Consider the following 72089-nt stretch of genomic DNA (forward strand, 5'->3'; position numbering starts at 1 on the left):
TTTTTAAAAATAGGGTAGCCTCTGAAAATTTGGGCAGCATCTCCTCTATATTATTGACTACCGGTCGGACTCAAGCCGACACCAATAATCAATCAAATAACCAACAATCAATCCTCAAATATACCAATCCACTTTCACTTCCCAAACTCACCAATTCACCACCTCATGTAATAATAATCAATACAACCCATGTCTCTAATTCAACTTAAGATTATAACGAACAGTTCATATTATACCATACATTTTTCTCATATTTTATGATTATAACAAAATATCACTACTGAGTACGATTACAAATTATTCTAAAATTCTTACAGTTCATGTTTCAATTCAATCTCTCTACTTAAAAATTCATCTATCCTTGGCAATATACACTTGTTCTTATTAATTAACTTGTTCAACTTTTAATGACCAACACCTGGTCTTAACCAACATTCTTATAATCTTGCGAATGAGTTCATTTGGTTTTAAAGCTTCACATCTTAAAAATTGTTACATTCAAACCGCCATACCTTCATCTTCCCTTATATCTTTCCATATTGAACTTTATTTGTTGTCCCTGCTACAAGCATAAATTTTACCACAACTCACTTACTTGAGTGGGAAAACCCAATCATCCCTTAACGAACACACTTAAAGTTTATTTGTAACTAGTATTTCTTTGATCTTGAATCTTCATGAAAATTATCTTCCACATGATCGAGATATTATTTTCGCAACATTTTAATCAATTATCTGGTTATTATTAAGAATTTTCTTCATTCGTCTTCGTTGTCCAATCGATCATTTCCCTCATCTGATACATGCAACTTTACTTTCGTGTTTCTCTAGTTAATTTTACCTCATACAGTTCGCTAATTACTCCAATTCATGCCAAAATCTCAGACTCGAAACGTATCATGTATATAGATTTTCCGCCTTTGATTTGATGCTCTCGCAACTGTCCCGTTATCGGTATACTAATTCTTCTCTGCACGTAAATGTCCACCATTTATCGGCTTGCAATTGTCTATACTTGTTACGTAACTCCGTCTGCTACATGAGTTCATTTCGCTTCCTTTTTAAAACATTCAAAGAGTAGACCATACACAAGAAGGAATTTGTGTATATGATTCTGATTGAAACTTTCTGTAAGGGATAAGAGTACAAGGAAACAATCGGAGAAATTCATTAATCAAAAAATCAGGGTTTAAGAAGAAAGAATGAATAGTGATTTGAGTAGGAATGAGACAACCATATTAGTACTCAAGATGGCCAGTCTTTCATACCATATGACATACATCACATGATTAGGTGCCGTCCCACCAAACTTTTTGTCATTTCGACAAATCTTCACACCATAACACTACTTGTCCCAATTAGGAAACAATGTTTTGAAGAAGGAATGATTTGAAAGGGATTCTACAATCACCTTATAAAGCTGATTATGAAAGTAGTTCATACTTTACTCGAGATTTATAAGAATGATAAGAAAGAATGATATCATTGGTCGCCATCCGCATTTTATCTGTTTACAGCTTTAACGCCTTTCCGATCAATATATCTCATACCGAGTCGTATATCAACTTGAGAAAGTTCTCAGAAATGCTTTCTTGAATCGATTATTAAAATAATTTGCCATTTATTAGGTTTTGTATCTTTAGCATCACGCTTCTACATTCGTATATGATTTTATTTGCAATCTTATGAGATTTACACTCATAACTTCAAATTTCGCTTATGCTGCTAATCGTTCAACTTGTCACCTCTTTTGCTAATAACGTTCTCCATTTAGAAGGTCTAGATATTTCCTTAATCTTCTTTGCTCGTACTCAGCTTCTCGTGAATCAACATATTCCTCGTGCTCTAATTATCTCAGAAATTGCATGAACAGTTTCTCCGTAATAGCGGGTCCACTTGGCCTTCTAAACGAACCATACTAACTTCTAGAACAAGTATTTGTCTGGATAATCTGAATCAAACAAGAACTCAAGTAGTATTTGGACAACCAAGTTTTTTTTATTACTTATTTTGTTCCAAGGAATTTAAGAAAAAAAATTGTGAAGAAAATCTCTTTGGAAAACTGGTTTAAAATTTTGAAAATCATACACATGGTCGTCATTACTATTTGAGTTGGTTGTCGTCCTCCTCAACTATCACAAGTACTCCAATTAGGAAAATAATCAGATAAGAGCACGTTCATTTCCATATATCTTCTACCCCTTATTGGGTCCATTTTGCCTTCATTGGTCCACAAAACTCCAGTTACTGTTGTATACTATCTTATTCGTAACTTCACTTCTAGTCTTCTATACTGGTAACATTCCCACCCTTATCTCTTACGGTTACTAAGTATAACAAATCTATCCAGTAATCATCAGATTTATTTTATAACACAAGGTCGATTTATATCACATTACTTCTATATGCATCATGTTTAATCATATCATCATCATATAATTTCAAGAAAGCTCTCGATTTCTAAACCTCTCAAATTTCTTTAAAGATCCATCTAGCTCACTTCATAAGATAATCGTGGGTCGCATACTCATTGGTAGCTCCCTATAACCTGGTAGCGGCTATCTTCCGAAACACACATTTCCTCACTCCAGGTTCTTCTAACATTTCTTAATGCCTCGTGTACTCACCCTATGTTATAGCTTTCGAATCCATCCTTCTGGGTGTTGTTACTCTATAAGGCGAGTTTTGAACGTATGTTATAGAACAGAATATGGAGTAGACAGAAAAGATGCGCACACCACTGAATATCCGATAGAACTGGAATCAGTGTGTGGGGAAAAATTCTCAAATAGATAGCCTCGCATCAGGGGATGAGATAATAACATGCTCGTCGCAACAAGAGGTGACATGGAGAATACCAGTGGATGAGCAAGGCGTGAATTAGATTATAGTCTTCCAAATGAAGGCCCCAAATGATCAAACGATCCAGAGATAAAAGAATCTTCCATCGCCATCATCTGAAAATCACGTTGCTAGATAAGGATGTCGAATTTCATCACGAATCCCACTAAAACCTACTATTTGATCGCACTCAACCTCTCGACGTTCTGTCTTTATATTTTCTCATCCTAATCCTAACACTCTATCCATTTCCCGACTATCTAGGCTTGTTTCAGTGACATATAACTTGTAGCTCTGATACCAACCTGTGATGCCCTTCAAACCCGGGTCAGAAGTTTGGGGGTCACAACACACATTACAATATTTAAACCTGTATATAAAGTATTATAAGCATTGACCCTTCTGTACACAACCACGGATCGCAACAGGTTAATGTATGAAAACAAGCCCGACCTTAACTTTTATTACATCGTACCAAATCCCAACTAATTCAACTTACAATGGCTAAGGATATCATATTTGCAATCTTACACAACTCCTCTAATAAAAAGCTCCTGCTAGCTTGATCGAACTTAACCGGGAATCCTAGCTCGCACGTTGAACTGGGAATTCTTGTTACCAACAAATTTTCCTTTTCAACTGTTGAAAACATAAAAAGTTTTGCAAGAGTGAGCTAACTAGCTCAGCAAGTAATAATAACAGCAATTGAGGTTAAACAATTACCAATTAAAATGATTTAGAAGAATCAAGTTTCTGAATAAGGAATGATTAGAATTGGATATTCACTGTTCCTTTTTAAAACCAAGGTTAGGTTGTTGATCAATCACGCACTAACCCCGAGCAATGCTCCCAGCTTTGCTCTATATACTGGATCCAAGGCACGCATTGGCCTATTATGACCACAAATCTGGTTTTACCACGAATTTGGTCCACATTTATAAAACCATCCAATTCTAAACAATTCAAAATGATAACCAAATATAATCAATAAGCTGAATCATAAACAACATTTATCTTGTAGCATAGGGTCATTCATAACACCACGTAGGTATAACAAGGAATTCAAAAAGATTGTCTTTCAATCAAGGAAAGAATCAGAAAGTAAAAGACCAAGGGTTCAAGGGTTCCAAGAATTGGTCTTCTATTAACAAGGAATAAGGGTTGGTATGTTAAGAAATTTAGTATCAGATTCAGTATGTGGTAGATATGTATTTGTGGAGTAGTATTGTATGTGTTTGGCTCGTATCTGGGAATTCAACAATCAATGGTTTATGAAGAATATGGATTATGGCTCAAGATCAATATAGAACAAAAATTATTTTGAATAATAGCGACATGTTATGAAAACAGTTCGAAAATATTTGCAATATATCTTGAAGAGAAGTTCAGAAGTACTTGCCTTATCACCGACGATTTTCACTTTACTTGTACTCATCTAACAGTTTTATTCACCAACCACTTTTCTTCTCTCTTTATGTCTTGCTTCTATTTATTAATCACTTTCCTTCTCTTTCTACGTTTCGATTCTATTTATGGATCACTGATTTCCTTTTCTATGCCCTGCTGACTCTGCTAGGAATCATAAGTATCTATCAATTATTCATACTTGTATTATTCTAATCGTCACATAGACGTCATAAGCTTTTATCTACCCTTCGTTTCACCCAAATCCGATTTACGGATTAAAAGTTATGACTAAAACAGTCAAACAATAACCATATAGGCATATAAAACATCAACCAGATAGCACGTAGCACATATAACACAAGATATTCGATCAAAATAATTTTTCCAAGAAGATTCGGGGTAAAAACGATTTTTCAGGTATTTAATACGAATTTTTAAATATTTTTCAGAATTAAAACGAGACTCTGAATCATTTTATACCTAAATAATAAGGTTTGACTACTCGAATCTGGCTTTAAAATAATTTTATAATAATTATCCAGCCTTAAAAATAATTTAAAATAATATTTTAAAGCTCGAAACTATTTTTTGAAATTTTTAAATCAATTTTAAATAATTAAATCTAATTATTAAATCAATTAAAATTAATTAATAATTAATTAACTTAATTAATCAATTAATTATAAATTAATCAATTAATTAAAATTAATTAATAAAATAATTTTGATTTATTTTTGAATAAATAAATAATTAAAACAATTTTTCTGGATTTAAAATAATCAAATAACCATTTTTCTGATTTTAAAATAATAAAAATATCATTTTCTAAATAATTTAAAACATAAATCTGTTTTTTGTAAATTTACAAAACTATGGTACAAATTTTGTAAGCCAGGGAAAACTTCAGGGGCCAAATAGCAATTTGACACCCCTGTCGTCTTCCCCGGTCACTGGAAGCCATGGTCGGCGACGGGAAAATTTCCCGGCGACCTGGTTTTTAACCCAGATGACTCCAGCTGCTCGGAAAACGTAGCCTAACTTCCCAGAATCATTTCTGCAGTTACCAATCATTCATACGATCAGTAAAACGGCCGGAAAATTTGTCGAAATTTTCCGCCGTCGTCTGAATTTTTTTTTTCGACGAAGCCCTTCCGGCTATCGTCCGATCACTATCCATATATCAATCAAATCGTCTTTCAACGATCTACACGATAGTAACATCAATTTTAAATAATAATCCTCAACCAAGAAATACTTAATTTTAATTTAGAACATTCAAAGTATTAAAACCCTAATTTACAAATTCGAGAATCAAACCATTATTTGGACATGTTATTGAACTCAGTTTTTGACACATAATATACCAAAATGATCAGGAAGAAATAATCTACACGATTATGCCATCAAATCATATCAAAAACATCAAGAACAAAAATTCATATTTTAATCCATAATTAATTCAAAATAAAATAATTAAATCAGAAAAATACCTTGATTTCTGGGCAAAAACAGATGATTGAATCAGAAAGAAGATTTCGAGAGCTTCATTTTGATATATTACACGCCCGAATCAGAGTTCGATAACGCCTTTGTTTATACGTTTGATTCTCAAGAACGTATCATTTTTATATTTACGGAATATTGGTTCGTTCTGGATCGTTTTGGATCGTTAAATTAGATGTTTAGCCGCTAAGTAACTGCAAAAATGATCCGATTCGAAACCCGTATTGGATAATTATCCAAATCGGGATTGTTATAAAACACTATATATGAAAATATCGTAATAATATCTCATCTTTCGAGAATACGGGTTTTGTTTGTTCACCGAAATGATTATCGTATCGAAAATCTTGCGTCGGGCTGCGAACGGGTCAAACCGTAATCCGGATTGAAAAAGTCAAAACACGGAAAATGTCCGGAATTACCAGATTGGGTTAGGAAGGAGTTTTCGGAAGAGTTCCGGGTTGTAAAAACGTAAAAACGGTTGAAGTCGGACGATTCCCGGCTTTATAAAATAATATTGTAATTATTCAGAAAATAATTAATAAATTCATATAAAATCATATAACAGCCCAAAAATTACCAGAAATATACCGTAATTATCTATATTTTATTCTGGTCATAATAAAATTAGCAAACTTATACTGTATCACACATAAGCATTCATATATTTACACCAATCATCAGATAATTCATCAAAAATCACATAATAATCATATAAAAATTATCTATTGATAAAAATAATTACACGCGATATCCCAAATATTACACATCCCATCACATGTCTCGTCATTGGTCATCTTTAATTTCATTTTTTGATGATTCATCTTTATCCATCATGACTTTTGATGGCACTCCTATGTCGTTACGAGGTGTTGGTTCTGTAGTTACCCCAACGGTATCTCTCTTTGATGTTTATTATATTTCGAATCTTAAATTAAATCTTGTTTCGGTTAGTCAATTATATGAATCTGGTTACTTGGTTTCTTTTTCTTCTACTACTTGTTGTGTTATGGATCCGAGATCTCAAAAAGTAATCGGGAAAGGTCATAAGCAGAGAGGACTTTATGTTTTGGATGAACTCAATGTATTTGCTGTGTGAACTCCTAGTGTTGATTTATCATCCTTTCATTTGAGTGATTTGTCTTCTGACTTCTACATATGGCATGCTCATTTAGGTCATGTTTCTCAATCTCGTTTACAGTTTTTAGTTTCAACTGGATCCTTGGGTCAACTAAAAGCTCATGATATTTCTGACTGTAGCGGTTGTAAATTAGCGGAATTCGTTGCTTTACCTTTTCATAAGAGTGTTACATATTCTCTTGCTCCGTTTGATATTGTGCATTCTAATGTATGGGGACCTGCTCCTATGCCCACAAAAGGAAGATCTAGATATTATGTTTCGTTTATTGATGATTTCACTAGTTATACGTGGATTTATCTTATGAAGCTTACGTCTGATTTTTTGGATATTTTTAAAGATTTTAGAGCTCATATAAAAACTTAACATAAAGCTGTCATTAAATGTTTTCGTTGTGATTTGGGAGGTGAATACAACTCTAATATTTTTTATCGCTTCCTTGCTTCTGATGGGACTATACGTCAAACCTCATGTATTGACACTCCTCAACAAAACTGTGTTGCTGAAAGAAAACATCGTCATCTTGTTAAAATAACTCGCTTATTATTTTTGTTGGCTGATGTTCCAAGTGTATTTTGGGGTGAAGCACTTCTTACTGCTGTTTATGTGATTAACCGAATTCCAACTGCTCAAAATTCTGGTTTGTCACCTTTTAAAAAAATATATGATGAAGTGCCTGATTATGCTTCCTTGCGTGTCTTTGGTTGTACCTGCTTTGTTCTTAAACCCTAGGTTGAGCGTAGTAAAATTGTCCGCTAAATCTGCTTTATGTGTATTTTTGGGTTGTGGTGTTACCCAGAAAGGTTATCATTGTTTTGACCCGGTCAGTGGAAAATTGTATGTTTCTTGGCATGTTAACTTTTTGGAGCATATTCCGTTTTTCTCTATTCCTGCTAGTTTACATCATAAGACACAAGAAGAGCTTATTCGAAATGATTCTTTTGACACAAATATTGAGGATACTTCAACCACAAATTCTAATACTTCAGTTCCGGTGGCATCTACGATCTACGAGTGCTGGTCGGATCAAGATTCTGCTCTTTTTGTATGATCTACGAGTGCTGGTCGTATCTTATTATCTTTATATGTCGATGATATGATTATTACTAATGATGATTGTGATGGTATTGAGTCATTGAAACGTGAGTTGGCTCGTTGTTTTGCTATGAAAGATTTGGGTTTGCTCCGTTACTTTTTGGGAATTGAAGTTGCTAGCTCACCAAATGGGTATCTTTTGTGTCAATTTAAGTACATTGTTGATTTGCTTGACCGTGCACGTCTTACTGATAACAAGACTGTGGAAACTCCTTTAGAGATGAATGCTAGATATTTTCCATCTGATGGTCTTCCCTTAGCAGATCCTACTTTATATCGTACAATTGTTGGTAGTCTTGTTTATCTCACTGTTACTCATCCGGATATTGCACATGCAGTTCATATAGTTAGTCAATTTGTCACTTTTCCAAATACCGTACATTGGGCTGCAGTTCTTCGCATTCTCAGGTATCTTCGTAGGACTCATTTTCAGAGTCTTTTGTTTCCTTCTGACTCATCTTTAGAGTTGTGTGCTTATAGTGATGCTTATTGGGGTGGTGATCCCCAGGATCGGAAATCCACAACTGGGTTTTGTATTTTTCTTGGTGATTCTCTTATTTCATGGAAGAGTAAGAAATAAGATGTTGTTTCGAGATCGTCTTCAGAAGCTGAGTATCGTGCCATGGCTTCCACTACTTGTGAGATTGTTTGGTTACGTCGCTTACTTGCAGATTTGGGTGTTAGCCTTCCTAGTTCCACCCCATTATATTTTGATAATAAGAGTGCAATTCATATTGCACATAATTCGGTATTTCATGTGCGCACTAAACATATTGAGATTCATTGTCATCTTACTCGCCATCATCTGCTGCAAGGCACTATCTCATTGCCTTTTGTTCCTTCTTCGCTGTAGATTCCTGATATTTTTACAAAAACTCACTCTATTTCATGATTTCATTTCTTGTCTGACAAACTCTCAATGCTCATTGCTGCTGCTCGTGAGTTTGAGGGGGATTTTAGAATATATATTTATATATTTATATTTATTATTATATTATATATATTAGGGTATTTTCGGTATTTAGCTTATATTGTTTTTCTATATAAATTCGAACATGTATTATAAATTCTATATTGATTGTAATAATGTTTTACATTCGTTTTATATCTCTAAAGTTAACATCATTCCCCGTTCATATTTTACAGATGTCAATATACACGCACATGACATGTAGAAATGCTGATGTGTTTTTTTATGCGTCTTATATTGTAGATGTATTTTATTAAAAGATTGCAAGGTATAATAGGAATCGATGACAATAAGAAACGTCTTATATTGTAGATGTATTTTATTGGAAGATTGCAAGGTATAATAGGAACTGATAACAATGAGAAATGATAATTTTATTACTTTATAAAGCCTTTAGTTGCAATCCGTCATTTTAAAATTCATTCATTTGCAATTCGTCAAATTTAGCTGTCTTTTCGTAGTGAAGTAAGCAAGAACAAACTCTATATATATATATATAAACCAATGAATCAAATAGTCAGCAAAATTCATTGTTCAGAGCAATAAGAATGTGCATAGATTATGTTGTTTTGCTAATTAGTTTGTATTTGATCTAAATAAATGAACAACATTTTCTCTTCAGATGCATATATGGTATTGTTGTTGCAAACTTCCACATCAGCTTTTTGTTGAAAAGATATCATAAAGGTGTTTGGTAAATTATAAAAACTGCTGTCTGGAAAAGCGTTTTTGGTCCAAAAGCTGCTGTTAGCAAAAGCATGTCCTCCCATGCTTTTGGAAAAAGCAATTTTCAACTTTTGCATAAAGTAACTATCAGTTTCACCATCAAACCTTTTCAAAATATTTTTTTAGATATTATATCTCAAAATATGCATAAATTAAAAAAATTACCAAACAGTCATCTAATTTTCCTAACACTTTTTTTACCAGCACTTTTTCTCAAAGCACTCCCAAACAAAACCTAAATGATATTACAACATGTGATAATGAAATATCTACGAAACTACAGTAGCAAGTCATTGGATTTGGAGGCTTATAAGTGGTTTGTAGGTGATCACTAATCAGGCATCACGTATAGTAATTTGTTGAGCTATTTTGAAAATGATGTCCTACAAATGATATCAATCATGATGATCTTGAACAGAGCTTCCGGGGATAGGCAATCTCCATGATGGATCTTATTATTTCTTCATTGTCATACCTGACAAATGACCACTTAAGGAGCCGGAAGAGGTAATTCTCTCGAGGATGCGAATTTAATCTGCACTCCAACATAACAAAGCAGCTGATTCAAGCTATTAAGACGAATACTCATATTCGGGGCTAGCATAAACAACAACCTCCTTAAGATAAATTCCGTATATGGGCATTGCAACATAATAAATAATCACTACCTTCCCTTCCAGCAATGCAGAACATCTAAATTTATAGAGTCTGAGTATAGTGGGAAGTCTTCCATAGTTCCATGACATGGTATCTATTCAATGAAGACATATATTTGAATGCAAAGTTTGTGCCACAAAAAGTTGGTCGAGTTGATCTTATGCTCTCCTAACCTATCGTGGTTTGTAATCATTTTGAGTTCAGTCAAATCCCATACATACGCATCCCCCCTTGTGCATTTGGAATGGCATATTATTGTTGTAGTTAGGATCCATTTGAGGCATTTTTGATGAGATAATTTCAATACTCAAACTGACCATGGAAAAGGAAGCGAGTTGGCCATAAATAATTTTGTGATTATACCATGGTTCATGCTACAACCTAATGTTGTTTTCATTTCCCAGTTTGACTTGAAAATGCCATCGATCCATAACTCTTTCCGAGACTGATAAGAACAAAATTCTCATTCCAGAAAGATTTATGAATGGAAACAATTACTTCTTCAATAAGCTGACCTCGGCCCGCATACGATATGAAATTGGTAGTCCATGTTATTATTTGCTCTAGGACTGGATTTATTTTCTTATTTTTTTAGTTAGTATACTTAACCTGCAACAACTAGCATTCTATACGTAGCCAATAAGTTGTTCCTTCTCTCAAAGAAATAGCTAGTCTGTTTCTTATCTTTCTTGATTAGAATTTGAGTCATTTAGATAGCTGTTTAGTATGAGCACATATAAAACGTTGTTTTACTGACGGATAAATTTAAGAACTCCTATTGTTTTATACCTGTTTTCTCCGTATTATTTCAGCAACAAATCCTATGCGCTTTTCATTATAAAACTAACAGTCCAATTGAGAATTCTTTTAATTAGCCTTTCGATCAAAAGGGAACAATTTTTGAAGTCACCTGGTAGCTATCATTGCAACCCCTAAGAATTCAACTAAGAGCCTTCCTCTAGAAAATACCCCACATTTCATTCAAAGAGTTACAATCCTGGGATCCAAAATGGAATCACGGTTAACATCAATAAGATCAATAATTCAATATCATTATTATTAGACTCCATTTCAAAGCTTTCTTGGAAGAAATTGACCTATCATGACCAGTAACCGTGTCACCATTATTTTCATTTATAGCAAAGATTTTGGAGGAGTTCTAGTGATTTTTAAATTAATTAAAGAAAAAAGAAGTGTTCCCATCTCCCTCATTGAGCCATCTAGTTCTGGAAGTCTGAGCACAAAACAACTTCTCAATAATCAAGGTTTCATCAAGCTCTTTGCAGGTAGAGATTTCTTGTTTTCGAAGTTCAGAGTCAAGCATCATGTCTGGTTGAACCTCTTGTAATTCGTCCTTAAGGATCTACACATTTTTAAAAATATTTCCAGCATTGTAATCATAATATTCCCAAAGAACCCAGAGTTCTTTTCTTGTTTGTTTTGTTTTTGTGTTGGAAACGCAATAAAGGTTGTATACACTCAATATAAATATATATAAAGAGCGTAAAATTTAAGTATACAGAGCTTGGTATTTAATTTTCACACAAAGATAAAAGCTAGAACTTTACTAAAAATAAGGCTTTAGCCTTTTCTTTCTCTCCAGAGTTATAACTTTTTTTCTTTTTTTACTTCAATTAATTTTATTTCTGAGTTTAGGTTGCCTTTATATAGGCTCCAGACTTGCATGGATTTACATCATTCCTGACATCATACCTTGACTAATAATAGTAGCTTTCATTTCTATTACACACTATTTTACAGCCGTTTATGCATGCATATATGACACCTGCTCTGTTCGTAAACTGTGAAGTCTCCATATGCTGCAGCCTACCGTAATTCCAGGATTCCACCAGCTGTTACCACATTTTTCTTTGTTTCACATGTATTCAAAGCTTTCCAGATGGGCTTTCCCACGCACAACCATAATCTATTTCATGCCGACTTCCTGATCTTGTGCGTGGAGCATTTGTTGACATTAGTTTGTGGACAACTAAACATTCACACTAACAGGATATATATACTTTATTTACTTTTACTACTACTGTGAATAATGTAAAGTTTTACTTTAGTTGGAGTTTGAATTCTAACATTTTCAACCATTTTATTATAATCTGATTCAAGTAACAGCTGCTAATGCACGAACTTATTGCTGCAACCAAAAAAATCTTTTTTATTCTTTTTTCTCCATCTCTGTGTACTTTCTACATGCACCAAGTGTATTATGTTTTAGGAAGGAAAAATAAGTAGTTAAATGTGACAATAGTGTAAAGATGTGTCAAATGATAAGATTTGAAAATTATAGATTGTGTCATAAGAAGATTTGGTTTTTTCACACTCCTCGCTAGTACAAATGAATTAGCCACCATGAAACAAATATATATCCAGTTGATAGGAAATTAATTGTCATAGTTACATAGTTTATTACTTTTTAAACTTAAAATTGATAAAGAAAACATGTATTATGTAACTTCTTTAGATATAACAAAGTCCTGAGCCTATTGGCACTTGGAAAATGGTTTATGGTAGGCTATTACCATTCGAACCAGCAGCACTACCTGAAGGTCCATCACTACCTGAAGGTCCATCACTGTGACACCCCTTGAATATCATAATCCGGTTCAGATTTCAGGGAGCTCACCCCTCAACGGGGGATGCTCGACACCATGATTGTTCATTGCTATTAACACATCTTCACCAGTGATGGTTGTCCGCTTCTCCTCCATGCACCTAGTGTTTGCTTGAGTTGTCATAAATCTGATAAATTTGGACACACATTCCTGGATTGATATCGCTGCACCAGCAGATATCCCACCATCATTTGCCACCATTCTGCTCATCTGGCTTAACACATATTCAGCCGGCAACAAGTTTCCTGACATTATCCAATTTTCTTATTAGCTTACATAGTTGTAAACAATAGGTATATAACATTAAGCTCACATTTACTTTAAAAATAGTTGTCAATAACATTACACTCACATTTTGTGATTGATTACTGTATTCATATTATTAAAAAGGAAACTGTTAATAAGATTAATATATTTTAATTTTTTTATTATTGTAGAATATGAATTTGGAATTGTATTTCTATCAAATGACTCTAATAAATAACAAACAAAATATTTTACTGGAAGACTAAAATTTATTTAAAATTTATTTAAGCCTATAACATATAGAATTGTGTATTTGTTAGTAGTGTCAATTCATTCGTAGAAGAGAGTATATATTGAAATCCATTCACCACAAAGCATGTGCATAAACACATAAACTCTTACTAAACTCCTACTAAAATATATGGAGACCATTCTCAAAAATTAATACTATTCGAATAAAAAATAACATAAAAGTATATTAACTGTATAAAAGCACATCAAGCTCAAAAATTGTAAAATGATAAATAAATAAATGATCCAGCTAGATAAAAGAGTGAGATGATAGAAATGATTCACCTGAATCTCTAGGCTGTTGTCTACTAATATCCACGCCATAATCAAAACTATATCTTTCTTGAAATTTTCTCTTCATCTCTCTGAATTTCAAGGCAACTCTGGACACAAGACTCACAAAATGGAAAAACCCCTTATTTCTTTTAAAGAGAAATAAGTTAGCCTTTTATTTATAAATCTGGAAAAGGCTTGACACGTTGATAATAATGTGACACCCACATGTACATGCACAGTGACACTGGTGATATGTGACACGCACATGTACATGCATAGTGACAGGTGAACAGGTGAACGGGTGATATGTATATGCACACTGAACAGGTGAACTGGTGATATGTATATGCACAGGATAAGTTAAAATTTTCACAACAAGTGTTATATAGATAAAAAAATATTTAAATTATATATCCCACAATTAAAAACTCTTATATTCTAAATTAATAAATGGTAACTAAATAACAATACTCTATCGAAAAACATAATTAATTTAGACAACATTTTTAACCATTATAATCAATTTTTTTTATATTTTATCAAATATAATTAACTTTAAATATATTTAGTAGAATCAATAATCAATGGTACTCTCTGGGTATTCTAGTGGGCGACACATACATATATATTAGAATGAACTATTTGTATAAGTACACAAAATAAATAAAAATGAATTAATATTTTTTTTAATATATAATATAAAAACATAAATTTGAATAACAAACATATTAAATAAACACAGTCACTAGTACATTATTTTGTTAATCATTAATGATGATATGTCTATTTTTCATTTTTAATGTCCATTTTAAATGTCCAGTGGGCATTCTAGAAATAAAAAATATTACATGTACATGATATACAAAGTAAAATGAACATAAAGAATTTAGTCTAAGTTTTAGCAAGTTTTAGCATACTTTGATAAATATTAAATAGTACAAGCGAATAACAATAATAAGAGCTTGACTTTTTCTTTTAAAAGGTCCAACATATGGCCGACTCAACTTTCGTTTCTTTCCAAATCTTGATAAGTCTTTCCAAGGTGAAATCCTTAATATTACTACTTCTCCAACTTTAAATTCCATATCTTTAAAGAAAATATCCTTTAATAGATAACTATTTAACTCCTTTACCCGATAAAAACTTCCCCACCAGAAAGTACTCATCTTTTTTTCAATTTTATCACACACCTCCATCGAAATTCGCAACAAAGTCACCTTCCCTTGCTTAGACAATGCTTGATTCTGCATCGTTGTAACTCCTGTTCAATTTTATCAGTTAGGAAAAAAATGTTGCAGCTTATCTTCGCCCAATATGCCCAATATGCATTGGCATTCCCACATCTTTACCACGATTATGAACCTCCCTAACTCCCAACTGCTCAAAAAAATCTACTTTGTTACATGGAATTATATTCAAAGAGAATATAATCGATGATTTAGCATACCTTATTGTTTGCCCTGAAATATTCTCATACATGTCCATAATACTCTTCATAACATCGGCCTCTATCTTAGTATCCCGAAAAAAGTAGCAGTCATCCGCAAACAATAGATGTGATATAAGAGGTGCACCTCGGGCAATATTACATCCATGTATTGATGCCACCTCCTCAATTTTTTGAATACTAGAACTAAGCCCATCCGCACACATAATATAAATATAGGGAGAGATAAGATCGTCTTGATGAAGTCCTCTATTTGGTGTGACATCTCCAAACACATTAACATTTCAGAAAAAAAACTAAGTGAGACATAAGTGATTAAACCTATAATTCTTGTAACCCTTAGTTCAGAGAAACTGAATTTAAGCATCATAGTTCGAACAAAGCCCTACTCCAACAGTTCAGATGCTTTTGAAATGTCTATTTTGAAAATAGCCATGCAATTTGATCCTTTAGTCAGCCTTCTTATATAATGATTTACCTCGAAAGCAATTAAAGCACTATCATTTAGAAATATTTCTTTTATAAAAGTACTCTGTCTGTCTGAGTGTAAGCTTTTAAAACACGACTATAATCTATTTGACAAGACTTTAGATAATACTCGAACAAGCATATTGCATAAAGAAATGGGGTGTAAGTTAGTCAGCTCCTTTGGCATTAAATATACAATTGTCTGATTTAATCCACTCGCTAATTCCTCGTTGCTCATATGGCCATGACAGAGTTTAACCAAATCTCTCCCAACTATAACCCCAAAGTTTGAAAAAAATGAAGGGTTCAAACCTGAGTCTAATGGGGTTGCAGAACGAAGGAACATAACTTTTAAAGACATGATTAATAGTATGCCGATTAATTATGGGCTTCCTAAGTACATGTGGGGAGAGGCTCTGAATAGGGCTTGCCATATTCTGAATAAAGTCCCTCTAAAACATAAGGACAAGACACCTTATGAATTATGAAGGAAGCATAAGACAAGTTTGAGTTATCTTCGTGTGTGAGAGTGCCTTGCTAAGGTGATTGTCCCTAAACATTAAAGAAAGAAACTAGGTCCGACAACTGTTGATTGTATCTATCTTAAAACCATAACTGATATGAGATTTTTAGTTTAAAAATCTGACATAGATGGTATTGTGGCAAATACGATAGTTGAGTTTCGTGATGTAGCTTTCTTGGAGGAAGTGTTCCATATGAAGACTGGTATACCTTTGGCTAATTCTGAGGATGAACCCACTCATACATCGAGTTCTATTCCTGATCATGTGAAACAAAAATTGCAAATGTGGGGGCGGATCCTGGTAGTAACTCTACCCCTAATGAAGTAGAGGAAACTAGAAGGAGGAAGCGTATAAAGGTAGTCAAGGACTTTGAAAGTAATTTTGTAACTTACAATGTTGAGGATAAGCCTTTAACTTTCTGTCAAGCCATGGATCATTCAGAGTCAAGGCATTAGAAAGGCATTGTGAAGAGTGAAATTAACTCAATTGTTTCTAACGAAACATGGGAGTTAGTTGATCTTCCTCTTGGGTGTTCTACTATTAGATGTAAATAGATCTTTAAGAGGAAGCTAAACCCTTATGGCTCAATAGATAAGTACAAGGCTAGGCTAGTTGCTAAGGAAAATAGAAGGCATTGACTATTTTGATACATACTCTCTTGTTGCCCGAATGATAATAATCAGAATGCTTCTTGTATTGGCTTTCATACATGGTCATATCATCTATCAAATGGATGTAAAAATAGCTTTTCTTCATGGTGACCTTGAAGAAGAGATTTATATGGATTAGCCTGAGGGATTTGTTACTTCTAGTAATGAGAAGAAAGTATGTAGACTAGTCAAGTCCATCTATGGCCTTAAACAAGCACCTATAGATTGGCATAAAAAATTTTATGAAACTGTTTTAGACTTTGGGTTTTTAATTAATGAAAGTGACAAGTGTGTCTACTATAAGGTTAGAGGTAATGATTGTGTGGTTGTATGTAGATGATATTTTGTTGTTTGGAACCAATATTGAGATTATTAACGTGACAAAGAGTTTCTTGAAGAGGCACTTTGAAATGAAGGATATGGGTGATGCTAGTGTGATTCATGGGATCAAGTTGACTCAGTCAACTGATGGAATGACATTGTCACAGTCTTATTATATAGAGAAATCTATACTTGAGAAGTATGGTTATTCAAATTGTAGAAACTCTAGTAAACCATATGATTCAAAAGTTGCTATAGTCAAGAATAGTTTAGGAGTTCTCGTGTCTCAATTAAGGTACTCTCTGATTATTGGGAGTTTGCAATATCTTGCTAATGTGACTAAACCAGATATTTCTTCTTTTATGTCTAAGTTAGCAAGATATACAAGTTGTGCAAAAAAGGCTCATTGGGAGGTAGTGGATAGAGTTCTGAGATATCTCAAGAGAACTATTTCCCTTGGCTTGCATTACTGAAGATTTTCGGTGTACTCGAAGGGTACCGTGATGCAAGTTGGATAGCTAAGAAATCCGGTTCCAATGGAGTGACGGGATATATGTTTACCCTTGGAGGTGGAGCAGTGTCCTGGAATTTGTTTAGACAGACTTTGATAACTCGGTCTACTTTTGAGGCTGAGTTGTGTGCACTTGATGCCTCGGGATGGAGGCTGAATGGTTACATGGACTCATGTCAATGTTACCCTTAGTAAGAAAGTCGCTTCATGCCATCTATGTTTATTGGATAGTCGTACAACTATCGACAAGATCAGATGGGTGAAGTATAATGCTAAGAAAAAGAGACACATCCAAGTTAGAATGAAGTCTATAAGGGGTCTTGTGTCTGATAGATCTGTACATGAAAGAGACACGACCATAACGTCTCAAATCTGTAGATCTGCACCACAGCCTTTTGACTTATCATCTTCTCTGGAGTGTGGTTACACCAAACGAATAGAGATTCAAGGTGAAACATTCCATCTAAATCTAGTAGCCATCAAAGTAGGGTACTTAGAAGGGTTCAAACCCAGAAGGGGACCGACTCTGAAACACAAGTCATGGTAAAATCTGATATGCATTTTTGTATTGATTTGTAGGGGATTATTAGAAAATGGAAAGTTTGAGAAATATTTAAGACCTGTTCTTGATGTAATTTCCTAAAACTAATTATTGGAGATTGTTCCTTGTAATGACGACATAAACTTTCATGTTTGGATCTAAGTCATTTTCTTACATAATCCATATAGAAATTGAGGTGAAGTTAGTAGTTTGAAATGAGTTTGTGGGTTTTATCCCACATTGATTAAGTAAAGAGAGGTGTAGTGCTTTATATAGTACCATGTGTAAGAGTTGTATACCAACTACTAAGGCATGTGGGTGTGCATGGTGTTATTATAACGACTCGTGTATTGTTGAATTATTTAAATATTTAATTATAGAAATTATTAAATAAATAATATATGTGTGTTGGTTTTGACCGCTATGTGTTGTTTGATTATTATCCATATGTGATTTATGGTATACCGGGTTGTCCGCGTGATTAATTATGGGATTGTATTTAATTGTTTTTACTTTTAAAAGTGGATTTAGTGTAAATTTATTTGCATAAATAGTGAGAATGTCTCTAAAGTTGTTTTTATGACTTTATAGTTACAATAATTATTTTTAGGATTTTATAAAATTGAGAAATCAATATTTCATTAATTATTTAATTATAAATGATTTTTCAGAATGTGTTTAATGGTAAAATCCGTATTTAAATATGGAAATCTTCAAAAATCATGAAACTTATATTTTATTTACTTCGTATTATTTTGAGAATTTTAAAATTATTTTGGTAATTTTAGGAATAAATTTTTACCCGCGCGTTATTTCATTTTATTGATAAAAGCGGGTATAAGTGGCATCCCAGAAATTGTGTTAAAACCTCAAAAATTTTGTTTTCATTTACTCCGGGATATTTCTAGCATTTTAAGATTATTATTGTAATTTATTGAATTTGTTTTAAAAATGACCCGGTTCGTTAATTTCAGAATTCGGGGTGATTATCGGGTCCCCGGGTATTCGGGGACACGTGTTAAAATCTAATAAAAGATGTTAACACGTATCCATTTAAAGGACACGTGCGGGTTGCAGATTAACCCCCAAAACATCTTCTCTTTTTCCTTTGTATCGTCCCAATCTCTCTTACTCGTCTCAGTCCCTCTTCCTTGCAATATTCCCTGTTCTTCCTTTCTTTTTCCGCTCCTTTCTCTCTTTTCTTTTCCTGGACGCAGCTTTCTTTTCCGGCTGATTTTCCGGTAATTACTGTTTGTTCCTGATGATTCTGGTTCGGTGAATATATATATATATATATATATATATATATATATATGCGTGTCTGTGTGTGCTATTACGTGTGTGTGGTTGTCAGTTGAGATTTTGAGTGTTGTGGTGGTGTTTTGCCGCCTATTTCTGTGTTCTTCCGGCCACGATGGTTGGCCCGTGTTTGGCGCGTGTATACGCGCGTGTTGCCATGTTCATTTTGGGAATTTTAATTATTTTATTTAATTCTGCACGTGTTTAATTGATTGGTTTCATGAAAATAACATATATTTGTTACGAGGAAGTATGGATATAATCGGTGGAATTCGTGTAGGATGTTCGTTATAAATGAAAACCCGCGAATTCTGCTGCCGTCGGCGATGAGCCTCGGCGAGCCGACGGTGGACGGTGATGAATTTATTCTGAGTCCTAATTTTTATAAAATAAATAAATATAAAATGCGAATAATAATTAGTAATAGTATTGAATTGGTGACTGGGAAAGTAAGAATAGTAAAAATAACTATTACTGGTGATTAGTAATATATGTAAAGCCTGTAGGGCAAGTATTTCTGAACTTTTCTCCAAAATACATCGCAAATATTTTTGAACTATTTCATAACATGTCGTTATTATGCAAGATAACTCCTATTTTAAATTGCAAGTGCTTTAGACTATTTACCTCCCTGATATTTCTTGATCTTGAGCCGTAAGCCTTATTCTTTGTAAACCATCCTTTGTCGATCCTCAAGATACCAAATCACACAAATATGATACTACTCCCCAAATGTATAACTACCAAACACCAAACACTGGAAGAAAATTATTTGAAAACACAGAAACTTTTATACTCGAGCCATTCTTTAAAACATCAAAGAACTATACCTCGAAAAATCACTATTTATCCAATATCTGATTCTTTACCGATTGAAAGCCGTTTCTTTTACATACCCTGATATACCCTTGTGATATCTATGAGTTTCCTTACATTTTATTCAAATGTTTAATCAGCATTGATTATGATCTTGTGTTATCAAATTATATTGTTTATCATATTGAACTGCTTTAGGATTGGATAGTTTTTTTTTATATATGTGGATCAGATTCGTGGTCAGACCATACCAATGGTCAAGTTAGGTGAATGTGTGCCATGGATCCAGTAATTAGAGCAGTGCTGTGTCCTTTGCTCAGGGTTAGTGCGTGACTGATCAGTAGCCTAACCTTGGTTTTAAAACTTAAAATGAATATCCAATTCTAATGATTAGTTAAAAAGAAACTGGATTCCTCTGAATCATTTTATTTGATTATTGCTTAACCTCAGTTATCCTTATTAAGACTTGCTGAGCTAGTTAACTCACCCTTGCTATTCTTTTATATATTTTACAGTTGAAAAGAATATGGATGGTAGTGAAGTCCTCAGTCCAAAAGTACGGGCTAAGGTTCCAGTTGAGTTGGATCGAGCTAGCAGAAGCTTCATACGGTAGAGAGATAGTCATATTGTAAGAATGATTTTATTATCAGTTGTAAAGTTAAATTAGTTGGGATTTGGTACGATATAATAAATTAAGGTTGTGGCTTGTTTTCATACTTTAACCTGTTGCGATCCATGGTTTTGTGAAGCAGGGTCATTATAAATAATATTTCTTATACAAGTGTATGTATATTGTATGTGGTGTGGACCCCAAACTTCTGACACGGGTTTGGAGGGCGCCATAGGTTGGTATCGGAGCTACATGTTATAAGTCACTGAAACAAGCCTAGATTGTCGGGATTGGGTAGAGGGTTAGTATTAGGAATATGAAATAGAATGATAAGACATTATGAGATTGAGTGCGATGGTATATTAGGTCTCCGGCACAGTTCGTATTGCATTTCGGGATTTTCAGCTTGTAACGTGATTTCCAGACAACGGCAATGGCAGATTCTAATTTCCCAATGTCATTCGATCGTTTGAAGCTTTCCGTTCGAGGATCATCATCTTCTCTCAGATTTGATTTGTACCTTGTTCCTCCACCAGTATTATTGGCACTACCTTCTGTTATAACGGTTGCACTTCTTCAAGCTATTCTACGCTACTTTTCCCCCTCTTGATATAAGATTACCTATTCAAGAACCTCCATATGTTTATTCTTGTTTCACTGGACATTCGGCTGTGAGTGTATCTCTTTAGTTTACCCTACATCATATTCTATACCCCCAGTTTAGAATTTGTTCTATGAAGCGATTGTACCTACGAGGATGGATTCGAGAGTTACAGTAAATGGTGAGCGCTTGAGATATAAATAAAGGTGAGAAGAAGTTTAGAGTGAAGATTTAAATGTTTCAGAGGATAGCTGTTATCGGGTTAAAAAAAGCCATTAGTGACTAAGCCACCCGTGAATAATTATGGGATGAATTAGCTGAATTTTGAAAAAGTTAGAGAGAAAGGTATAAATCTGGAATTTTTGGTGAAATTAAATGATGGTGCTATGATAAATGCGATATGTGAAGTAGTGATGTGATGTGATATGGGCAAACTTTGTTCTATGAAATAGACTTGTTGACTATTGGATAGCCTGTTCTACTTAACTACTGCAATGATAATGTATGGGAGCCTTGATGTGAAGCTATGAATAAGATAATGTACAACAATAATTGAAGTTTCGTCGATTAAGGAAGGTAAGTGGACTCGATAAAGGAGAAAAGGTAGATCAAAGTGAACGGACCTTTATGTGATTGTTTCTTTAAATTGGTACCTTATTATAGGTCGGAAGGACAACAACCAACTCATATAGTAAGGACAACCAGATTTGTGATTTTCAAAATTTTTAACAAGTTTTCGAAGAACATTTACAACAAAATTAGCGTACGGAGTAACTATACATTCAATTACTAGGACTATTAGAGTTTGAAGAATTCATTGATTTAACAGAAGCTGGAGCGTGATCTTAGAAGATTGGAAAGATTTCCAGACCTCTCTAAAAGCAGAATATTATTAACAAAAGGATCGTTATGTCGAATGGTACATGGTTATTCTAAATTAAAAGAGGAATCTCGAAGTTACCTAGTAGGAACGCCATTATGATCGAATTGTTAAAGTATTATCCGTGTGGGTGCGATATTAAAGACACAAGACGTGACAAGTAAGAATCTATCATAATACTTAATTCGCGAAGACATTTCAATATATTCTAAAATTGTTATATGGAACAATGGGAGTATGATCGAACAAGCTCGAAAGATGGATACAAGTGGAATATGGATGATGACCAATGGTGTCGTTCTTGTCTTCAATGTTACAACGTATATTCCTCTTTAATTTCTAAAATTATATGAACTTCTTTTCTTAATAAACTCCTTATGATGATATCAAAAAGGAGAATCTTGCATTCCTTTCAAATTTAAATTGTTTCCCTCAAGTTTTATTCTCTGATTGGGACAAACAGTGTTATGGTGAGACGCTTTGTCAGGATGACGAAGAGTCGGGTGGGACGCCACCTAATCATGTACTGTATGCCATATGGTACGAAAGACTGGCCATCTTAAGTACCAATGTGGTTGTCTCATTCATATTCGAATCCTTGTTTCTTCTTTCTTTTCAACTTTAATTTTTGTTGAATTGTGAATTTTTCTAGTTGTTTGGTTATACTATCATTCTCTGTAAGAGTTTTTCAAATAGAAATCAATGTATTATGGACCAAGTGGGCAAAGTTCCATTTACCTCTCACGCATGGAAAGCAAAAAAGGGTATACGGCGATAATTGCAAATCACTAACCCAGTCAGGGATGTACTAAGGATCAAGGGAATATACTCCAATAAGGAATACATCTTCGAGAATGAGAATATGCGATTTTCCTGTGAAATATGTTATTCAGAATATGGATGAGATGACATGGATGATTATCATGGATACCTTATGCGTTAAAATATTAGAAGATGAGGGAGCAACTTGATTGTTTAACTCCCAAGGTTTCGTTGATAAGATGAATTACCCTGTTGAATTGATAAGATTGTGATTAAAGGACTAGCAAGTCAAGAACGTGTAATTGTTAAATATGTGAGTACCAATAGTGAAATTGAGAATTATGGCAATAAGTTATGAATAATTGATATCAATTAAGGCAAGACAATTTTACATTATTCAAAGGAATGGATTAACTATTTAAATATGATGCCCACATAAACCGTTGTGATGAAGAGATAGTCCTGGAGACGTCAAATAAGAATGTGATGAGGTATAAAGGGAAAAGAAGGTAAAGAATTTGTTAACGATGAATAAAGTGATCAAAATGTGAGCATTATGGTGATTATGAGATAAATAAAAGTTAGAAGCAAACAAAATTTGAAGATTTTATAGAAATTAATGAGTTTCAAGATATGTTTCCAGATGAGTTATCAGCATTTCTTCCGGATAAGGAAATGAAGCTCGTGATTGACTTAGTACATGAGACAAAGCAGTGAACAAGGCCTTATATAAAATGGCACTAGATAAAATGAGGAAGTTAGCAAAGCAGAGGCAAGGAATGCTAGAAGAAAAAGCGATTAGACCCAGTGTATCCTATGAGGTGCACTGATATTAATTGTTAACAAGAAAGTTGGAAGTATGAGATTGTGTGTCGATTTGTGAAAGATCAACAAGTATACTATCAAGAGCAAGTATCTATTACCTCGAATTACTGAGTTGTTTAGTCCGACAGAAGAAGTAAAGTAATTTCTAAAATTGATTTAAGATTTGGGTATTACCCATTTGAAGATTAAACCTATGGACATATCAAAGATAATTTTCAGAACTAAGTACCGTTCTTGTATTGTCATTGAGATTAACCAATATACCTGTAATATTTGAACTCGATAGACAGAATCTTTATGGAATATCTAGATGAGTTGTAATTATGTTACTTAAAGTCAACGGAGGACCATGCGAAGCATTTAATGACAATTGGGGAGTCGGAGAAGAAATAAGTTGTATGTAAAGTTTACCAGATGAAAGTTTTAATGGTAAAAAGCATAAATAATTAGTGAGAAGGAGACTAAAGGAGATCCAGAAGAAATTAAAGTTATAATGAATAAAGGAAGGCCAAAAGCACCAATAAAAGTAATAAATTTTATCATGGGCCGGTTACTATCGGAAATTTGTGCAAGATTTCTTGAAAGTTGCAATATCTTGGATGAAGCTAACCAGGAAAAGCAAGAAGTTTTATGAAATGGAGAAGGGTGAAGGGAAAGTTTTGTGAAGTTAAATAAAAGAATGGTTTCATCACCTATTTTGTTAATTTAAAAATATCAAGGAGGTTTGGTAGTTTATAGTGATACTTCTCATTAGGGAATATGATGTGTGTTGATGCAGCACAATAAAGTTATTATATATGCATCCAGACAACCGAAACCTTATGAGCAGAAGTATCCTACCCATAATTTGGGATTAACGGTAATAATATTCGTTTTGAAAGATTTAGGAAACATGATATGTATGGAGAAAGGTGTAAGATCTATACGGGCCATAAGAGGTTGAAGTATGTATTCATGAGGAAAAGCAAAGATAGAGGAAAGCAATAACGAACATAGAAACTATACCGGAAGAATTTTCTATGGAATTTCAGAAGTTGGAATTGGGGGTCAGAGTTTATAATCCAAACAGGAGCAAGGATGGATAGTATGACCTTTCAGTCGAAGTTGTTAAGAGAAAGATAAGGAGATGTCGACAGAAGATAATGGATCACGATGTTAGCAGTAGTGAGAGGAAATTTTTGTGCCCTAGAGAATGATCACGATATCCCCAGGTTTTCTTCCAGCACTTGGATGTTATAAGTAAAAGGGTTAAGAACTACAATCCCACGGGAAATTTACAATATAAAGAATTTTATTTACTGAAGAAATGCCAAGACATACGAGAATTTAAAGAAAAACACTGATAACCAAGTACAAGAAGGAAATTTCAAAATGGATTAAGAAGTGATGTATATGTCAAAGAATTCAGACGAAGTATTGGAAGCCTAGTGGACAAGGCAGACCAAAGAGTGGTTTTACAAGAAGCGAATCGTAAAATGTACCAGTAATGTTGATGGAGAAAAGGAATGAAATTATGAGATTATGTACGGATTATTGGAAGTTTAACAAAATAGCGAATAAGAAAAGGTGACCCCTATAAAGAAATAATTACTTACAAGACCTAATTCAAGAAGTATTTTACGTTTCGGGGATTAATTTAAGATCGGACCTGAGAACATATCAGAGATTACGACTAAAGAGAGTTATGAGCATTACAAGCTCCGGTGATATTAGGTGAAATAATAACTGTATCGGTTGTCTATAAGGAATTAAGGAACATGTTGTATAAGGAGTACTCAGATAAGTGAATTGTATTTATTGATAACATCTGCAGCTATTCAGGGAACTATACGTTGAGTCTTCAAGAATGAAATTTTGACTAAGGTTAACAAAAGATTCTGAATTAATCCATTAACAACTACCTAAGCAAAGCCGTATGATAACAGATGCATGATGCCAACAGAAAGGATTGGATGTAATTAAGACCACCGAGGAATTAGTAAATGAATTGGAAAAAAATGGAATCTGAAGTCCAAATACTTAAAGGTGATAATCCATGAATCTATGAGATTATTTTGCAGCCCTAACTGATGAAAAAGAGTAAGAAATGTTTAAATATTTGGAAACCAAGTTGAAAACGAGCACCACCTATCATCCTTAAATGAAGAGTCAAAGTGAGGAAGCGATTCAGGAAAAACAAGATATGTGGAGAGGTTGAGTTTTAAGGAAAATTGGGATGATCATATATCATCAATGTCAGCTTTGGAATGCTACTTTACCAAGCCTTATATGGACGCAAGTGTAGGTCCCCACTGTATTGAGATAAAATGGGAAAAAGGAAGTTGTCAAATTCTACGTTAATTCAGCACACCAGGGGCGTAGTGTTATTGATTGAAGAAGTTTGGGATAGACAAAGCCCGAAGGTGGATTTGTATCGAGAGATTGTATGGGTATAGAAATAGGATTAGTAGTGTTAGTAAAAGTTTTACTTTAAAGAAGGTTGGATAGATCTGAATAGAGAGGACAAGTTGAGTCATAAATTTAGTAAACCATTTGAGGTATCGATAAATATTGATAAAGTTATTTACGAGTTGATATTACCGTAACATCAGTGTGTACAAGTAATATGTTTGGCCTGTTATGGTCAAAACGATAAGTATACGATTTGAATTCAGTGATTAATTGGGAGCTAATGGGCTCTTGTCGAAGTTTGTTCTGCATATAGTAATTGATTCAAATTCTTGATCTTTAAAGGCGAGTCCTTGGGAAATAAATGTATATCTATGGTGATTATATTTGAAAGCCTCGAGTAGAAGAGTCTGCTTGGAAATTATGGTCAGATATGCTTGACGAATATCCTCACTTGTTTATTTATATTAGATTCTGAGGACAGAATCTTTTTAAGGGGTGGAGGATATAACGACTCGTGTATTGTTGAATTATTTAAATATTTAATTATAGAAATTATTAAATAAATAAAATATGTGTGTTGGTTTTGACCGCTATGTGTTGTTAGATTATTATCCATGTGTGATTTATGGTATACAGGGTTGTCCGCGTGATTAACTATGGGATTGTATTGAATTGTTTTTACTTTTAAAAGTGGATTTAGTGAAAATTTATTTGCATAAATATTGGGAATTTCTCTAAAATTGTTTTTATGACTTTAAAGTTACAATAATTATTTTAGGATATAAAATTGAGAAATCAATATTTCATTAATTATTTAATTATAAATGATTTTTCAGTGTGTGTTTAATGGTAAAATCCGTATTCAAATATGGAAATCTTCAAAAATCATGAAACTTATATTTTATTTAGTTCGTATTATTTTGAGAATTTTAAAATTATTTTGGTAATTTTAGGATTAATTTTTACCCCCGCGTTATTTCGTTTTATTGATAAAAGCGGGTATAAGTGGCATCCCAGAAATTGTGTTAAAACTTCAAAAATTTTGTTTTCATTTACTCCGGGATATTTCTAGCATTTTAAGATTATTGTTGTAATTTATCGAATTTGTTTTAAAAATGACCCGGTTCGTTAATTTCAGAATTCAGGGTGATTATCGGGTCCCCGGGTATTCAGGGACACGTGTTAACATCTAATAAAAGATGTTAACACATATCCATTTAAAGGACACGTGCGGGCTGTAGATTAACCCCCAAAATATCATCTCTTTCTCCTTTGTATCGTCTCAATCTCTCTTAGTCATCTCAGTCCCTCTTCCTTGCAATATTCCCTGTTCTTCCTTTCTTTTTCCGCGCCTTTCTCCGTTTTCTTCTCCTGGTGGCGGCTTTCTTTTCCGGCTGATTTTCTGGTAATTGCCGTTTGTTCCTGATGATTCTGGTTCAGTGAATATATATAGATCCGTATGTATATGTGCGTATCTGTGTGTGCTATTACGTGTGTGTGGTTGTCAGTTGAGATTTTGAGTGTTATGGTGGTGTTTTGCCGCCTGTTTATGTGTTCTTCCGGCCACGATGGTTGGCCCGTGTTTGGCGCGTGTATACGCGCGTGTTGCCATGTTCATTTCGGGAATTTTAATTATTTTATTTAATTCTACAGATGTTTAATTGATTGGTTTCATGAAAATAACATATATTTGTTACGAGGAAGTATGGATATAATCGGTGGAATTCATGTAGGATGTTCGTTATAAATGAAATCCCGCAAATTCTGTTGCTGTCGGCGATGAGCCTCGGCGAGCCGACGGTGGACGGTGATGAATTTATTCTGAGTCCTAATTTTTATAAAATAAATAAATGTTAGATATATTTGATAATGTCATGAATAATATGATTTATGTTTAGTTTTCAGATATTACTTAAATAGGATAAATCAGTACTTACTGGAATTCAGGACTTAAGGATATCAGTATTTATATTATCAAGAGATAATCATCAGAAGATGGATATCAGAACTTAAGTGCTGAAGGACGTTCAGATAGGGACAGTAGCTGATTAAAGGAAAGAAGATCGAGATAAACATAAGAAGAGATATGAATGAAGAAGGAGTTCTATGAAGAATAGAATACTTGGAAGAAAATATATCTGATTGATATATTTTAGGAAGCAGAATTATATTCCATATCAATTAGTGATTATCTTGTAACTGTGTAGTATATAAACACAGACATAGGGTTTAAACTATAAGTGTTATCATAGTTGAGAAGATTATTCGTTGTAACCCTAGCAGCTCTCGTGATAATTATTCATCACTGAGAGGTAACAGTTCCATATTGTAACAGAGTTTATTGTTTCAATAAAGTTTGTTTTCTGTTACTTGAGATATTAAAGTTCGATTTGATTGTACTTTACACTGTATTCACCCCTCTACAGTGTGTGTGTGACCTAACAAGTGGTATCAAAGCCGATCTGTTATCGCACATACAGTTAAAGATCCAAACACAATCATGTCTGACACAGAAACTCCAACTAAGCCTACCAAAACTGAAGAACTAACAAAGACACAAATTCAAAGTCGGTATGAGACCATCAGAGTTCCCATACTGAGACTATCTGAATATCCCATATGGAAGGTGAGGATGACCATGTTCCTAGAAGCAACAGATCCAGAATATCTTGATAGAATCAAGGAAGGGCCTCACAAACCAACCAAGCTCGCTGTTGCAGTTACAGGTGAAGCAGCAAAGACCGTACCAAAGGAGAAGAGTGATTATACTGCTGAAGACATCGCATCAGTTGCTAAGGATGCTAAGGTACGACACTTACTGCATAGCGCCATTGATAATGTAATGTTAAACAGGGTAATTAACTGCAAGACTTCTAAGAAGATATGGGATGCTCTGGAAACAAGGTGTCAGGGAACTGATACAATTAAGAAGAATATGAAGACAATACTCACTCAAGAGTATGAACACTTTGACTCAAAGGCTAATGAGTTATTGACTGATTTATATGATAGATTTGTCAAACTCTTGAATGATTTGTCATTGGTTGATAAGGAGTACGATCTTGAAGATACAAACCTTAAATTCCTGTTAGCTCTTCCTGAATGCTGGGATTTGAAGGCAACACAATAAGAGACAACTACAATCTTGATGAAACAATTCTTGATGAAATTTATGGAATGCTCAAGACTCATGAACTTGAGATGGAACAAAGAAGCAAGAGGAAAGGAGGAAAGTCAAGGACAATTGCTCTTAAGGCTGATGAAGAATCCCCCAAGGCAGCTACCTCAAGGAAAGACAAGGGTAAAGCTCTTTTCACAAAGTCTGATACTGAGTCATCAAGTTCGCAAAGTGATGATGACTCAGATTCTGAAAGCTTGCCTGAGACTGATGCTGATGAGGAGATGATGAAGCTGTGTTCTCTTATGGTGAAAGGGATCACAAAGATTGCATACAGGAATTTCAATAAGGGAAAGAAGTTTTCCAGGAAAGGCACAAGTTCTGATAAGAAGAATTTCAGAAGATCTGAGGGCAGAGGAGGAAAGTCTGATAGAGGAGATTATACCAATGTCAAATGCTATAAATGTGGTGACAAAGGCCATATATCTCCTAATTGCAAGAAAGTGAAGGGTGACAAAGGCAAGGCTCTTGTCACAAAGAAGAAAAGCTAGACAGACACCTCAGACTCTGAAAGTGAGAAGAACTATGCTTTGATGGCAAATGCTGATAAAGAAAGTGCTGAGAGAAGTTCTGAAGATGCTGAAATAAAGGTACCTCAGACTACTTATACTTTTCATACTGATGATATTAATGAGTTGAGAAGATATCTTAAAACCATGTTTGTTAGTTATAGAGATCAAACTTTAACATGTGAAAGATTAACTTCTGAAAATCTTGCTTTTAAGAAAAGAAATGATTTCTTAGAAAAAGAGTTAGTTATGTTCCATCCAACTCAGAAGGATAGAGATGATGCTTTTTATGTTAGGGATGAAGTGCTAAAAATGAATGAATCTCTAAAAACTGAGTTAGAAAAGGAAAGAGAGATTATTAGGACTTGGACTAACTATGGCAGAACAACTAAAAATTTGCTAAGTAGTGAAAATTGGAAAGAGGGCTTAGGTTATGGAGAGGATAAGAATGATAAAGGAACTGTAGAAATTAAGCCTGTTGTTAAGCAAAAGCCAAAATTAAAACCTGTTAAGTTTGTAACTGTAAAGTCTGATAATGAGAAATCAGAAGTTAAAGAGGAATTAACTTCTGACAAACTAAAACAGGAAAACACAACTGAAGTAACCATAGGCTTAATGACTAAGAAGCAGCTTAAGCATAAGCTTAAAGATGTTAAGAATGCAAACAAGGTAAAATCACCTAGGTAAAATAGGAATGGAAAGGAAGGTGTGAATAAAAGCTATGATTATAAGCCTGTTCCTGATGCTCCTAGGAAAATGTGTCATAACTATGGAAGTTCTAACCATCTGGCTTCTTTTTGCAGGAAGAATAAGAATATAAACTCCTTACCTTCAAAATCAGGAGTTAAGAGTCAGTTTGTTACATATAAACCACAAAATCCTTGTTTTCATTGTGGTAGTTTATGGCATTCCATTTATACTTGTAAGGAATATCATAGTTTGTACTATGATTATTATCAAATAAAACTTTCTTTGAAGAAAGTTTTCATTGTTCCTTCTAGTGTAAATTCTGATTCAAAGTCTGATAGTGTAAGTTCTGATAAGAAAAATGTTAACATAAACTCTGATGCTAAATTCGCTGCAAATGTTAACAAACTTGATAAGGCCAAAGGATCCAAGCAAGTCTGGGTCCTTAAAACTAATCATTAGTGGTCTTTGTGATTGCAGGGCAACAAAAAAAATATTCTAGTTCTGGACAGTGGATGTTCAGGACATATGACTGGAAATAAAGCCCTGCTATCAGACTTTATGGAGAAAGCTGGGCCAAGTATTTTATTATAAAGATGGCAACATTGGAAAAACTTTGGGATATGGCAATATCAATCTTGGGAATGTCATCATTAAAGAAGTAGCTCTGGTCTCAGGACTTAAACATAATCTGCTAAGTATAAGTCAAATCTGTGACAGAGGTTATCATGTTAATTTCTTTGAAGAACACTGTCAAGTTGTGAGTAAATCTAAAGGCAAAGTTGTTCTGAAAGGATACACGTGTGGTAACATTTATGAAGCTAGACTTTCAACAAGTACTCATGGTTCTGCAATCTGTCTGATGAGTAGAGCATCAATTGAAGAAAGCTGGAATTGGCACAAGAAACTCTCTCATTTAAATTTCAACAATATAAATGAGCTGGTCAAGAAAGATCTTGTGAGAGGACTGCCAAAGTCAGTATTTGCTCCTAATGGCCTTTGTGATTCTTGTCAGAAGGCCAAACAAAGAAAATCTTCATTTAAGAGCAAGACTGAATTATCAATTCTTGAGACTTATCATCTACTACATGTTGATCTATTTGGTCCAGTGAATGTCATGTCTATTGCAAAGAAGAAATATGTGTTGGTCATAGTGGATGAGTTCACCAGATACACATGGGTGTATTTCTTGGACACAAAAAATGAAACTGCATCTATCTTGATTGATCATGTCAGACATCTGGATAAATTGGTCAAAGATTTTGTGAAAACCATAAGAAGTGATAATGGCACTGAGTTCAAGAATTTGATAATGGAAGAGTTCTACAAAAATCATGGAATTAAGCAGGAATTTTCTGCTCCTGGAACTCCACAGCAAAATGGAGTTGTTGAAAGGAAGAATAGAACTCTCATTGAAGCTGCATGTACAATGCTTGAAGAAGCAAAACTTCCAACCTATTTCTGGGCTGAGCAGACTGCTTATTTTACTCAAAATGCAACACTCATTAACAAGCAAGGAAAAACACCATATGAGATGGTGAAGAAAAAGAAGCCAAATCTGAAGTACTTTCATGTATTTGGATGCAAGTGTTTTGTTCTCAAGACTCATCCTGAACAGCTATCCAAATTTGATCTAAAAGCTGATGAAGGAATCTTTGTTGGATATCCACTTTCCACAAAAGCCTTCAGAGTCTATAATTTGAGAACAAGAGTGGTCATGGAATCTATCAATGTCTCTTTTGATGACAAGAAGATTACTGGTCTTGAAGATTTTATTGATCATGATCAGCTGAGTTTTGAAAATGAAGACTCAAATTCTGATATTGAAAATCCTAACAGTCTAAGTCCTGATACTGTAAACTCTGATGGATTAAACACTGATGTTATTGAAACTATGGTGACTACGCCAAAGGAAGATGCACCTATGCAGGGGGAGCATACTCAAGAACATACATCTGGCTATTCAAGTTCTGATCCGTCAAGTTCTGATAAGCCAAGTTCTGATAGTTCTGAAAATCTAAATTCTGAAGAATCCACCTCAGAGAGCATAGTTTCATGGGGAGCATCAGAAAATGAAAATGAAGACAGCATGGATCATGGGGGAGCATCCAGTTCTAGAGAAAACCTTCCATCTGCAAGGAAGTGGACTAAATCACATACACCTGATTTGATAATTGGAAATCCTGATACAGGTGTCAGAACTAGAACAGGTACTTCAAACGAATGTCTTTACAATTCTTTTCTCTCTCAGACTGAGCCAAAGAAAGTGGAAGAAGCTCTTCAAAATGCTGATTGGGTGCAAGCAATGCAGGAAAAGTTAAATGAATTTGAAAGAAACAAAGTCTAGACCCTAGTGCCAAGACCAAAGAATAGATCTGTTGTTGGTACAAAGTGGGTATTCAGAAACAAAACTGACAGTGATGGCATAATTACAAGGAATAAGGCAAGGCTGGTTGCAAAAGGATATTCTCAACATGAGGGAATTGATTATGATGAAACATTTGCACCAGTTGCTAGGTTAGAAGCCATAAGGATATTTTTGGCTTATGCTGCTCACAAAAAGTTTACTGTATTTCAAATGGATGTGAAAAGTGCTTTTCTCAATGGAGAATTGGAGGATGAAGTATATGTTGAACAACCTCCAGGCTTTGTAGATTCCAAACATCCAGATTATGTCTATAGGCTTGATAAAGCACTTTATGGACTTAAGCAAGGTCCTAGAGCATGGTATGAGACTGTTGCTCAATTTCTTCTGGAAAGTGGATTTAACAGAGGCACTATAGACAAAATATTGTTCTACCTCAACCATGGAAAGGACTTACTTCTGGTCCAGATTTATGTTGATGATATCATTTTTGGGTCTAAAAATGACAGACTTTGCAAGAAGTTTGCCAAACTGATGCAGTCAAGGTATCAGATGAGTATGATGCGGGAACTTAGCTATTTTCTGGTCCTTCAAGTCAAGCAGAATGAAGAAGGCACTTTTATTTGTCAAACTAAGTACACCAGAAACTTGCTGAAGAAATTTAGAATGCAAGATTGTTCAAGTGCATCCACTCTCATGGCCACTGCAACAAAACTGGATAAGGATACTGGTAAATCAGTAGATATTACTGATTACAGAGGTATGATTGGCTCTCTACTCTATCTAACTGCTAGTAGACCTGATATCATGTATGCTACCTGTCTTTTTGCAAGATTTCAAGCAGATCCAAGAGAATCTCACTTAAAAGCTGTGAAAAGAATTTTCAAGTATCTTAAAGGCACAGCTGATCTGGGATTGTGGTATCCTAGAGAATCAGATTTTAAACTAATAGGTTACTCAGATGCAGATTTTGTATGTTGCAAAATTGACAGGAAAAGCACAAGTGGAAGCTGCCAATTTCTTGGAGGCAGATTGGTTTCTTGGTTTAGCAAGAAACAAAAGTCAATTTCCACATCAATTGAAGAAGCGGAATATATTGCTGCAGGAAGCTGTTGTGCACAGATTCTTTGGATGAAGAATCAGTTACTGGATTATGGGTTAACATATTTCAAAATCCCTATTTACTGTGATAATCAAAGTGCTATTGCTATGACAGATAATCCAGTTCAACACTCTATGACAAAGCACATCAGCATCAGGTTCCACTTCATAAGGGAACATGTAGATGAAGGTACAGTGGAATACACTTTGTTCCAACAGATCAACAACTAGCAGATATCTTCATAAAACCATTGTGTGAAGCTACTTTTACAAGATTGGTAAATGGACTTGGAATGGTTTCAGGTTCTTTCTCTAAATCTGCTTAGTTTTGTTCTGATGCATCAGACTTTATGATCAGTATTTACAGAATTTAATCTCTTTGTGTATTCTGTGCTTAATTGAAAAATGTGTTTAAGTACTGACTGTTGTCTGATCAATGTTTCTAAACTCTGATAGTGATATATCTATTTAGGTAACTATTCAATCCTATAAGGATAACTGTGCTAGATGCTGACCTAGTAGTCTTCAATAAACAAGGGATCCCATGTAAGAAATAATTATTTCTGTGGAAATCTATTGACAAAAGCAAATTCTGATAATTGAGCTTAGTTGAGTTTACTTGGTCTATCTTATTACTAAGTCACAAACTAGAATATTGCTTCTCATTTGTTAAGTTCTGATGCTAGTAAATCTGTTGAATGTACTAAGTGCTGATAAACCTCTCTTATCAAAAGAAAAAGAAAATAATCATGGATTAAAATCAGGTACTTCTTTGAGATCTAGAGTACAAATGTGGAAGGGACGACCCAAGTGCATTGCTGGTATTAAGTAAATATGCATTAGAAAAGCAAAATATTTTCTTGTTGACTTTTAACACTCTATGATTACTGGAGAAATACTCTGATAATAGCATAAATTCTGATAAATAGTCATGACTCACTTACACTGAGAAGCCATTGTAAAATGGAATTTAAAAAGATGCACAAAATTAGCACAAAATAGTTGAGGTGGACTCAAGCATGAACTCATTCAACAGTAGGTTTCAGAATAATGACAGCTCTTTAGCAAAGTTTTAGTTATGCCTTATTTCTAAGATGTACTGAAGTGAATCAGACTTTACTCTTTGTCTGATATTTAGCTTAATGCACACACTAACCACTCCATATGAATGATGAAAATCACTGTGGTGATCTATGTTATTTTAGATGAACAGTCATTGTGTCACATTGCACAAATTCTGAGGACAAGTTCTGATTGCATGTTCTGATGATTAAGTTCTGAAGAATATAAATCAGAAATTATGTGAGGACTTACTAAGATAGGCATTCCTTTTTCGAGTTAAGAAATTATGTTTTGATGACTGTTAAGTTCTGATATAAGTCTAAGTTCTGATATTAAAGTCTAATTCTTTACTTGACTTATTTGTGGATAAAATTTGACAACAGTCTCAGTTTAAACCAGAATATGTTGAAGTGGAAGATTAACAGTCACTATATTTTGGGTTAGTGGTACTCGTACATGAACAGTCAACTTTTACTTGCTTCTTGTGTGAATTAAACCATGTTTTCCCTTTCCAATGAATGTTTTTCTTTTTCCAAGTCTGGGGAGATGAGGTAGAATTAATTCTACCTGTAAGCATTAAATTTCCTTGTGTCTCCTGGCATTCTCTTGCCTATATAAGCAACCACTTCACATCAGCCTTCCCATTAAATCTTTTATCACAAACTCACCTTCATAATCTTTATATCAAAAACACCATGGTCAATTACAACATGTTTTTGAACTACGAAACATTCAACATGGAGCTGAGCTATGCCGATTGGCAGCAGGAATGGCACGTTACTGCCATTCCTGATGAGATATGGGACTCCGTTCCCCAGGAGGTACTCACCCACCTCCTGTTCTTCTACATGGACTACCATCGCCATCTGGAGCGATTGGAGGAGGAACGGCTGGAAGCTCTCCGCCAGCAAGAGTGAATCATACGACTCACTATTCTGTTTGTCGAGAGTAGGAAGAAGAAATGATTTATTTTCTTCTTCCTGTTTTTCTTTATCATCAGCCTTGCCCTGCTTCTTGAGCTAGGACAAAGGCTGTTGACGTTAGGTTTAGCAGCTTAGGGAAATCTTGTACAAGTTCTGATGTAATTTAAATTTCATGAATTAATTCTCTTGATATATTAATGAAATTTGTTTTTGTTTCAAGATCTTGTCATTGAGATATTTTGTAATGCATTGATAAATCCTGATATATATTCATATTCTGATGACCATATAAATTATTTTTTAACTTAAGTTCTGATTTTATTTTATCAGTACTTGCTCGTCTGATTTATTATGGTCATTTTCACTCGAATTTTTTTTCCAGAATATTGATGTTGTAGTGAAAAATAATTAAATAAGTGAGAACAGTTTCAATTTTGAATTAAAACTATTTCACCCTGATTAATGGAATAACTTGGTAAGTGGAACGGTTTTTCCTTGAAAAACTGCAAGTGGGTAAGTAATGATTACTGTTTTTTCGTTCCCATTAACTATTTGTTTTTACTGCATGTCTGACAGGTGTCCAACGATTACATTTTTTTTCAAAAGTATAAGTAAGACAGAGAGAGGATTTTTTAATCTTTTATTTCCTTTCACACTTTTTCTCTCTATTTGCTTTTACTCTCTTTCTTCTTCTAATGTTGGTTTTTCATATAGACATTCTATCAAACACCTAACAGGCACTTATACATCTCGATTAATTTTATGGCACCTAAGGATTTAATCATTGATGGAGCTAAATTTGTTCCAAACAACTATGCTGCAATTCTTGATAATGCTGAAGCTCCGTCTGAATTGCATTTTATGCAAGATCTTCTTGCACATAGTGAAATCGGGTATGCATTGACCTAACCTTCAGTATTTTCAAGCCAACAAGTTCTGACACTTTGGAGGACTGGAAACTTTGATTATGGTGGTCAAAATGGTACTCCTAGTATTGTTTTCGAAGTGGGTGATTCTCCATATACAGTCACTCCTGGTACAATACGCAAGGCTCTACATCTCCCAGAAGGATGTACTTTTTCAATTCCATAGGAATCAGCTCTTCAGGAGTTAATGGCCAGTTTGGGGTATGAACAGAGTTTGGCAAAGCTTGGGCAGTTGAAACGGGCTCATATCAGAAGGGAATGGAGTTTCTTCTTCGACTGCATCACTAAAGCTTTTGGGAACAAGTGTTCGAATTTTGATGCCATCCCCATATTGAGTCAGCACATCGGGTATGCCATTATAAACCAAACTCATTTTGATTTTGCAACTGCTATAATAGGTTTTATTGGGGATAGGATGACAGAGGATAAGAATGTTGTCTACTTTGCTAGATTCTGTCAAATTATATTTACTTTTTGTACTGATGAACCTCGACTAACCAGTACCTTAACTCCACCTTTCAAAGTTGCAAAACGTTACTTTAATGACCTGGTAAATGCTGACACTAAGAAACCAGTGGTTAGACCTTTACAGATTCCTCAGTCTGTAAAACAGATCTTAGTAAATGCTGATCCTGATTCCTATAGATCTGTTTATCCTGATGTCCAACCAACAACCACCTCCCAAACACCACAACAACCATCAGAACATACCACTCATACTACTGAACCAACCTTCAGGCAATATATCAAATCCTATCTCTCCATTTCACAGACAGTTCAACCCTCATCCTCAGCACCTACTGTGAAGCTTTCATCTTCCAAGCCTAAGAGGACAAAGACTGTTCCTCAAAGACCTCAAAAGAGAAGGAGGATTACTTTGAAAGATAAGTCAGACAGTGAGGAACATGTTTCTATATCAGAACCTGTTGTCAAAGAAGCTGAGAAAGTGACTTCTCAGAAGGATTCTGGAATTGGGGGATCTAGGCTTCTCAAGAGGCTTAGAAGAATGACTGTTCCAGAAACTCCCAAGGAATCCATATCTACAAAGAGATACACGAAAAAGAGGGCAAAAATGGCAGTTTCAGATGATGAAGAAGTAGCAGCTAAGGAAGGAGATCAGGAATCTCTGATTTCATAAGAAAAGGAATCTGCTAAAGTCACTACTTCTCCATCAACTCCATCTCAGGACGCTGTTCCTGAACAGGCCACCATACCATCTGTGTCTCTTGTTCCAAAGCCTGTATCTCCTGTTAATACAAGCACAAGTGCTGATATTGATATCCAGACCTTGGCTGTGCCTGAAGTAATTCTTTTAGAAGCTCCTACAACAACTAATCCATCAACAACACATGTTACTTATGCTGCTCAAACTCCAGAATTATCTACTACACCTTCTCTGCATCTAGATGCTGATGATCAGAATATAGGTGAGCATCAGGATATGGCTGTTGATCAGAACTTAGAACCAGCTCAGCAATTAGAGGATGCTGAAGCCTCCATTGCTACTCACACTATTGTTTTATCAGAAGATACTGATTCTGTAAGTTCTGATGCTGCAAATGCTGGATATACTGGTGATGCTGCTCCAAATGTCGATGTTGATGAAGCAGGTCCTTCAGGATAAGCTCCTCAACAAACTATTCTTAAATCTGAACTTGTTAAGAAGTTTGTTACCAGAGAAGCACCAGTGCCTTGGAGTGAAACTCCTGCAGAAAAGGAGTGGACTAAGGAATGGAACTCAGTTTCTTGTGTTCCAACTGCAAAGCATCTTGCTGAGCACTTGACTAAAGCTGATGAGATGTTAATTACTGATGATTTCAAAACACAGCTTAGAGTCACTGCATTGAGTACTAAACATCTACAAGGTCTCCATTCAACTACTCGTGCGGAGCTACACAAGATTCAGGAAGAATTCATCAAACAGGAAAAAATTCAGAAAATTGATAAGAAAAAGTTCTTCCAACCTACCTTTGACAGGATTGCATATATTGAGAAGACACAATAGAAACAACAAGCTCAGATTGATGATATTCTAAAAAATCAAGCTTCTCAGCAATCTCAACTTACTGAAATCCAAGCCTCAGTTGAATTGCTTGTCTCTCTTCTACTACCTGCTGATGCCAAAAGGGGGATAATGTAATTAAGTCCAAATGCAAGACTGACAAGACACTGAAAGGGAAGGATGATGAAAAGGATGATCAAGGAAACTCTGGAATGGGTAGAGGTCATAGTCAAGGTAGAGGTTTCTCATCAAGAAAAGCTGAAATCATAAGTCACAGGACAAGTTCTGATACTGGGAAAAGAAGTAGTTCTGCTACTGGTAAAAGGATAAGTTCTGATGAACTTTTAGATCTTGATGAAGAAATGTCAAGACAGTTATTTCTTCAGTAAAATACAGGAATGGACTTAGAGAGTTTAATGGAAGAAGAAGCCAGACTTAAATCAGAGAAAGTCACATCTAAATCTGAAGCTTCTGGTGAAAAGACACTTCCAAAACTCAAAGGCATTGTGATAAAAGAAAGGACAAATACTGAAGCAACATTGGCTAAATCACAACCGCATATAGATCCAAGATCCAAGGGTAAAGAAAAGGTTGGTGAACCTATCATGGTTTATGTGCCTCCTGAGAATGAAGAAATCACTGATGAAAAGGATGATCTTGCTCTGACTTCAAGAAAAGTTCTTAAAACAACCGCTGACATGGCTCAAGTTGTTCAGAGTCAAGAGACAGTAAGTTCTGATATTTCGAAGAAGTAAGTAACCTCTGACACCTCAAGTTAACTTGATATCAGAAGATAGATCAAAGACACTCCTACCAGGATTTACTAAAGCAAAACAGACTCCACCTTTGAAGACTGCTGCAAGTGGTTTTGAAGCAAGAGTAGTTAGTGGAAAGGAAGCAAGAGATAAAACTCGATTGGGAAGTGCTAATGAAAGAAGGATACAGAACACTACCAATGATCCAACTTCCTTGAGTGAACCAGGTATTGGAGCAACTCCTGAGAGATTGAATCAATTGGAATCTGTATAAATGGTTTACCATACCTACTTGAAAGAACACATCTTGTTGTACTTCATGACAGATGGTAGGGTTTATCATATAAGGCAAAGTGTCATTCTATTGAAGTATTTTGAAGAATTGGAGCATGTACTATTCTTACTTCAAGTGGATGACAGATTGATAGGAAGTGCTGTAAACTATTTGAAGGATCAGATTCAGAGACATAAAAGGCTTTATTCTGTTAAGTCTGACAACACATATGTTCCAAAGTACAGAGATCACAAGGGTGATATAGTTGAAATAAAGCCCAACACTGCTAAAATTATAACTACAATTCTGGTTTACAGGGCTGTGGAATTCAATCTTGAGTCTGATAAAGCTTATTTGATCAGACTGGATCAGGATATAGGAAAAGCAAAGATTAATGATCTCAGGACTGCAATCTTTCAAATTGGTGAAGATAATGCAGAGCTTAAAGATGCTAAAAGGAGGATGATTGATGAACTTAGATATGCTGAGAGATGTTTGTTGAAGAACTATCTCAGAACAACTCCTGACATCAGAGAGATCAGAAGATAAAGCCAAGTCAAGATCTACAACTGTTTAAATTATGATATTTGTACAGACTGAAGCTATTATCAGAAGTTAAATATTGCTAAAGCTTTAAGGACTGTAAGTTGTAGTTATCTAGCCTAATTCTCATGCATTTGTACTTAATGTTTTTGACATTATCAAATATCTATTAAACTTGTATATTATGATAATTTACAAGTTGGGGGAGATTGTTAGATATATTTGATAATGTCATGACTAATATGATTTATATTTAGTTTTCAGATCATACTTAAACAAGATAAATCAGTACTTACTGGAAGTCAGGACTTAAGGATGTCAGTATTTATATAATCAGGAGATAATCATCAAAAGATGGATATCAGAACTTAAGTGTCGAAGGACGTTCAGATAAGGACAGTAGCTGATTAAAGGAAAAAAGATCGAGATAAACATAAGAAGAGATATGCATGAAGAAGGAGTTCTATGAAGAATAGAATACTTGGAAGAAAAGATATCTGATTGATATATTTTAGGAAGCATAAGTATATTCCATATCAATTAGTGATTATCTTGTAACTATGTAGTATATAAACACAGACATAGGGTTTACACTATAAGTGTTATCATAGTTGAGAAGATTATTCGTTGTAACCCTAGCAGCTCTCGTGATAATTATTCATCACTGAGAGGTAACAGTTCCATACTGTAACAGAGTTTATTGTTTCAATAAAGTTTGTTTTCTGTTACTTGAGATATTAAAGTTCGATTTGATTGTACTTTACACTGTATTCACCCCCTCTACAGTGTTTGTGTGACCTAACAATAAATATAAAATGCGAATAATAATTAGTAATAGTATTGAATTGGTGACTGGGAAAGTATGGATGTTGGTTGTTGTGATTATGGATTGTTGTGATGAATTGACGTCGATAATGTGTCGACGGGTAGTCCGATAAACAAAGGAAACGCTGCCCGATTTTCGGGAACTGAGCTACGTAAATACAAAAATGTACCCGATGATTATCGGGATGTTGAGTGACTATATCTATATATATGTGTGTGTTTTATATGAAACTTGAATGTACGATGTAATGAAATATTTTGCCAAATCGATAACCCTGATTTCGTAAAATAAAGAGTATATATATATATTTTTTGAAAACAAACACCAAACTGATTTCTCAAGAACGTGAACCCTGACTATGGGATATGTTATTGTGTTGTACTAATGTATATAATTACGAGTCGGGTTTGAATATTTATGGGTAGAATTGGTGTCGAGAATATGTCAAGCATACCTAAACGTCTAACGTAGGGTATTTCAACCCTGTAGGTTATAGTCGGAAACCTAGAAGTGGACGTTGGACTAAAGATGACCTAGTAGGCAGTCGACGAGCTCAGTAGTGTTTCAACAGAAAAACCTGAGTGTCGAAGTCGAATCCAATGGGATCTAATGGTTGGACGTTAGAGCCTGAGCAGCAGAGTCGGCTCAAAATTGATTAGTAATAGTTGTAAAGCCTGTAAGGCAAGTATTTCTGAACTTTTCTTCAAAATACATCACAAATATTTTCGAACTATTTCATAACATGTCGTTATTATGCAAGATAACTCCTGTTTTAAATTGCCAGTGCTTTAGACTATTTACCTTTGAACCCTGATTTTTCTTGATCTTGAGCCGTAAGCCTTATTCTTTGTAAACCATCCTTTGTTGATCCTCAAGATACCAAATCACACAAATATGATACTACTCCCCAAATGTATAACTACCAAACACTGGAAGAAAATTGTTTGAAAACACAAAAACTTTTATACTCCGGCCATTCTTTAAAACATCAAAGAACTATACCTCGAAAAATCACTATTTATCTAATATCTGATTCTTTACCGATTGAAAGCCATTTCTTTTATATACCCTGATATACCCATATGATATCTATGAGTTTCCTTACATTTTATTCAAATGTTTAATCGTCATTGATTATGATCTTGTGTTATCGAATTATATTGTTTATCGTATTGAACTGCTTTAGGATTGGATAGTTTTTTATATATGTGGACCAAATTCGTGGTCAGACCATACCAATGGTCAAGTTAGGCCAATGTGTGTCTTGGATCCAGTAATTAGAGTAGTGTTGTGTGCTTTGCTCAGGGTTAGTGCGTGACTGATCAGCAGCCTAACCTTGGTTTTAAAACTTAAAATGAATATCCAATTCTAATGATTAGTTAAAAAGAAACTGGATTCCTCTGAATCATTTCATTTGATTATTACTTAACCTCAGTTATCCTTATTAAGACTTGCTGAGCTAGTTAGCTCATCCTTGCGATTCTTTTATATATTTTACAGTTGAAAAGAATATGGATGATAGTGAAGTCCTCAGTCGAAAAGTACGGGCTAAGGTTCCAGTTGAGTTGGATCGAGCTAGCAGAAGCTTCATACGGTAGAGAGATAGTCAGATTGTAAGAATGATTTTATTATCAGTTGTAAAGTTAAATTACTTGGGATTTGGTACGATGTAATAAATTAAGGTTGTGGCTTGTTTTAATACTTTAACCTGTTGCGATCCGTGGTTTTGTGAAGAAGGGTCATTATAAATAATATTTCTTATACAGGTGTATGTATATTGTGTGTGGTGTGGACCCCAAACTTCTGACCCGGGTTTGGAGGACGCCTCCGTTATTGTGTGCCTCACGTGCACACACACGCGGCTCCGCCGCCTCGCCTCGCCTCACCACGCCACAACATGAATCGACTCAGGTCGAAGGGTGATTTGGGCGAATGTCTCGGCGTCTCGCGTACGCGGGGTGACCTGGTCGATAAAATTTACTGCTAGTTTAATTAAAATATGTACCGACTTATTATATTGTTTTAATATGAATATTGAATCTGTATAACATGGAAATCAATATTTGCTGATCAGGAATTACTAACTCTGATTTGCTGGAAAAATAGTGATCAGGATTTGCTTAAGCTGACTGATCCTGATGCCTGACTGCATCAGGATTTGCCGAGACTGTCAAATCCTAAATCCTGGCTAGATCAGGATTTGCTGAGTCTGGAAGATCTTGATGCTTGACCGGATCAGGATTTATTGAGGCTGATAAATCCCGACGTACCTTGATCAGGATTTGCTGAGTATAAATACTGATGGGTCGGGCTGTGCTGATTGTTATGTTTTTGATTCTGATAATATTCAATTTAATGGTGTTTAAGTGTGGCTATTTATTTTAAATAATATAATATCTTGATTTACGTTTTGGTTTAGTATTATATATAGAACTAAAAGTTTGGGAAAAGATATAATGCGATCACATACTTGTGAAACCCTAGCTTCTCTCTCTCTCTCTCCCTCTCTCTCTCCTCTATAACATACTGATTAGCATAGAGGTTTCTGGGCGAACTAAGGTTTGTTCGCTGTTGAGCTTTGCATACCTGTGTACAAATTGCTCTATGATGTTGTATCCTGGAAGTGATATTGCAGCCCTACACAGTGTAAGTGGGGCCAATAATCTCTTCAAGAACAGTCTAGACTTCTCGAAAGCTAGGCGCCTCTGTTGTTCATAGTTATTTCAGATTTGTTAAAACTTCTCTTAGAGCTAAGTATTTTATCTACTCTTTGTAAATTCATTTACTGATTTATCTTATTCTTTGCCTTCGTGTTTTGTTTCTTTATTTGGTTTAATTTGCATGTTTTTGTTATTGCGCGTAGTATTAATTTTACTAAACATTCTCAACGACATGTCTACTATGTTATAATCAAAGTTATTTCTCTATTTCATGAACACAAAAAGTTTTTTTTCAGAGTCTCATTTGTTAGAATATATATATATATATATATATTTATATTTATTATTGTATTATATATATTAGGGTATTTTCGGTATTTAACTTATATTATTTTTCTATATAAGTTCTGACATGTATTATAAATTATGTGTTGAAGGTAATAATGTTTTACGTTTGTATTATATCTCTAAAGTTAACATGGTATCAAGTGCTTGGTTTCGAGTGATCGTGGAAATTTAATTGAATTATTAAATAGACAGAGTTACGCTACAACAAAAAAAAGTTTCTTGAAAATTTGCACAAAATTTTCTGCACAGATCAACCAACTTTTTTTTATGATTCCAGGAGTTTCAGTCGTTGGATCATCCTGAAATTTTAACCACGTCTTCTTTGCATCAGTATCTAAATTTTGAACAAGTGAAGATCGTATTTGGAGCTACAGAAATCCATTTTTTGATGGTTACAATAGGTTACTGTTTACTTTTAATTCATTCTTTTCATCATTGTTGATCTCGGAATTTGGGTTATTTGATTGATTGGATTTTATAGTACTCGATTATTGGGATGTTACAATTGTATTAATTGATTTATCTGCTTGAGATTTGATATTAGTTTTGGATTTGCAATCAGAATTGAAATTGGTTTCGATCTACTTTCGGATTCGATTTTGGATTGGAATTGGTTATTTGAGTTTGGATTTGATTTCGGTTTTGGTTTTTTGATTAAATTTGGACACAGTTTAAATTTGGTGAATTAGTTATTTGAGTTTGGATTTGATTTCAGTTTTGGTTTCTTGATTGAATTTGGATAAAGTTTAAATTTGGTGTTGAATTTGGATTCGACTTTATTTTTGATTTGGTTTAAATTTAGTTTTAGCAATATCTCGACATGTATGTCTCATCATCAATAGGTCTTTTGTCAACTGGTACTTCAAGTTTATATTCTTCTCTATGGATTCTGGATTCAGGTGCATCCCATCACATGTCTCCTCATTGGTCGTCTTTCATTTTGTTTTTTGATGATTCATCTTTATCCATCATGACTTCTGATGGAACTCCTATGTCGTTACGAGGTGTTGGTTCTGTAGTTACCCCAACGATATCTCTCTTTGATGTTTATTATATTCCGAATCTCAAATTAAATCTTGTTTCGGTTAGTCAATTATGTGAATCTGGTTACTTGGTTTCTTTTTCTTCTACTACTTGTTGTGTTATGGATCCAAGATCTCAAAAAGTAATTGGGAAAGGTCGTAAGAAGGGAGGACTTTATGTTTTGGATGAACTCAATGTATTTGTTGTGTGAACTCCTAGTGTTGATTTATCATCCTTTCGTTTGAGTGATTTGTCTTATGACTTCTAGATATGGTATGCTCATTTAGGTCATGTTTCTCAATCTCGTTTATAGGTTTTAGTTTCAACTAGATCCTTGGGACAACTAAAAGCTTATGATATTTCTGACTGTAGCGGTTGTAAATTAGCGGAATTTGTTCATAAGAGTGTTACGTATTCTCTTGCTCCGTTTGATATTGTGCATTCTGATGTATGGGGACCTGCTCCTATGCCTACAAAAGGAAGATCTAGATATTATATTTCGTTTATTGATGATTTCACTGGTTATACGTGGATTTATCTTATGAAGTGTAGGTCAGATTTTTTGGATATATTTAAAGATTTTAGAGCTCATATAAAAATATAACATAAAGTTGTCATTAAATGTTTTCGTTGTGATTTGGGAGGTGAATACAGCTCTACTGCTTTTTGTCACTTGTTTGCTTCTGATGGGACTATACGCCAAACCTCATGTATTGACACTCCTCAATAAAACAGTGTTGCTGAAAGAAAACATCGCCATCTTGTTGAAACAACTTGCTTATTTTTATTGTCGGCTGATGTTCCAAGTGTATTTTGGGGTGAGGCACTTCTTAATGCTGTTTATGTGATTAGCCGAATTCCAACTGGTTAAAATTCCGGTTTATCACCTTTTGAAAAATTATATGATGAAGTGCCTGATTATGCTTCCTTGCGTGTCTTTGGTTGTACCTACTTTGTTCTTAAACCCCAGGTTGAGCGTAGTAAAATTTTCCGCTAAATCTGCTTTATGTGTATTTTTGGGTTGTGGTGTTACCCAGAAAGGATATCATTGTTTTGACCCGGTCAGTGAAAAATTGTATGTTTCTTGGCATGTTTACTTTTTGGAGCATATTCTGTTTTTCTCTGTTCCTGGTAGTTCGCATCATATGACACAAGAAGAGCTTATTCGAATTGATCCTTTTGACACAAATATTGAGGATGCTTCAACCACAAATTCTAATACTTCAGTTCCGGAGGCATCTACGATCTACGAGTGCTGGTCGTATCAAGATTTTGGTCTTTTGTACGATCTACGAGTGCTGGTCGTATCTTATTGTCTTTATATGTCGATGATATGATTATTATTGGTGATGATTGTGATGGTATTGAGTCATTGAAACGTGAGTTGGCTCATTGTTTTGGTATGAAAGATTTGGGTTTGCTCCGTTACTTTTTGGGAATTGAAGTTGCTAGCTCACCAAAGGGGTATCTTTTGTGTCAATTTAAGTACATTGTTGATTTGCTTGACCGTGCACGTCTTACTGATAACAAGACTGTGGAAACTCCTTTAGAGATGAATGGTAGTTATTCTCTATCTGATGGTCTTCCCTTAACAGATCCTACTTTATATCGTACAATTATTGGTAATCTTGTTTATCTCACTGCTACTCTTCCGGATATTGCACATGATGTTCATATAGTTAGTCAATTTGTCACTTTTCCAACTGCCGTACATTAGGCTGCAGTTCTTCGCATTCTCAGGTATCTTCGTAGGACTCGGTTTCAGAGTCTTTTGTTTCCTTCTAACTCATCTTTAGAGTTGCGTGCTTATAGTGATGCTGATTGGGCTAGTGATCCCCAGGATCGAAAATCCACAACCGGGTTTTGGTGATTCTCTTATTTAATGGAAGAGTAAGAAACAAGATGTTGTTTTGAGATCGTCTTCAGAAGCTGAGAATCGTGCCATGGCTTCCACTACTTGTGAGATTGTTTGGTTACGTCGCTTACTTGCAGATTTGGGTGTTAGCCTTCCTAGTTCCAGCCCATTATATTTTCATAATAAGAGTGCAATTCATATTGCACGTAATTCGGTATTTTATGAGCGCACTAAACATATTGAGATTGATTGTCATCTTACTCGCCATCATCTGCTGCAAGGCATTATCTCATTGCCTTTTGTTCTTTCTTCGCTGCAGATTGCTGATATTTTTAAAAAAGCTCACTCTATTTCACGATTTCATTTCTTGTCTGACAAACTCTCAATGCTCATTGCTGTAGTATCGTGAGTTTGAGGGGGTATGTTAGAATATATATATATATATATTTATATATATTAATAAATTATTTATATTAGGGTATTTTCTGTATTTAGCTTATATTGTTTTTCTATATAAGTTCGAACACGTATTATAAATTCTGTGTTGATTGTAATAATATTTTACGTTCATATTATATCTCTAAAGTTAACATCATTCTTTGTTCATATTTTACAGATATCAATATGCACGTACATGATATGTAGAAATGCTGATGTGTATTTTTTTGTGCGTCTTATATTGTAGATGTATTTTATTGAAAGATTGCAAGGTATAATAGGAATCGATGACAATAAGAAACGTCTTATATTGTAGATGTATTTTATTGGAAGATTGCAAGGTATAATAGGAACTGATAACAATGAGAGATGATAATTTTATTACTTCATAAAGCATTTAGTTGCAATCCGTCATTTTAAAATTCATTCATTTGCAATTCGTCAAATTTAGCTGTCTTTTCGTAGTGAAGTAAGCAAGAAGAAACTCTCTCTCTCTCTCTCTGTCTATATATATATATAAACCAATGAATCGAATAGTCAGCCATATTCATTGTTCAGAGCAATAAGAATGTGCATAGATTATGTTGTTTTTCTAATTAGTTTGTATTTGATCTAAATAAATGAACAACATTTTCTCTTCGGATGCATATATGGTATTGCTATTGAAAACTGCTACATCAGCTGTCAGAAATGTGTTTGGTAAATTCTAAAAACTGCTGTCTGGAAAAGTGCTTTTGGTCTAAAAGCTGCTGTTAGCAAAAACATGTCCTCCAATGCTTTTGGAAAAAGCAGTTTTCAACTTTTGCAGAAAGTAACTATCAGTTTCACCATCAAACCTTTTCAAAATTTTATTTTTATAAATTATATCTCAAAATATGCATAAATTAAAAAAATTACCAAACAGTCAGCTAATTTTCCTAACAACACTTTTTTCACTAGCACTTTTTCTCACAGCACTCCCAAACAAAGCCTAAATGATATTACAACATGTGATAATGAAATATCAACAAAACTAGAGTAGCAAGTCATTGGATTTGGAGGCTCAGAAGTGGTTTGTAGGTGATCACTGATCAGGCAGCACGTATAGTAATTTGTTGAGCCATTTTGAAAATGTTGTCCTACAAATGATATCAATCATGATGATCTTGAACAGAGCTTCCGTGGATAGGCAATCTCCATCATGGATCTTACTATTTCTTCATTGTCATACTTGACAAATGACCACTTAAGGAGCCGGAAGAGGTAATTCTCTCGAGGATGCGAATTTAATCTGCACTCCAACATAACAAAACAGCTGATTCAAGCTATTAAGACGAATATTCATATTTGGGGCCAGCATAAACAACAACCTCCTTAAGATAAATTCGGTATATGGGCATTGCAACATAATAAATAATCACTACCTTCCCTTCCAGCAATGCAGAACATCTAAATTTATAGAGTCTGAGTATAGTGGGAAGTCTTCCATAGTTCTATGACATGGTATCTATTCAATGAAGACATATATTTGAATGCAAAGTTTGTGCCACAAAATGTTTGTAGTTCGGGATCCGTTTGAGGCATTTTCGATGAGATAATTTCAATACTCAAACTGAACATGGAAGAGGAAGCGAGTTGATCAGAAATAATTTTATGATTATACCATAATTCATGCTAGAACCCAATGTTGTTTTCATTTCCCAGTTTGACTTGAAAATGCCATCGATCCATAACTCTTTCCGAGACTGATAAGAACAAAATGCTTATTCCAGAAATATTTATGAATGGAAACAATTACTGCTTCAATGAGCTGACCTCGGCCCGCATAAGATATGAACTTGGTAGTCCATGTTATTATTTGCTCCAGGACTGAATTTATTTTCTTATTTTTTTAGTTAGTATACTTAGCCTGCAACAACTAGTATGGTATACCTAGCCAATAAGTAGTTCCTTCTCTCGAAAAAATAGCTAGTCTATTTCTTATCTTTCTTGATTAGAATTTGAGTCATTAGATAGCTGTTTAGTATGAGCACATATAAAATGCTATTTTACTGACGGATAAATTTAAGAACTCGTATTGTTTCATACCTGTTTTCTCCGTATTATTTCAGCAACAAATCATATGCGCTTTCCATTATAAAACTAACAGTCCAATTGAGAATTCTTTTAATTAGCCTTTGGATCAAAAGGGCACAATTTCAGCAACAAATCATATGTGCTATCATTGGAACCCCTAAGAATTCAACTAGGAGCCTTCCTCTAGAAAATCCCCTACATTTCTTTCAAAGAGTTACACTCCTGGGATCCAAAATGGAATCGGAGTTAACATCAATAAGATTAATAATTCAATATAGCAAAGATTTTGGAGGAGTTCTAGTGATCTTTAAATTGATTAAAGCAAAAAGAAGTGTTCCCATCTCCCTCATTGAGCCATCTAGTTCTGGAAGTCTGAGCCCAAAACAACTTCTCAATAATCAAGGTTTCATCAAGCTCTTTGCTGGTAGAGATTTCTTGTTTTTGAAGTTCAGAGTCAAGCATCATGTCTGGTTGAACCTCTTGTAATTCATCCTTAAGGATCTACACATTTTCCAAAATATTTCCAGCATTCTAATCATAATATTCCTAAAGAACCCATAGTTCGTTTTTTGTTTGTTTTGTTTTTTCAACCATTTTATGATAATCTGATTCAAGTAATAGCGGCAAATGCACCAAGTAACCAGTGTTGGGAACTTGTTTGTCATTATCTGATATCCCACCATCATTTGCGGCCATTCTGCTCATCTGGCTTAACACATATTCAGCCGGCAACAAGTTTCCTGACATGATCCGAGTTTCATATTAGCTTACATAGTTGTATACAATAGGTATATAACATTAGGCTCACATTTACTTTAAAAATAGTTGTCAAAAACATTACACTCACATTTTGTGATTGATTACCCTATTCATATTATTAAAAGGGAAACTGTTAATAAGATTTGTATATTTTAATTTTTTTAATATTGTAGAATATGAATTTGGAATTGTATTTTATCTATCAAATGACTCTAATAAATAACAAACAAAATATTTTAATGGAAGACTAAAATTTATTTAAAGCTATAGCATATAGAATTGTGTATTTGTTAGTAGTGTCAATCCATTCGTAGAAGAGAGTATATATTGAAATCCATTCATCACAAAGCAGGTGCATAAACACATAAACTCTTACTAAACTCCTAGTAAAATATACGGAGACCATTCTAAAAAATTAATACTACTTTAATAAAAAATAACATAAAAGTATATTAACTGTATAAAAGCACATCAAGCTCAAAAATTGTAAAATGATAAATAAGTAAATGATCGAGCTAGATAAAGAGTGAGATAATAGAAATGATTGACCTGAATCTCTAGGTTGTTGTCTACTAATATCCAGGACATAATCAAAACTATCTCTTTCTTGAAATTTTCTCTTCATCTCTATAAATTTCAAGGCAACTCTCCACACAAGACTCAGAAAATGGAAAAAACCCCTTATTTCTTTTAAAGAGAAATAAATTAGCCTTTTATTTATAAACCTGGAAAAGGCTTGACACGTTGATAATAATGGGACATGCCCATTTACATGCACACTGACACCACATATACATGCACATGACAGGTGAAGGGGTGATATGTATATGCACATGTACATGCACACTGACACATGAACCGGTGATATATATATGCACATGATAAGTTGAAATTTTCAGAACAAGTGTTATACAGATAAAAAATTATTTAAATTATATATCCCACGTTTAAGAACGTCTTATATTCTAAATTAATAAATGCTAACTAAATAACAAATACTCTATGAAAAAACATAATTCATTTAGACAATATTTTTAACCATTATAATTAAAAAAAATTATGTTTTGTCAAATATAATTAACTTTAAATATGTTTAGTAGAATCAATGGTACTCTCGGGGGTATTCTAGTGGGCAGCACACACATATATGTTAAAATGAACTATTTGTATAAGTACACATAATAAATAAAAATGAATTAATATTTTTTTTGAATATATAAAAACATAAATTTGAATAACAAAAATATTAAATAAACACAGACACTAGTACATTATTTTGTTAATCATTAATGATGACATGTCTATTTTTCATTTTAAATGTCCATTTTAAAGGTCCAGTGCGCATTCTAGAAATAAAAAATATTACATGTACATGATATACAAAGTAAAATGAACATAAAGAAATTAGTCTAAGTTTTAGCAAGTTTTAGCATACTTTGATAAATATTAAATAGTACAAGCCAATGACAATAATAAGAGCTCGACTTTTTCTTTTAAAAGGTCCAACATAGGGGGGACTTAACTTTCCTTTCTTTCCAAATGTGGATAAGTCTTTCCAAGGTGAAATCCTTAATATTAGTGCTTTCCCAACTTTAAATTCCATATTTTTAATGAAAATATCCTTAATAGATAACTATTTAACTCATTTACCCGATAAACAACTTCCCCACGAGAAAGTATTCATCCTTTTCTCAATTTTATCACACACCTCTATTGGAATTCGCAACAGACTCATCTAAAAATTTAAAACCACCCATGCAGCCGTTTTTAACAAAGTCACTTTCCCTGACTTAGACAATGCTTGATTCTGCATCGTTCAATTTTCTCAGTTAGGAAGAAAATGTTGCAGCTTATCTTCGCCAAATATGCATTGGCATTCCCACATCTTTACCACGATTATGAACCTCCCTAACTCCCAACTGCTCACAAACATCTACTTTGTTACTTCGACTTATATTCAAAGAGAAGATAATCGATGATTTAGCATACCTTATTGTTTGCCCTGAAATATTCTCATACATGTCCAGAATACTCTTCATAACATCGGCCTGTATCTTAGTATCCCGAAAAAAGTAGCAGTCATCCGCAAACAATGGATGTGATATAAGAGGTGCACCCCGGGCAATATTACATCCATGTATTAATGCCACCTCCTCAATTTTTTGAATACTAGAACTAAGCCCATCCGCACACATAATATAAATATAGGGAGAGATGAGGTCGTCGTCATCAAAGTCCTCATCATCGGAGGTCTCATCATCGGACGTATAATCCTTATCGACTTCTATAGCACGCCGATTATTTTCATAGATACACAAGTTTAATTAAACTAGTTAAAAAGAAGAAACAAAATTTACATATGAATGGAACAAATAAATAAACAAGAAGGTCAAAAATTATACCTCTGCAACACGAGCTTCTGTCTTTTGAACGATATCTTCAATCAAGGAGCCCACGATATGCACGATCTCGCCACCGATAAGGTTATTCCATTGAAATCTTTTGCTAGGATCGGAGGATGGATCTGAGGCCTCAAGAGTGGTACGTGCGAATGTAGCAATCTCCGCATCGAAAAGTTGGCGAGCAAACTGATTTGGATTAGCACGGATCTCCGTAAGCACATTCCTCACGATGGCAAGTTATCCATTGTCGGGGATGGCTTCATGTTATATCAGAGCCGATGAGGATGAGCCGGCTTCATTGCGTGTGGAATCTCGGTACCGGGTAGCAAGTGTAGGCAACAGATCGGTGGCCCGAGCATTGGGGAACCCCACCACATAATTCTTTTTCGGTCTTCAACCTTGGGGGGCTTCCATCCACCAATCCCACGGCTCATCCCGATCACCCGTTTGTGTAACATCCACGGGCATGCGCTCGAGAATGGCGGCATATCGTTCCTACAAATTCATTTAAAATAATTAACGATGCATTTAAAATCAAATAAAAATGCATATAAAATCACATATAAAAATGCATTTAAAATCACATAAATACATATAAAATCACATATTAACGATACATTTAAAATCACATAAAAATGCACATAAAATCACATATAAAAATGCATTTAAAATCACATAAATATATATAAAATCATATATTAACGATGCATTTTAAATCACATTAAAATGCATATAAAAACACATAAAAATACATTTAAAATCACATGAAAATACATATAAATTCATATATTAACGATGCATTTAAAATCACATAAAAATGCATATAAAATCACATATAAGAATGAATTTAAAATCACATAAATACATATAAAATTACATATTAACCATGCATTTAAAATCACATAGAAATTCATATAAAATCACATAAAAATGCATTTAAAATAACATGAATATATATATATATATATATATATTCACTTATTAAAGATGCATTTAAAATCATGGAAAATACATATAAAATCACATATAAAAATGCATTTAAAATCACATAAATACATATAAAATCACATATTAAAGATACATTTAAAATCATATAAAAATGCATATAAAATCACATATAAAAATGAATTTAAAATCACATAAATACATATAAAATCACATATTAATGATACATTTAAAATCACATTAAAATGCATATAAAATCACATAAAAATGCATTTAAAATCACATGAAAATACATATAAAATCACATATTAACGATGCATTTAAAATCATATAAAAATGCATATAAAATCACATATAAAAATGAATTTAAAATCACATAAATACATATAAAATCACATATTAACGATACATTTAAAATCATATAGAAATTCATATAAAATCACATTAAAATGCATTTAAAATAACATAAAAATATATATAAATTTACTTATTAAAGATGCATTTAAAATCATATAAAAATGCATATAAAATCACATATAAAAATGCATTTAAAATCACATAAATACATATAAAATCACATATTAAAGATGCATTTAAAATCATATAAAAATGCATATAAAATCACATAAAAATACATTTAAAATCACATGAAAATACATATAAATTTACTTATTAAAGATGCATTTAAAATCACATAAAATGGTCATAAAATTACATAAAAATTACCGCAATATGCATGGCAGCCGGTGTAGTGTAGACGGGATTTTCCGGATCGAATCCAACTTTCCTATGACATTTATCCCACACCTCGAGTCTCGTCGGCTTTTTTTTTATTTTTGTTCGTTAAAACCTTTCAAAATATTAAACAACTTATATTAGCACGTCCTAATAATTAGTTGATTATATTAAATATGGTGAACGTGTATGTATGTGTGTGTGATGGAATATAATAATATTACCTCCCGAAATTTATTGAATGACCTTGCACCGGTACTATGCAATCTTTCAACTTGTTATCGGTTGGCGGATCCAATCGATGACCGGTGCAAGTGTCCTTCGTTCTTCTCCCAATACTCCAAAAGATCCTTCCAAAAAGGAACGGACCAATAAGGCGGATTCAAAGATAACTTGCTCACGCCCTCCTCCCTTAATTTTCGGTCCACCCTCTTCTTAACCTCATTCAAAGTCCTTTTTATCATCACTTTAATGTGATATTCCATAATTTCTCAGGCCTTTGAACGACATTGCCCCTTAAGATGCCTAAAATATTTCTACAATTCTAAAAAAAAGAAAACAAAGATAAATGCATCATAAAATCAAGAAATAAATGACAATTACAAAAAAAAAATTGAACTTTAACTTACTTGAAACTCCTCAACTCTTGCATTCAACCAACCCGGATGACGTTCTTCGATATCGGTATACGTGTAACGTCCAAGAGGCCACTTCTCCCGAATCATAGCCAAAAGCGTTTTCTTAGTCGTATTATCTTCAATACTATATTTAAACAAAAGAAAACAATAAAAATTAACAATTCACATAACAATATTGAACAATGAACCAAAAATATAAACATATAGGAATAATGCAATTTAAAAACTTTTTAACTTACTGTCCATCGGAGATATTAATGCGATATGGCTTCAATGACGGTTTCTCTCCATATATGCCACTCGAATGTGATCGAGGTCGCCTTCCTCGCTCCTCCACATTTGTCATGTGCCGAGTCGGATCATTCGGGTCCGAAATCGAATCCGTCAGCTCATCCTGTAAATGTAAATTCCCTCCTTTTCCCATTGTACCCTTCTTACTCGCGACTTTGGCCTTTCCCTTGGCCTTTGCCGTCCCCTTATCTTTTTCCGGCTCCTTGTCTTTCCCTTTCCCTTTTTTCGCCATCCCCAAAACCACAAGACTTATTATAACCAATGTCAACATCCAAGCAAAAAGATCCTGAAATAAGCAGTAAAAAATATGAAAACAAATAAATCGATGAAACGACTTGCATTAGTAAATCGCATTACATAAAAATGCATTTAAAATCACTTAAAAATACATATAAATTGACATATTAACGATACATTTAAAATCACATAAAAATGCATATAAAATCACATAAAATGCATATTAAATAACAATATATATAAAACATATGCTAGTAAATCACATTGCATGAAAATGATTTTAAAATCACATAAAAAGCATTTAAAATCACATAAAATGCATATAAAATGCATATAAACGTATCCATTTCACAAATTAATGATAAAAATAAACACAACTAATTAGAGCATTGTTTAATTACACAAATTAAATCATTAAATCAACTTAATCTATATATACAACAAATTAAAGTTCCAAACTCACATATAAAGTGCAATATTTATCCAATTTCGAGTACGAATCATGTTTACAAGAGCAAACCCCTACAAATTAACCCTAAAAATACATGTATACTTCTAGTTAAATGTAAACAAACCAATAAAAAACCTAAACTTTATACTTATACGTATATTCAACAAATTGACAAAACCGACGAATCTTTTACATGAAATTTTTTACATGAAAACTGAAAAATCATATGAACTTCAATTGGAAGTGAAAAAATTCAATTTAAGTGAGAATCGTACATTAACAAACATAAAAAATTAATTACTAACTTCGAATAATATATACACACATATAAAATATATACAGATACACACTTATATAATCGAGTAAAAATAGTATATAATCGAGTGAAAATCTTACATCGAGAGTGAAACCGGAAGCAAAAAGAGATGATTTGCGGGTATTTCGTGGATTAAACGCCATTGATTTGAGTTTGGAGGATGATTTTAGTGTATATTTGAGAGAGAGAGAGAATAAAGAGAATAGAGAGATAGAGAAAGAAGAAAGAATGAACAGATTTTTTTTATTTATAACAGACTTAAAACCGACCTTGGACCCTGTGCAACATACAAAATGATGTCGTTTTGTAAAAGGCGGGGTTTTTAATTTTTCACCAAAAAAACCCGCATTTTTGTAATAGATTAAAACCTACCGCCTAGTCGGTCGGTTTTAATATAGAGTGGTCGGTTTTATGCCATTAATTTTTTTAATTTTAGGATTTAGGGGTTAAAAACCCCTAAATTTAAAAAAATCTTATAGAAACATGATTATTGTTATTTAAATAGCCTAGGGTTTAGGTATTAAAAATGTACTTTGACCAAGACTGCTAAAACCGACCGAGGTCAAATGTGCAAAGTGGTCGGTTTTATTTCAAAAGCAAATTTAATTTTTATAACCGACCACCCCTTTAAGGAGACGGTCGGTTTTATCAAGAAGGTTGTCGGTTTTAGGCAAGGAGACGGTCGGTTTTCTGAGAAATATTATGGTCAAATATTATGATTTTTTGACCCTAACCGGACGTAAACGCATAAAAATTTAGCATTAAAACCAAAAATTCACTAACCCATTAAAAATTAAAATAACTTATAAATAAAGTATCCTACTCATTACAAAAATTACTAAAAATCATCTTTAAAATACAAATGACGTTATTTAAAATTGTAAAAACCACCATCATCATGATTCTCATTGTCACCTTCACTTATTTCTTCTTCTCCTTCATTTTCATCTTCGTCATCCTTCAAATCGTCTTCTTCATCTTCTTCGTCTTCTTTTCTTCTTCACGCCGAATAAATGGTATTTGTCCATAATGTGCAAAATCGACAGAGAGCGAAAAAGAGGTCGATGCACTAGATCTATCTTCCTGAAAAATGTCCTTTATATCATTTTGTGCAACGATAGATTCATCAATTGGGCGACTTTTCTTCTTATCAATCCTCACACCATTACCACCACTATCAAACCATATACATTTGAACAAATATACATGATTGTATCCTTGATAAATAAGTCTAATAATTTCTTGTAGTTGACCATAATAATCAAGGTTATTTCCGTTCAAATTTCCTTTAACAACAATAACAGAACCATATGCATATTTTGTTGAAATTTTTTTTCCATTAACTTGACAAGTCTCAAAAGTCATAATTTTTAATACCAGCCCTTCAAGTAAGTCCCTAAAATGAGGTCCTTCCACCTCATCTTTATCAACCTAAAAATAATTCAAATCGATGAGACGTTGTAATTATAAGAATTTATAAAAAAATAAATCATGCAAATTAAAAATAGATAAATACCTTTTGTTTAAACCAAGTTTTAAATTGACTTTTGACAATACGATCTAAATCTTGAGGTGTTATTTCCGGGCGTTGTCGCATAACACGATCTTGGTACTTCTTAAAATATAAACAAAAATTAACAAAAATCATGCATATGTCATTAACAAAAATTATTACGCATATTTTTTAAAGTAGGATATTGGTACCTTAGATAAGGTTGAACTTCAGGAGAGTTTAAAAGAACATATTCTTCCGCTAACTCTCGTTCATTATTACTCATGTATCGAGTTCCTTCATTTCCAAGAGATTGAATTGGATATTTGAACACTTCTAAATTATCGGAATTTTGCACATCAAACAAAACCTTGTTACAATGTACCTTATTATGGATCGTGTCAGAGTCAAAATAAAAAGAACAAATATTAAGAATCTCCTCCTCCATATATCGTTCGGAAATTGACCCCTCAATCCTTGCTTTATTATCGACTTTTTATTTTAATTTGCCCAACAAAAGTTCAATCGAATATATCCAATGCCAATAAGCAGGTCCAACAAGTCTAATTTCTTCGGCTAAATGTACAACCAAGTGCTTTATCGAATCAAACCAACTTTGAGGAAAAATCGTTTCCAACAAACACAACGCATTGATAACCGATTTTACCATTATTTCCAACTTGGTTTTTGTAACTACAGATGAACATAAATATTGGAAAAAGTTAGAAATTTTCGTGATTGCATCGACATTAGGCGCCGGTAGAAGTTCACGAATTGCGAGAGGCAATAATTTTTGAAGAAAAATGTGATAATCTTGTGATTTGAATCCATAAAATGTACACTCCTCAACATTGCAACAACGTGATATATTTGAGGAATAACCATCCGAAAGTTTTAGTGAACTAATCCATTCAGAAAAAAGTTTATGTTGTTTTCTAGTAAGGGAATAAGGTGCTTTAGGTGACTTTCCTTTCTCATCGATCCACAAATGTAGTAACACCCCAAAATGTTTGAAATCCGCTCTTTTTTAAGATCTTTTGACTTTGCCGCATTGACAATAGTAAAAAAAATGTTTTTAAAAACATTTTTTTCCGTATGCATGATGTCAATTGAATATCGTAAACTATGTGATGACCAATAAGGGAGTTCGTAAAAGATTGGGACATGAGTCCAATGATACTCATCCCCGTATCGGACACTCCTTACCTTCGAATTAGTCTTTCCGGGTGGTGGAAAAACTAAACCATCAAGCAATTCTTTAACACCCTTATCGGACAAACGACGATAAAATAATCTTCTTTCTCCGTTATCAAACAAATTACTTTTTTGACGAAGTGGATCATTTGATTCAAGGAATATTCGGTTCGTGCCATTGAAACTACATTTTCCACAATATTCTAATTGAAACCCTTGCACGCTTCCAAGACACACTTGACATCCCATCTTTCCTTTGCCCGACCACCCACTTATCATACTCATGGCGGGATAGTCACTAATTGTCCACATAATAGCCGCTCTCATTATAATTTTTTTTTTCAAAGATTGGTCGTATGTCTTCACCCCGGTATTCCACAATATCTTCAATTCATCCATGAGAGGCCTTAGACAAATGTTAATATCTTTTCCAATAATATTTGGACCCGGAACTATATCGGTCATGAACATATAAGGCTTTTTCATACACATCAATGGTGGAAGATTGTAGACAACTATCACCACGGGCCATACACTATATATTTTTTCCCGGTAGGGCCAAAAGGGTTGAAACCATCGGTCGCATGACCGAGCCCTATGTTACGAATCTCTTGAGCAAATGAAGGATACCGATAGTCAAAATTTTTCCACTCTTCTCCATCCGCGGGATGACTTATTTCTCCATCTTTCAGATCTCTATTTTTGTACCATCTCATATGATCGGATGTATGTGCCGACATATATAAGCGTTGTAATCGAGGGATCAAAGAAAAGTGTCTTAAGATTTTTTTTGCTATTTTTTACCATCTTTCCTAGAAATATCCCGATAACGATATTCATCACATATATCACATATAACTTTATCCTTGTCATATCCATAAAATAACATACAAATTTTTTCATATTCAACCCTCAAATCCTTCATAATTTTTTTTATTGCATAATAACTTTCGGGTAGTGTATGTTTTTTTGGTAACACATCCGTATGAAGTTTAAGCAAACTATCAAAAGCATTATTACTACAATGCGAGTTATTTTTGAATTACAAAAATTTGGTGGTAAAGCTTAATCTTTTGTACTTTGTATTGCCGGGATAAATAGGTGCTCCATTTTCAACAATAACCTCGTATAATTTTTTAGCACTATCATTTGTAGCTTCTTCTACATTCATAGTTTTCGTATCCGTAGTTTCATAAAATTGATAATTTTCACCCGCTAAATCATGTAACATAGCATTCAAATCTACCGGTTCTTCTACTCTCGAAGGTTCCCGAACACAATAATGATGATGTGATGTTCGACTACGTTTTCTTCCTATTTTTTCACTGTGCGACTTCCACATGGTATAACCCTCAAGCATCCCTTTAACGAGCAAATGAAATCTAACATCATCAATCTTTAACCAATTCAAATTTTTACAACGTTTAAATGGATACTTCATTATACCATCTTCCATTCCATTTTCGCTAGCAAATTTTAAAAAAATTTCTACACCAATTCTATATTCCGGAGTAAATAAAATTTTAACGCTTTGCAATTGATTACCAATCCAATTTCGATCAATGGTTTCGATCTATAATAATATTTTTTAAAATTAAAAAAAAATATTTAACAGTTAATTTATCATTAATCTCATAATTAATCATGTATTTCAATAAACACACACACTATAATTACAATAAATGAAACTAACTTACAACCTATCTACTACCAAACTTCAATTCTCACAACAAAATTATATAAAGAAATTAAATACATTAAATACATACAACAACATTTAATACATACACCAATATCAACACACACATATACACATTAATTACAAAATATGGAAAGAACTTACAATTTTCTAAAACTCCTAAACTTCAATACTCAATCACTTGTGTCTTTTTAATTTTTTGCCCAAAATCAAGAAATGAGGGATATAACAAAAAAATTAAAAAAATAGTTTAAAACCGACGGTCTACACATTTTTAAAGATATTTCCAACATTCTAATCATAATATTCCCAAAGAATGCAAAGTTCTTTTTTTGTTTGTTTTGTTTTTTCAACCATTTTATTATAATCTGATTCAAGTAACATCTGCAAATGCACCAAGTAACCAGTGTTAGGAACTTGTTTGTCATTATCTGATTCAAGTAACAACAAGAACTTTTTAAACTTATTGCAAGATTTTTTGCTGCAACCAAAAAAATCTTTTTTATTCTTTTTTCTCCATCTCTGTGAACTTTCTATATGCACCAAGTGTATTATGTTTTAGGAAGGAAAAATAAGTAGTTAAATGTGACAATAATGTAAAGATGTGTCAAATGATAAGATTTGAAAATTATAGATTGTCCCATAAGAAGATTTGGAAAGTTTTTTAACACTCGTCCCTAAAAGTTTTTTAACACTCTTCGCTAGTACAAATGAATTAGCCACCATGAAACAAATATATATCCAGTTGATAGGAAATTAATTATCATAGTTAAATAGTTTATTACTTTTTAAACTTAAAATTGATAAAGAAAACATGTATTATGTAACTTCTTTAGATATAACGAAGTCCTGATCCTATTGGCACTTGGAAAATGGTTTATGGTAGGCTATTACCATTCGAACCAGCAGCACTACCTGAAGGTCCATCACTGTGACAATCCCTTACAAAACCTCTCTCTGCCATCACCCCTTGAATATCATAATCCGGTTCAGATTTCAGGGAGCTCACCCCTCAACGGGGGATGCTCGTCACCTCCATATGCACGAAAGTGATTTAGATAGAGAAATAGTGGGCCAATATACCTGTAGATGTTGAATAAACGTTAAATGTTATTTTAAGTGGGTCTTAAATTTAGAAGTTAATAAAAATATGAAAGGCCAAGAGTTTTACTCTGTAGGTGAAAGGTCAGGAGTTGTTCTTTTCTTTGTGACTATAAATAGATTGCTCCTTTGCATTGTAATATGAATGAACTGTTGGAAAAATATATCAGAGATAAATAGAGTGGTTATCAGAAATATTTGAGTGTCTTGTTCTTTTGTCTTCAAATTGGTATTTGATTCTGTACATAGATGGCGCACCTTATATGTCTCTTATCAGATTCTGAAAATGTTTGTTTTGAAGAGGCAGTGCGAGACAAAAGGTGGCAAACTGCCATGGATGAGGAGATTAAAGCGATTGACCGCAATAATACATGGGAGTTAGTAGAATTGCCAGAAGGAAAATAGACCATTGGTGTGAAATGGGTGTTCAAGAAAAGGCTGAATGCTCAAGGTGAGGTAGAGCGGTACAAGGCGCGACTTGTTGCGAAAGGATACAAGCAGAAGGCAGGAGTTGATTACGACGAAGTGTTTGCTCCTGTTGTGAGAATGGAGACAATACGATTGCTCATTTCCATTGCAGCTCAATTTAAATGGTCGATATTTCAAATGGATGTCAAATCGGCATTTTTGAATGGTGTACTTGAAAAGGAAGTCTACATAGAACAACCGCCCGTGTACATAAAAATCGGAGATGAGAAGAAGGTACTAAAATTGAAAAAGGCGCTCTACGGGTTGAAGCAATCCCCACGGGCTTGGAATACTCGTATTGATGCATATTTTAAGAAAAATGGGTTCAAGCAGTGTCCCTATGAACATGCCCTTTATACAAAGAAGAGAGGAGGTGATGTAATGTTTGTTGCTCTTTATGTTGATGACCTTATTTTCATGGGTAACAATAATGAGATGATAGAAGAGTTTAAGGGCGCGATGACACGGGAATTTGAGATGACAGATTTGGGTTTGATGAAGTTTTTCCTTGGGTTGGAGGTTAGACAAGGAGAGACAGGTATTTTTGTGTCACATGAGACATATGCAAAAGAGATTTTGAAAAAATGCAAGATGGCAAAATATAACCCAGTGTCAACGCCAATGGAACCAGGTGTAAAACTTTCAAAGTTTGATGGAGGAAAACGTGTTAATGCGAGTATATATCGAAGTGTAATAGGGAGCCTTCGCTATCTCACATGCACCAGGCCAGACCTTTCATTAAGTGTCGGCATTTTAAGTCGATTCATGGAGGAGTCGTATTATTCACACTGGAAGGCGCTAAAACGGGTCCTACGGTACATCCAAGGGACAGTGTCACTCGGGTTGTTCTACTCGAAAGCAGAAAATAACAAGTTAATTGGTTACTCTGACAGTGATTGGTGTGGAGACATAGACGGTCGAAAAAGTACATCAGGGTATGTATTCTTCCTGGGCAACACAGCTTTTACTTGGACTTCAAAGAAGCAACCTATCGTAACACTTTCAACGTGTGAAGCTGAATATGTGGCAGCATTGTGGTGTGTATGTCATGCAATATGGCTTAGAAATTTGTTAAGCAAGATGGCGCTAAAGCAACAAGGTGCTACTGTGATTCGAGTTGACAATAAATCAGCTATTGAATTGGCAAAGAACCCTATAAACCATGAAAGAAGCAAACATATTGACATTCATTTTCATTTTATTCGCGATCATGTGAACAAAGGAAGTGTGGAATTGGTGCATGTAGCAAGTCAGGATCAGGTTGCGGATATTTTCACAAAATCGCTACCGAAGATACTTCTCGACAAATACAAGAAGATGATTGGCATGATAGATGGAAGAAGTATTTAAGTTTATGGGGGAGTTTTGTTGAATAAATGTTAAATGTTATTTTAAGTGGGTCTTAAATTTAGAAGTTAATAAAAATATGAAAGACCAAGAGTTTTACTCTGTAGGTGAAAGGTCAGGAGTTGTTCTTTTCTGTGTGACTATAAATAGATTGCTCCTTTGCATTGTAATATGAATGAACTGTTGGAAAAACATATCAGAGATAAATAGAGTGGTTATCAGAAATATTTGAGTGTCTTGTTCTTTTGTCTTTAGTAGAACCCATGATTTTTCTTTGCTATTAACACATCCTCACCAGTGATGGTTCCCGCTTCTCCTACATGCACCTAGTGTTTGCTTGAGTTGTCCTAAATCTGATAAATTTGGACACACATTCCTGGATTGATATTACTGCACCAGCAGATATACCACCATCATTTGCCACCATTCTGCTCATCTGGCTTAACACATATTCAGCCGGCAACAAGTTTCCTCACATGATCCAATTTTCATATTAGCTTACATAGTTGTACACAATAGGCATATAACATTAGGCTCACATTTACTTTAAAAATAGTTGTCAATAACATTACACTCACATTTTGTGATTGATTAACGTATTCATATTATTAAAAGGCAAACTGTTAATAAGATTTGTATATTTTAATTTTTTTTATTATTGTAGAATATGAATTTGGAATTGTATTTTATCTATCAAATGACTCTAATAAATAACAAACAAAATAATTTACTGGAAGACTAAAATTTATTTAAAATTTATTTAAGGCTATAACATATAGAATTGTGTATTTGTTAGTACCGTCAATCCATTCGTAGAAGAGAGTATATATTGAAATCCATTCACCACAAAGCATGTGCATAAACAGATAAACTCTTACTAAACTCCTACTAAAATATATGGGGACCATTCTAAAAAATTAATACTACTTTAATAAAAAATAACATAAAAGTATATTAACTGTATAAAAGCACATCAAGCTCAAAAATTGTAAAATGATAAATAATTAAATGATCCAGCTAGATAAAGACTGAGATGATAGAAATGATTGACCTGAATCTCTAGGTTGTTGTATACTAATATCGAGGCCATAATCAAAACTATCTCTTTCTTGAAATTTTCTCTTCAACTCTCTGAATTTCAAGGCAACTCTCCACGCAAGACTCAGAAAATGGAAAAAAATCCCATATTTTTTTCAAAGAGAAATAAATTAGCCTTTTATTTATAAACCTGGAAAAGGTTTGACACGTTGATAACAATGTGACAGGCACATGTACATGCACACTGACACCACATGTACATGCACACTGACACCTGAACCCGTGCCTAAGTTGAAATTTTCGGAAGAAGTGTTGTACCGACAAAAAAATATTTAAATTATATATCCCATGTTTAAAAAAGTCTTATATTCTAAATTAATAAATGATAACTAAATAACTAAATCAACAATTTCACAATCCAAAGCTATGAAAGCCCCCTCCAGTTACAAAAACTACCAAACACAAAGAGGGGAGTGTGATGGAGAGTGAGTTAGGTGAGGGACATGGTGAAAATCAAAGAAACCCTAAGGATAAGGCTGGTGAGATTAGTGTACCCAAGCCTAGCCACACCACAGTTTCCCAACAAACTGTGGTTGTTAATAAGGAAATCACCTCAAATCTAGTTTCATCCTCCCAAAAGGATGTTACTATTAAAACAAGCTCCCAACCAGGAGCATAGGCCAAGAGGGTTAGGGACACAAGTTCACCACAGACGTATGCCAGAAAGAAAAGATCTAAATCCCTTGGGGATACACAGGAAACACACACAGTATAAACTGGAGCTAAAGACTCAGTCACTGCACCATCTCTAAGTCAGCTTGATGTGGCTCCAATAAATATGGAGTCACAACCAAAATCATTTATAATTGAAGCACCTGAAACACTAAATTCACCCACACACTCACTGGATGTAGACATGATTCATACATCACTTCCAAATTCTCCATCTTTAACTCTATTGGAGAAGCCAAAAATCCAAGCAAGTGAGCATCATCATGTAGTTAATTTGTTGGCTCACTTTCCAATTCTTTCTGAGTCTATTGAGACATCTGTGCCCAAATTTTAATCAATCTGCATAGAGTCTACAATAGTCTCCACTCCAAACTCATTCATTTCTTCTATCCCGGTGGATATTATTCATCCGTCGAGTAGTGATTGTATCCCGACAGATGTGCCTAACAGCAGTCATCCGTCGGCTAGCCAAACTACTATCCCGATAGATGTTCCTCATCCGTCGGTTCTCTTTGCATAACTTTTAATCTCAACAATTTTCACAAGTGCAGATGACCTAGTAGTAGTACAATCACTCTTAGGACTGAGGACATGGAGTGAATTGAGTGAGAGGCTAAGTTGCTCCCAGGAAAAAGGAGAGGAAATGAGTGAACCAATACAAACCATTTCTTCAGGTCTGGAAAAAGTGAGTGAGGGGAGTCCCACCTTAGATGGTGAAGGTGAGGGTGTGAGGGTGGGAAGCCAAGGGGAGCCTTTGATGTAAGAAAAGAGAGATAATGAGAGAAATACAGGTACATTAGTGATAAAGGTGGACACCATTGCTAATGAGTCAATGAATGTCAGTGATGCAGAAAGGAAGAGACTATTTTAGCAAGAATATCAAGCTGTCATAGATTCTATCTCCCTGAATGCTGAGACATTTACTTATCCTGTTATAGCTTATCAAACTCTAGTTGTACATGGCAATGAGGAGGCTGAAAAGATGCTAAACCTAGTGCATACAATTGCTTCTCTACAAAGAGAAAATGATGCAATCACTGTTATGCCATCAACAACTGGCAGTAATTTTGAACTGGCTGAAGACTCATTTGGGGATGCTGGTGGGGATGATGAGGAAGACAGCATGAGCATAAGGGGACATGCAGACATTCCTTCCTGGATGCTAACCAAAGAGTGTTGATACTCACATCTCCAATCCACATTATTCAAGCTAATTCATGACACCCAAACAGCCATTCAAGCATCCACAAGTGCCAGCACAAAAAGGTTACTTACTGCACATCTTGAAGCTCTACAGTTGCACAAGATTCAGGCTCTCCAACACAATCAAAGTGTGGATGAAATAAAGCAAGAGGTTTCTGAGGTAAAACAGGATTTCATAGCAAGTTTGGATGCTAGACTTCCTCGAACCACCATGACTGAGATAGCTCAGAAATTGAGGAAATAAGATGATTTAAGTAGAAAGGTTGAGGCCATGGAATCTATATTATCTGATGTGGAGAAGTTAATGGCCAAAATACTTGCTAATTAGGAAGCTCAGACTGCTCTACTCCAACAGTTGGTGGCTGCTCAACTCCCTTCTACTCAATAAATTGATGCAAACAAAAAGGGGGAAAAAGGTTCTTCAAGTGAGGGGGAGAAACAACTCAAAATTCAAGTCAACAAAGTAACTGTGCCAGCAATTGCTTTCACTAAGCCACCGGTTATGGATAACATTGATCTCATCAATCTGGTAGCAGCAAAACTGAAAACAAATGTTAAACTGCGAAAGATAGATGTAGCAGCAGCTAAGAAGGAACTAGATGAAAAATAGAAGAAAATTGATGCTGATATTCAGAAGAAATTTTGTCAGCTACAGAAGCCAGACAAGATGTTTCATCATCATTTTCAAGTCAAACATATCTCGGTACATGAAATAAGTCTAGGTAACATGGAAAAAGGCCAAACTTCATGCATCAAATCTCTAAAAGTTGATCTGTTTCTAAAGCCTAAAAGAAACTACTCAAAGTTCTCAGACAAAAAACCCTGTGGATCTTTTGTTTGAGACACCTAGGCCAGATTAAAAGAAGCTGTTGGCAAGGTCAGTTGCATTTTACAAAGATCCATCTGATCTATCTCAAAAGAAGAGAATTGCCAAGATCTACAGGAATGGAAAAGAGATTTGTGTGGTAGTTGGACACCCTCTATTTGTAGAAGCTAAGAAGGAAGAAAAACAAAGGATAAAGCAAGAAAAGAAGCAGGCTGCTTTAGATGCTAAGAAGCTCAAATAAAAGAAGGAGCAAGCTACTATCTTGGCCAAACTTAAGCTGTCAAATCTACAACTGAAATGTCTGACAAACCACCTGTGATAACTGAAGCTCAAAATCAACAAATGCGAAATGAACCTTCACAGAAAAGAAGATTCGGATACAAGCTTCATTCTAAGAGAAAATTAGACTTTAGTGATGAGGAAATTGAAAACTACATTCCCAAACAGTCTACAACTTCAACTCAGACATCCAAGCCCTCAGTGGTGCATGAAGAATTCAAGGTGGATCCAACTAAGAATTTTCATGGTGAGCCTATTATTCCCAAAGATGAGCCATTAGACAGGGAAAGTCTGCCAATTCCTGAAATCAACTTACCTATCTTTAACAAGCCAAAGAAGACAAAGATAAGAGCAACCAAGAAAAGCAAGCCTGTTACTCTCAGAATCAAGACCTTAACTAAACCTAAATTTACAATCAACAAGGAAGATCTCTTATATATCTAGGATATCAAGGAATTTTCAGATATAAACCCCTACTTGGATGAACTGGAAGAAGAGGAATTAATGCTCATAGACATCTTCCTGAAAGATTGGTGTTTAAGTACAAGAACATGGCCTCTTCATAGGATTCTAGAAGAAAGCCAATCTGTACTGATAAAGGACTACTCATCTTACAAAAAAACTTTGGTTTTAATGTGACTGCAAGGAGATTGGTTCTAAAGAAGATTGAAGAGCTAAGGAGTAATAAAGCCAAATATGCACTTTCAAAAACTCTATCAATTCCCTTCACAGGGAAGAGAGTGCATTTGAGGCCTTATTGGATGATGGAATTCATGGATGATAAGGGAGTTAGAAGATTCTTTAGACTGGGTGACCAATTGAGTATCTCTAGCAATGAGACTTTATTGGAAATGCAAGAAATGCTGGATCTATCGGAAGCTGATGAACTTGAATTCCAAAGACAACTCCAGAATCAAATAGAGAAAAACAACATGAAGCTTATGAAGAAATTCAGACAATCAAAGAAATAGAAATATCTGCTCAGACTAGAGGAGCACCTTGATAATAATTGTGAGAACTCTTTGTACACTTTGCTTTGTTCAATTTTTAATAAATTTTGTAGCACTTATCAGTTTTATCTACTACCTTTTTAATATGTATTTTAGGGTATTTTGTTATCATCAAGTTTCTCTTAATTTATGGCTACAATTCCAGTAGACATAAATTTGGGGAGATTATTAGGAATATGTTGTGAATTTGATGATAAGTTAAACAAAATACCTTAGTAGATTTAAATTAGTGAATTTTGTAGACTCGATGGATGATCAAATATAGTCCCGAAGGATGAACTTTATAGTCTAGATGGATGATCAACAAAGCTCCCGACAGATGACAAGCATATTCCCGACGATGATAAATTCAAATAGCTGTTGATAGTGACAACACAGTCACATGCGTTGGGTGTTTGCAAAAGGAATGTGGCAGCCTATTAAGCAGGAATTTGAGAACAAAGAAGCATTACCATTTCCATGCAACTGTGAAGATATTCAAAGATGCTGGAATAGAGTAATGAAGCAGCATGGAGTTAAACTAGATATGTTTTGTTTTATTATCTTGTTTTATTGTCTTGTAAACTTGGTGATATATAAACCAAATGTATCAAGTAGAATAATTAACTAAGCAAGCTTATTTTCAGATAAACATATCAAGCTATATTTTGTAAGCATTTCTCTGTAGTTTAGTTATTCAAACTTCTAAGCAGCTGTGAGCTATTCAAAGCTTTACAGAGTTCTCAATTTGATATATATATATATATATCTGGCGGATACTTTCAAATCCACCAGAAAGTTTTAAAAGCTCATGTTTTTATTACTTAGTATTTTGATTTCTATCCCTCTTTTATTCTGCACCATTGCTAATCAAACACTGTTATATTTATCAAGTTAGAATATTTTAAAGTTGAAAAAGTAGCCAGAATTACATTCAACCCCCTTCTATAATTCTTGTTGTATTGCTAAGGAATAACACATGTCATTCACAGAAATTTGCTTGACTTTAGAGAAGTGATGAAAGGTCTTATATGGTTTCTCAATTCGACCAAATTTCTTTATGATTTCTTCATCAATCTTTCTCCATTTATCATCCAATTCCTTCTCAACTGCTGCAACATCAAGCTTCTTGAAATTTGTCTTTGAATGTAACTTAGCAGCTGCTATCTCGATCAGATCAATGATGTCCAAGACTGGTGGCTTAGGATAAGTGATTTCTGGAACAATTACTTGACTAAATTATATGTTTAGCACATTCTCCCTCTCATTGATTCGATCTTCTTGACTAACTGAGATAAGTGAATCTTTTCCCCCCTTTTGTTAGCATCAAGTTGAGTGGAGGTAGAAGTTTGTGTAGCCACTAAATTTTGAAGCAACTGGGTTTGCTGGGCTTGATATAAATGAATTGCAGTGATAGAAGCTTTCAATGTCTTAAGTCTTGTGTCCAAGGAGTCCACTTTGCTGGCAAAATTGGAGATTTTCCTTAGTTGTCTATTGATGTCAAGTAGGGTTGTGTTAGGAAATTTAGCATCCATTCTCTCAGAGACATCCTTCTTGACCTGATCAATCTCTATTTTAATTGTAGTGACATCGAGATTGTATTGAAGAGATTGAATTTAGTGCAGTTGAAGAGAATTGAGATGTGCTTGAAGAAGCTTCTTGGTGTTGGCATTGGTTGTAGCTGGAAGAGCTGTCTCAGTTTATTGAATGATATGAAAAAAAGTAGTCTTGAAGTGTTGCTTATCACATTCTTTAAAAACACCCAAGATGGAATGTTTGATCTGGAGCTAGAGCTTACTTCTCCCCTTATGTGCATAGACTATTCCTCATTATCATCATCTTCATCCCCAAATATGTCTTCAGAACCACCAGTTCAATAATCAACATCATCCCCAGCTATGGGAGGCATGGCTGAGATGACATCCTTGGCCCTTTGCATAGAAGCAGTAGTATGCACCAAGTTGAGCATCCTTTCAGCATCTTCATTGTCCTGTCCAACTAGAGTTTGATAAGCTGAAATCGGATGAGTAAATGTCTCAGCATCCAAGGAGATATTTATGTAATGTCATCCCTAATCCTGATGCTTAGATTACTAATGTGGCCTTGTTGATAAATTCTTTCTGAATGACTCCACACACATGCTACACTATTTGGGCCATATCTTGAGTTCCAGAAACCCAAATTGGATGATTCAACAGCCCACACGAAGATAACGAGATTCTCTATCATTCTAAGTGGTCCAGAGATCCATATCTATCTGGAGCGGGCCCGAATTTCTGAAAAAAGTGAACTGCGAATTTTACTGGGAAAAACAGAATCAGTTTGGGAAACACATTTGTATTTTCCTTAAAATATTAAAATAGATTAATTAGATACATATAGATACATCAGATATTATTATTAGGGATTAAGTTCCAAGAGAAGAAAAAGGAGGCTACGCTCAAGAGGGAAAAAGTTTGAAAAAGAGGAGATTGCTGCATCTACAGTTTTCATCTTTTGTCCTTACTTTTTCATTATATTTATATGTATTGGTTTCTTTTGAGATTATGAACTAATTTTCTCTCTAGGCCTTTAATGGATTCTCTTGTTAATATATAAGTTGTATTCTTTTCTCCCTATTTTTGTGGTGATTTTAGTTGTTTATATTAATTTGTTTAATGCTTCTCAAAGATTGATCACCATTGAGATTGATTTCATAATTTAGGTGAACTTAGAAGAGAAACCCTAAGTTAAGATCCAATTAATATATCTTAGAATTAATATTTATATTAATTTATGGTTAGGATAGTAATATACCTAAATACCCTAAGAAGTCCAATTAAGACAAAATTTAATGTTATTTATGGTTTTAAATCTTACATATAAATATGGGGGTTATTGCATAAATTAGAGTCACTTGAGATTCAGAAGGTCCTTATGAATACATGATTGTCTTGGACTAATAATTATACCACGGGAATAGATGCTAAAGGAGAAACTTATTGAAAAACATTA

This window comes from Apium graveolens, chromosome 11, assembly GCF_009905375.1.
Source record: "Apium graveolens cultivar Ventura chromosome 11, ASM990537v1, whole genome shotgun sequence".
Classification (NCBI taxonomy): Eukaryota; Viridiplantae; Streptophyta; class Magnoliopsida; order Apiales; family Apiaceae; genus Apium; species Apium graveolens.